This window comes from Strigops habroptila, chromosome 8 (genome assembly GCF_004027225.2).
Source record: "Strigops habroptila isolate Jane chromosome 8, bStrHab1.2.pri, whole genome shotgun sequence".
Taxonomy (NCBI): domain Eukaryota; kingdom Metazoa; phylum Chordata; class Aves; order Psittaciformes; family Psittacidae; genus Strigops; species Strigops habroptila.
The window spans coordinates 6,476,619-6,548,707 of record NC_044284.2 but is presented as its reverse complement, the minus strand read 5'-3'; the positions used below and the strand labels follow the sequence as shown (position 1 = coordinate 6,548,707).

The 72,089-nt window shown below is 39.8% G+C and overlaps 2 protein-coding genes across 3 annotated transcripts; one reads left to right on the top strand and one right to left on the bottom strand.

Annotated features, from left to right (window-relative positions):
* Nucleotides 1–42,492: 42,492 nt before the first annotated feature.
* On the top strand, nt 42,493–49,635 carry MRPS22 (mitochondrial ribosomal protein S22). Of its 2 annotated transcripts, none has more exons than XM_030494441.1 (8): nt 42,493–42,551; nt 42,841–42,995; nt 44,283–44,447; nt 46,321–46,464; nt 46,970–47,053; nt 48,036–48,181; nt 49,074–49,182; nt 49,457–49,635. In XM_030494441.1, the coding sequence occupies exons 1-8, from the start codon at nt 42,548–42,550 to the stop codon at nt 49,547–49,549; spliced, it is 900 nt and encodes a 299-aa protein (XP_030350301.1). In that variant the 5' UTR covers nt 42,493–42,547; the 3' UTR covers nt 49,550–49,635. The 2 variants fall into 2 exon arrangements, with proteins under 2 accessions (XP_030350301.1, XP_030350300.1); XM_030494440.2 differs by having other exon boundaries at nt 42,511–42,630.
* A 471-nt stretch (nt 49,636–50,106) lies between these two features.
* On the bottom strand, nt 50,107–66,681 carry COPB2 (COPI coat complex subunit beta 2). Its single transcript, XM_030494439.1, has 22 exons — nt 66,552–66,681; nt 64,728–64,865; nt 64,022–64,108; nt 62,574–62,700; nt 61,375–61,523; nt 60,305–60,451; nt 59,025–59,124; nt 58,756–58,898; nt 58,241–58,440; nt 57,554–57,664; nt 57,173–57,261; nt 56,984–57,090; nt 56,230–56,373; nt 55,117–55,247; nt 54,611–54,818; nt 54,282–54,392; nt 53,253–53,467; nt 52,905–52,997; nt 52,646–52,826; nt 52,443–52,511; nt 50,870–50,962; nt 50,107–50,456 (listed from the first exon to the last, which is right to left on the bottom strand). Exons 1-22 carry the CDS (start codon nt 66,552–66,554, stop codon nt 50,361–50,363), a joined length of 2,742 nt encoding a protein of 913 aa, XP_030350299.1. The 5' UTR covers nt 66,555–66,681; the 3' UTR covers nt 50,107–50,360.
* Nucleotides 66,682–72,089: the final 5,408 nt, after the last annotated feature.

Sequence of the window (72,089 nt, the reverse complement as noted above, 5' to 3'; positions counted from 1 at the left end):
TGTTATTTCTTTAAAACACAGAAAAATACCCTTCCTCTACAAATATTGCAAGTTAACTCCTCAGAAAGAAAGTGCTTGGAAACAAAGCAAGCAGATGTAAAGGAAATGCAGCCAAGTGGCTCAGACATCCATGTCCCTGCTTCCTACATTTAAACAGAGATCCCACCTTGTCCAGACACTAACTCTACCTTTCTTTGAGATGGCTGACTCTGCAGTAAGATGTATCTGGAGCTCAGCAAGTGCTTACAGCACATAGAAAGACTGAGGGGAAAGCAACCTGCAGTGTACATTTACACATTATCATAACACAAGCCCTTTGGGATTCCCAAAATTTGACATGGGATATAGAACACCTGTCCTGGCTTAGGCAGAGGCCATGGGACATCTCCTATGTTGCAATGAAGCCTGAGATTATTCTGAATATTAATAATTTGCTAAGTGTTACAAGTATATGCAACTGGTCCCCATCCCTGAGGGATTTACAATCAAATTTAGTCCTGCTGAAATTTTGTTGGAGTCTTTGCCTTAGTTGCCATAGGATTTTATGGGGGCACCAGCAAAACCATCCAAGACATTTCAAAACTGCTTTTGTGCTAATTCAAGTACTAACATGCATGAATAAAAAAATCCAGGGCTGTAGAACTTTATGTAATTCAAAAACCCGTGTGCTCTGCAGTCCTTCCAATCTTATACTGGTTTACACAAGGTATAGCACAGGTTTAGAAATAAGACAGGTTTTAGAAATCTAGAGGGAATGGCTCCATATCCCAAAGCTGTGTGAGTGCCCTTTGCTCCACAGGGAACGTGCTTCAGATACAGACACGCAGCCCAAAGATTTCTGAATAGTGTATTCCTGTGAATGCATTTGGAAAATATACATTAAAAAAGCCACTCAGAATGATTCTCTTTCACAATAATTTTGCACAAAAGGGGGGAAAAATATCCATGATGGATTTTATTGCTAATTGTTGAGTGTCCAGCTGTTTATCTTTAGTGCCTTTTGTTCAGGATCTGGTTTACTGCGTCTGTTACAAATGAGTGGGTGGATTGGATTCCAGCAAATACTTCTTTAATGTCTTGTCACAAGTCACTACTGATCTCTCTTTTTTAAACCTGCATCTATTTCTTTCCACTAGAAAGTCGTCCCAGAAGGAGGAACTTCCTTATAATTAAAAATGTTTCTTTTATTTACTACTTCTTATTTTATTCTACATGGCAAGAACAGAAGATTTTTGTTCCTTAAGTAAGCCAATTCGAGTTGCACATTCCAGTTCATGAGGCAATTATGGCTAAGCAAAAAGGAAGTTAATAGCGATGTTATATTTGGTGTGGCTCCAAGCATGCTTTCACAGTTTTGATAGCTGACAGAGAGATGGTCATTTTATGCAAGACAAAATCCACTTAGCACTGAAGTGACTTGGCCAGATTTTTCACACTGTCTCCAGTAATAACCAAACGTATAAATGAATCCCATTACCAAACAATAAGCCCTGATTAAATACATGTATTAAGTATCTCCATTCTCCAACAGAAAGCACATTATTATTGTACTGTCCTGATGCATATAAGACAAAGTCTCATCCTATGAGATGCTAAATTCCATGGCAGCTCTCTCCAGCAAGGCAGCAGGCAGGGCAATGCTGCTCATTCCAACATGGCCCAGCACTTGCCTGCTCTCTGCCACTGCAGCCATTGTGCTACCCAAGCAAGTATGAGGATCAGTTCTGGAGTTGATGCTTCCAGGAAAATCTTTACTTCAAGTTGCTCTATCAAATGCACCACTTTCAGTAAAATAGGGTGGACTTTGATTTAGATACATGGTGGGATCAAAAAGCTTTGTTAGTTATAATACCTGCAAGAGTTGTAAGGCAACAATCCCAAGTACTGGTTCCAGAGTAATTTTTATTAGGACGAAATCTCTTACTGGAATGAATCATTACATATGGTTGCCTTTACTGCTTCTACTGATCCTTTTTCCCATGCACTCACTGACCTCTCTGACTTTCTGAATAAATCTAATAGTGGAGCTATCCAAAGATATCCTTGGAAACTTGCAATCTAGTGACAGAAAAGGGATATGTTTCCAAATACTGAGACATTTATCCCCAAGGATATTTCCTATGGCAGGCCTGGCAAGTATGGAAGTTGCTATAGTCTTATTTTATGATCCAAAAATGTCCAAGAAGTGAAGGAACTGGTGCCAAAAATATACCCTAAAATATCAGAGGGCGACAGAGCTAATAGTAAATTTTTCAGCTGGTGAAAAAGCAGCTGAGATTCTATTGCTCAGTGTGGGAGCTGAAACGCAGGTTGTTATTCAAGAGAAAATCTGAAAACACACCTGAAAGACTTTTCAATGGCCACCTAAATACAGACCCTTGGTCAGTAAAAGAACTAAGGTTGGCACACAAGAGCTGAGAACCTCTTATTTTCTAATTTTGGAAGAACTTCATTTTAAATGCTATGTATACACTCAATGCAAACCAATTCTGCTCATTTATTTCTAAGTTTCTGAATTTGCTTTAAACACAAGATTTGACATAATCAGTACATGGAGAGGTGAAGAGGAACGGAGGCACATAACAGCAGTGTGATTTCTCATGCTATCAGAGGGAACTGGTGGCTAAGTGTGTGAACCCACCAGTTATTCAAGTTATCACTTACATTGTAGAAAAAACCACCAGGATCGTAATTTAAACTGATTTATTACAGAAAGCTATTTTACAAAGTTCACATCAGTGGACTTGTATGACTTTTAACACCAACAGGGCACAAGATGTCAAAGAAACTTGCAGCAGTAATGTGCACTGAAAAGTGACACAGTCCATGATGTCTAATCTGATTTTTCAAGCATTGGTCTCTCAGTTCCTGTCCCATGGAACAGCACACTGGAGCCAGGAATGGGAATAATTCCTAAGAATGTGTCAAAAAGGATCAAGCTTTTCAGCAAGTATGTTTCCATAATATGCAAGAAGAGGATGGATCACTTTCTGGGCCAAAATAAAGCTGAAGCTTTCCTAGATTTCCATTTCTAAGAAAATGGACTCGTGTTTGGGTGTAGTCTAGTATCTCTTGGACTGTCCAAGCAGCGCTTCTCCTTCCCAACTCTTCACCACTGAGCCAACGCATCTGGGGTTTGTGTCCCACGATTACCTGTATACAAGGATTGTGCCCTCTCAATGTGATGGGAAAATGATTAACAATCATAAAATATTGGACAACTGTGAATACTGAAGTTATTGTTTCCATTCAGCGATTGAAGACAATGACATTCCAGATGCATCTACCACACAGTACATCCCAAATGCCTGCTCCAGTGACAAGATTACAAAAAAGTCTGCATCTGGACACAGTAGTCCCCTTGAATATTGTTTAAATCACTTTGTTGCAGATCAGGGACCTTATACAGTATCTGACATTGAAGATACTCAGGACACAAAACCCTTAATTGTATTGCCATGATACTTTAAATGATGGCAATGACAGAGTGAGCAATATCCAGAATCCGTTCTAATCCCTAGTCCTTATTCAAATCTGAAAGTTCCTAGACCCAGTCATAACCTGTGAAGCATCTTGTAATAGGTAGGGGCATTTTACTAGAAGATGTTTATATTCAAACAGTACAAGCAAAAATGCTTCAGGGTAGAAGCTTTTCATTGCCTTCAGTCTTTGCCATAGAGAGTGTCAGTTTTCTTACTACATCAGAAGATCGTTCTAAGCCCTTAGGGGAAAAGCAGCAGGAAGGATGGAAGCAACACACAGTCCAAATCAGGCTGCTGGGCTACCAGTTGGACGACATAGAACTTGCCAAGCTTTCTGCATGTCTTTTCACAGCTTGTACCAAGCCTAAGATAGACTGTGGTTTGGTGGCAGCCAAGTGTATCATCCCAAGGTATTACTGAATTGGGAATGTTTGAACAGTTGAACATGCAGACGCTGAATGGTTCTCAGGTTTGAAGGGTAGGGAAGTACTAGACCCTGAAAATAGAGTCTTCAGGCAAATGGAGATCAAAATCAGCATTTATTTCAGGAAACATCAGCCTATGTGATCTTTGCAGAAAGTATTTCTGCATTTGCCAATATGATTTTTTCTTTCACAGACAGGTGCTGTAAAACTCTTGGAGAAGTTCGTCTCGGAGATGCCCCATCACTGGAAGCGCTCAAGGCCAGGTTGTACAGGGGTTTGAGCAACCTGCTCTAGTGGAAGATGTTCCTGCCTGTGGCAGGCGGTTGGAACTGGATGAGCTTTAAGGTGCCTTCCAACCCAAACCAGTGCGTGATTCTACGTAGTTCAAAGGCAGAGCTCACAACAGCTTCTTCCACCTAGTTCTTCCCTTGAAGCCCCTTGTGTGTTTAACTGCCTTGCTCAACTACAATGCTGGCTTAGTATTTCTTTATCAGAAAATCCTGGTCTGATTTAAGAATCAAGAGGAAAAAGGAGCACCTCTGATTTCCTAGATGGCTTCCCAAAATATTAACGTATTAAAGCAATGATTAAAAAGACAAAAAAGCCAATGTTTGTTTATCTACTCTGCCTACAAAATATCCAAGGATGAGCATTAGCCATAAGCAATATAAACTCTCTGAAGTACTGCATTTCAGAAAAACTGACCCAACATACATTTTTTCCAAGATTCATCTCAACATGTCAGACATGGTTTTCTCTTTCTATTCCAAGCTCCAGAGACATTCCATTTCTCACATGAAAGAATAACCTCTTGCAAACACATACCAACTTCAGCCAGAGCCTGACTTACGAACCTATTTCTAAGTTCACAACACCACTCTTTGATGCGAAGCATGAGCATGCTTGGAACCTGGTCCACACTTAAATGGACATTCAGACAGAATCAGATCTGTATAGGTTTTACCTAATTAGAGCACTTCATAAATAACAATAAAGGAGAAATTTAATAAAAAGGAAGAAAAAATTGATCACTGTGATGTCCATAGGACAAGAAAACATAATATTTAAAGAATATCTAGCATGATGTGTATTTGTAGTAGTTTGACATATACAGTTTGGTCTAATAAGCCAACACTTCAATGGGAAAGCTGGGTTTCCTCTAAAAATAAGAAAGTTAAAACTAACTTGCGGAAGGTTATGAAAAATGGAAACTGTTTTGACTCTGTTTCACAAGAAAAGAATTCATTGCATGAAGCTGTCAGTCACTAGCGCTGAGGCACTCAATTTTCCTGCAAAAAAAATGCACAAATGGCTTTCATTATATTTAGCTGCAGCTTTACGAAAATTTAATCAACTTAAACTGTTTAGTCTTTTTCCCTGATGAGAATCATAAAGTCGAATTCACATTTAAACCTGTTCAAACTGAAGCTCCTGTCAGCACCTCTGTTTATATTAAATCTGTAGGCATGAAATGCACTAAAATAAGAATAATGATATGTCTTAAGTGTATAATGTTAACATAGGTCCCAGCAGAAAAGTGGGACAGACAGGCTGAACATTGTAAAGTAATTTTCAATGTGTTATATTTACAGATGTCATCTTTTCTAAACAGTTGCTCTTGTAGCTTTTACACATTCTACTTCTCCATCTCTCTCAGTTAGTCAACATCTATCCAGTAACATTCATATTTCAGCAGAAGATTCCTGCCTCAGGTTTTCAGAATGGGATGGCACACTGCTTATCAAGTTCTCCTGGTACTAGCTTTCAGGAACAACAGGAACAGTTACTGGGAATGATACACTGAGATATCCCAGCCCTGCACTTGTGGTGTGCTGTCCCTAAAAGGCCAATGCCAATACTCCATCTCTTCAGTAACTATATAATCTATACAAAAATTGGGAAATAATACAGGAAAAAAGCTGCCAGAAAAATGCTGGAATCTGTGGATAACTTGTCATAAAAGGAAATACAGAAAACAGGAAATCTTTCAATGGTGATGGCTCTGCTAAAGGGGTCACAGGATTAACACAAACTCTCCTGGTGTTTCTAGAGCACAATGCTGCTGCTTGGCGTTTGTTAAGAACCAGGTTTAACATAGCTTTAACTATGCAACCAAAAGGACTATTTGTGCTTGAAAAATGAGGACCGTACCATGGAAATAAATAGGCCAATTATTGCATTCCAGACACAGCCAACTTACATAGTGACTTTACAAAAGGTTTTTGGAAGACCAGGAACCCATATTTATATTTGTATTTACAGGATTGTGGCATTACTTTCCGGAATTTGTAGCTCAGAATGCTACTAAAGCTAAATATTGTATAAAGCTTGTGATAAATGGGACTGTAGATGATTTAAATCAGTAGAGGTTCCCTGACATCGCCTTGAAGAGACCAAAGACAAAAGTCTAGGGTACTCTGGGACTGGGACCATGCTGTGCGGGTTATCAATAGGCAAATAGCTCATATCCTATACAAGCTAAGGGTTTCTGATGCAGGACTCCAGAGACAGTCAAATTATAGAAAAGATAAAAAGTTTCTAATGCAATTTTTAAACATTTTTCTTACTTGGCATTCTTCATGGAGTTATTTTTCATTTTACAAAAAGCACTGAAAAAATACTGGAAATAAGCTTAAGTTTGTACATCTTTAGAGAATGAATGAGGAGCCAAGCAAGAGCTTATGGATCAGGATAAAAGGGAGGGCAGGGACAGGGGACATTACAGGGGAGGTCTCCTACAGGCAACCCGACCAGGAAGACCAGGTGGATGAGGCCCTCTATAGACAGAAAGGAGCAGCCTCCCGTTTGCAAGCCCTCGTCCTCATGGGGAACGTTACCCACCCTGATATCTGCTGGAGGGACAACACAGCAGGGCACAAGCAATCCAGAGCGGGGGGTTGGAACTAGATGAGCTTTAAGGTCCCTTCCAACCCAAACCGTTATATGATTTTCCTATTGAGAACTGCTGCAGCAAGAGCATCTTCTTCTTATGCTTACTATTGTTCTTAGGGGACTATTTCCTCACTAGCTATGCACAACAAGAAGGGTAAAAATCAGGCTTAATGAGATAAAAAGTTCAGGATTGTCACATAGTCAATTTGTGGGAGCAAAAGATGCACTCAGTCAATCTTACTTCCTTTTCAAATTGTCTAGCACTAGTCACACTGTGTTTGCTGTATTTTGATGACTGGATTAGTCTGTATATAGTTTTGCATTTATTTTTATGCAGAAGATGATACTATATTGTCTGTGGGGAAAAAGGGCCTCTGCTCTGAAGTGGGTAACAAAAAGAAGCAATTCATAAACATTATTTCTGGTATCTTCATTTTGTTTTCAGGTACTGGAAGGTGCACTTTGATCTCAATATAGTGATACTGAATGTCATAATCTCACGGATATTATGCTATTTAGTAAGGCTTACATTTAAGTGACTTATCTCCCATGAGACTGAAGTTAAAGGAATTTCTGTGCAAGTCTTCCTAGTGCAGTCAATAGGGCAACACTTCACACTGCATTTAATGATTTCAAAACAGACACTAAAGGTAGCTGGGAAACTCATTTGTCATATGACCACACTTGAGATGTCAGGAACTCTCCCTGTGTGAAACTGGGATGGAAATTTGAGTAATTCTATACAGATTTTACATAACTCTAATGGAATCATTAGCCATGACAGCACTTTCAAACTACAAATAATACTATTTTGTTTAGAAAATATCAAAATAGGCTATTGCATTCTTTTGTTGTTGAGAAGAAAACCCGCTTGCAATGGAAAATATAGTGTGTATTGATGTATCATTTGACCAGCTCTGCAGATCTGAACTATTCTCACAGCATCTCTGGAAGTCTGCAAATTTTCAATCCATTATTTTAGACAGACGTGCACATCAGCAGACACTTGTGAATGTTGGTGTGTACCTGCCAAGTTTGGTCTGAACATGGAAATTCACCCACATTTTAAGCTATGAACCTCTCCATGAATTAAAAGCAATTCCTCAATGTGCAACTTTCATTTTCAGTGTCTGGGAAGCTACACATTTTGTAATGAAGGCTGTAATACCTCTCACATAAGATACACTGTGCTTAAAGTGAAACTCCCCTGGCTTTACTTCTTGTTCAAATGCTTTCCATAAACTTCTAAGTGAAAATCAAAGGTTACATCTCTGAGGCTACGTAAAGTAAGAGTGGTCAAATAATAAGTCCCAAAGAACCTTCCCATTGCTGTTTAAGCTATGTATTTATTGCTCTTTGCTTTCATGCTTGTTTACAAATGAGTCATTATGATTGGAGCTAACAACAATTTCAGTTTGCATTCTCTGAATAACTGCTTGTCAACATCTTAAATTAAGTAGAAGTAAAGCCCATGTAAATTACACATCTGACTGACGCATTAAAATGCAGCAAACTTAATACATCAATAACTGCTAAAGGCTTTATTACTGTTGTATCATGTAACTAACTTCAAAGCTATTGAATCAGTCATCACACACTCATTTGACTGACAGCATTCTTCCTCTGCTGGTTTTCTCTGCTACATGTACTGTATTTTTGTAACATTCTTTATTTTTTTCTCCAAGGAGTTTTTTTGATTTTGGCATGCTATTAGGAAGTGGATTTGTCTCATGGAGCGTGCTACCTTTTCCTCTCTTTTGACAGTATATTCTTCGGAAAATTCCCTTTTTCTTACACAGCCTGCCAAACTGACCACTAATGTGGTTCAACTTTTGCACTGCTCTTCCAGCAATAATTTTTGTGCATATTAAATTCCCTTCTCAATGGTACCAGATCTGCTTCTTCAGCCAACTACTCTTGAAACACAGTATACCACATCTGCCATGTTCCTTCCCATTTCTCTCTTTCCTTAGCCCCTGTGAATCTTAGGTTACGCTGCTGCAAACTTCAGTGTCTATCACCCTCGTGGATCAGGCCCTCAACCAACCTGAAAACCAGTGCAGTTCCATGGAAGTCACTGGAACACAAGAGTGATTTAATATCCATGTCCCCATCTTTACAGTTAAATCTATATGGAACTTTATCCCAGCAAAACTGCAGTGAAAAGAGAAAGATGGAGCAGAAGCTTATAATAGTGATTATTGTGATAAAGCTCCAGCAATCACTAATCAGCCACTATGTGAAGTGATTTCACAAATGTGTAAGATGTTAGCAAGTTCAGTAAGTTCAATGAATGGTTTAAAAGACAGTCAAAAAGCACAATATTGAGGAAGCTGTTTTGTCCTTTCAAACCCACTGCCTATTTACAAAGGAATTAAATCCTGCACACACTCTGCTATTTTAAACAGTATGTCCTCCACATTCTACTACATCATTTGCAATACAACTTTCAAGTCTGTTTTGTTCTCCCTTGCCTTCAATAAAGGGAAAAAAGACAGCAAAGCAGTTAAGCATTTTGGAAGAGACAAGGAGGTGAGCCCATGCCACATCAGTGGGATCAGAATTCCAAAGAGGAAGGTTGTGTTCCTTCTTTCCTGCATTATCAGTTTCTAGCTCATCCCTTTTAGATTCACATGGGACTTTGGTCCAGGCTATATGCTGTGAATCTGACCTGCCCCAGCTGCAATTTAGTTATCTGAATTCAGTTTTTGTCTTTTCCTCCTCTTTCTCTTTTTTCAATGCAGTCTAACCTTCCTTGCTCGTGTTTTAATTGCTTGGAAATGCCAAGTTGTTTTGGTTCAGTCAATCCACAGAGGCGACGTTTATCACAAGTTACACTGCAAACCAGTTCAGTTCTCACCAAACAGAACCGCTATTCCCATCCGCGACATTTTGTTCTGAAAACAAGGCTACTGATTTGGCTGAAGGAAACAAAACAGCCTTTCCCACTCTGAGATAGCGAAAAGACTCTCAACTGTGAAACAGAGGGGAGGTGCCACAGAACCAAGGATATCATCATTTCTGAAGGACAAGTTGCTGATATAGAGGCTAAGTGATAGTGAGAGAGGCTTCGTTTTTCATGCACCCTTTTTGGATCAAAAATTCAAATTCTTCTTTTAGAAAAAAGAGCTACTGTAAAATGCTAGTTAAGGCTAATATGACCACTCTTCAAAATACGTTCGTTATTAGCATGCTAAGATACCATTTCATGTGTTGGCCATACTAGGCAGGATGAGAGAGATACTGATATTTTTGAGTAGGCAAACTAAATCGTTCCTCTGATCACACTGTATTGCCTGTCCTGGGCCAATGACAGTGTATCAATAAGCAGTTTGTCTTACTTTCAGGCAAAAAGCAGGCTCACAGGTCTTCTGCTTAGAAAAAGCCACCACGGCTAAGGAAAAAAAAAAAATACCTGAATTGCTTCAAGAAATGTTGAAGAGTTTACTCCAGTTTGTCCTCACCTTAAAAAAAGTCCATGTGTGGAATTACACCAACAACACAACAATACTTCTGGGTCCCTTCCAACTTGAGATATTCTATGGTTCTATATGTGAAGAGCTAGAGTAGGATTCGCTCTGGATCAGTGGTGGTCTGCCTGAATGTAGACCAAACTGAACAATTTTGAAACTCTAGGATTCCTTGATTAACATAATGATACACAAAGATTGTGTCAGTCAGCAAAGAACCATATCCATCTCTCAAAAATGGCGTCTCTTGAGGAGCAGTGGACAATAGTTTAAAGACAAGAGCTAAGGAACATCATAAGGAGCAATGTTGGGGGGGGATTAAAGGGAGATAGCAGGTAATTATCCCACTTGGAAATCGGCCTAGAGTATCATTTCAAATTGGTTTTCCTTTTTCAGGAATAACTACTATGAAAACACTCAACGAGGACTGTCAAAACAGATGTCAATGTTCCATTAAAAATATAGAAGAGCCTTTTATTATTAAAAGGGAATCTGTAATCCAGAACATCAGAAGTTACAGTTTTTACATATCTGTTAGCAGTTCATCAACTGTGAGAAATAAAGGTAGAACTCCAGATCCAGATGTCTGGAAAGAAGAGGCTGAAGCAAAGATGCAGATTCACCAGTCGTTTCTAAAATCAGAAAAATGCATATTTATGCCTAACCACAGTTCTGTGGCACCAGTCATGGCCTGGCTGTGCCCTTTGTGACAATTGAGGGACCAGTGACTCCCAGTTGGAATAGAAAGAGTAGGAGTACATTTAACCAGTATCACTTGACAGAAGCACTGCTATATGGAGTTCTAAATCCCCAGTTGTGCTAAAAAGAGAAGAAGAAAAAGCTGGTAGGTTAGAAGTGAGATGCCAGTCTCCTCTGGCTTGGCGAGTCAGCGATGGTGCATACCTGTGTTACAAACAGGAGGACTTTTCCAAGAAGCTAGTGTCCTCTAAGAGCTTAATATGACCACTACAAAAGGTTTTTCATGTTCCTTTCAAGTAAAAGAGCAGTTCTGATAGTATCTACTCCAATTGAACTATTTATTCATTCCAAACTCTCTTATGTTCTACAGCGTTGGTTTTTTCCCTTGGCAAACACGGGAAATTTATTTGGGTACATCTTGACCAAATACTTTGAAGTTAAAATACTACTTTTTTTTTTTTTGTGGTTGGATGGAATAAAGAACAAAAATAAAAAAGTTATCATTTCAGTTATTCCTGAAAGTATTCTACCCTCCTGAAATGTCCTTTATTCCAGGATAACAAAACCTAATGGCTTTAGAGCGTAAAGGGGAGATGTAGTTTATTTTGTTAGAAAAAGCAATGAAGCAAACATCAGTCACAGCAAGTAGAAAGCAAAATTTATCATAAACATTACCACTACCTATGTGTGTAAAAAAAAATAATCATTGCTTTCTATTGTTATAAGTAAGCACGACCATCTTTTCAGACCATTTTTGGGGTGTCTACCAGCAGTGAAGCTGCTGGTGGGCTGGCATACACAAAGCTAGTTCTAAAGGGCCGGTTCAAAAGCTAGGTCAAATCTGCACCAAATCTGCACCTTACCATCAGTGGAATTTGCCTAGTATAAATTTGGCTTTAGAAGTCTGAGTTTTCAGAAATAGTTTTCCAAACGGAACTAAATGAAAGAGCTGGATGTATTGATTAGTCAACCCCTGGAAAGGTGTCTTGATTTTTAAAAGCTGAAAACAGAGGAACAACCTCTACAAATAATGTAATACTGATCCAACAGCCATAAATTTTAACTTTGGATGAATGAGAACTAAATTTGCCAGACTTTAAAAGCTTGCCTTATCCCATACTGCCTGCTTTCCTTGATGTAACTGACACTATGCAATTGTCTCACACTAAAGCTTGGATGGATATTATTGCACGTTAAAGGAAGTTAAACAGTTTGCTATCTATGAGAGAAATGAGAATAGATCTTTAGACTACTCTGGATTCCAAATTCAGTAACTCAGTCTCTAGCTCATTTTAGTGCTTACACTTCTTGGATTTTTAAAACTAAAATTTCCCTACCATGTCATTAAAAAGTACATTTATAATTTCCAGGTGACCCAGGTATGAATTCTGCACGGAAATACCATAGTCACCTTGCTAAAAGGAGCTGGCAGGGAGCACAGAAGCAGTAGTGCTGGGGTCATGGGCCTCACCAGCCCCACAGTACCTGAACGGTGCTTCAACAAACAGTCCAGATCACAGCAAAGATTGAACTCTTGAAGATCACTTTGTGCTTTAAAGCAATCCTAACCTAGATTTCAATTAGGAAGTATATTCTAGTACCCTCAGCTCAGGCTTTATTTTCTACAAGTACTGATTAAACCACAGTAATTTCCCTCACCTCTGCTCCAAAAGCAAGATTAGCACCACACATAGAGCAATGTTCTTTCAGCATGTAGAAATGTCCCTATTAATCTTAACTCTGCTCTGTTCTGAAAAGAGGGAAAAATAACCTGATACGTATTGGAGAAGCAATTTTAGCAAATCACCAAGCAACATGACCCATAAGCATGTCAGTGAATGTAGTTGTAGATATTCTGATATTGTCCTGAGCATATCTGAACACCTCCTCGATTTTTGTTTTACTACTAAAAAAATAATAATCAATAACCACATTCTTCTGCTTCCAGATTCAAACACTCAGCAACAGCCTTCAGTTCTTTTAGGTCAATTCCACGCCAGTACAATTCAGCTATTCTGGAAAATCTTAATTTTGCTCATTTACAGCCTTGAAATTTCATGCTCAGGAGCAGCAGGAGGCCAGGTAAGCCCCAGTTCTGGAAACATGGGCACAAGTCCCTTCTCTTATCAGTTTGCAAATGCAACATGCAAATGAGATAATGAAAATCAATATATAAGATGGGTATTAGCTACTGTTCTGAAAGTTATTTTGGGTCTTTGTTTTATGTAAGGGTGGCAGCTGTAAGATGTAAGTACAATGCTTGTTGATGAAACCTGACTTCTTTATATATGATTTTTATGGGAAATTCTTTTTCTTCATATAGAGTATTAAAAGATGGTATGTTATTGTATTAAGCTCATATAAGATAAACATTTTACATCACTATTCTCTTAAATACCTGATTGTCATTCTTTTAATATAAAACTCTGGGTTTTTTTCCACTCGGTGAGAATAGGATACCACTGACATGGCAGTGAAAAACTGTGTGTGTAAGGATATTATAGGCCAGGTTAATTACTCAGTGCTACTATTTCTATGTTGTAGTTCATCAGTTCTGAAAAACTACATCTGCTTCTCCCTTTTTCTTCTTACTTATTTCATGTGACTTTCAGTATCAGCAGTTACAATGTGTAAACAAATACTATGACTTCTGTATCTGAACACCAAATAGTAAAGACATAATCCTGGAAGTTTTTACTTGAATCAAGATTTTACTTGATGTATTTACATTGGGTTTATACGGCCTGGTGTGGCCTGGAGAACTGGTCTGAAATCATTCTCACGAGGCGCATTAAGCTCCCTGGCCACCAGAACTAGATACACTATAAAGAACCCTAAACTTGCCACTTTTTTACCTTTAATTAAAAAAAGAGAAGCGTTATGGCTGCAGCATAAAAGCCAAGACAGGAAATAAAAAACCATCATAACCAGTTGAAACAACAACAGAACTTAATATTGGCAAATTAGATTTAGCCAAGATGGGTTCTGATCAGGACACCAGGGTTAACACTCCTGCTTTTAAAAAGGTGTCAGGGGCTACATAATGATGACATGTGGTCACACCTGTGGTGTCTCCCCCCCGAAAAAATATGCTTTAGAACATATATTGCTCTTCTCACTCACCTTGACACTAAATACCTTTTTCAAGTGTCAAGCTTGTTGTCACTGAAGCCTTTTGCAGACTATCTTTAAGAGCCCACTCAGGACACAGGGTAGTGTGCTTAAACTGTATCCAGTCTAACAAACAGTGGAAGTTGGTTATTTAACTTAGTCACAGCATAAGGTCTCTTTCTTGCTTAATTCCCCTAACAGTGGCTAAACTAAGTAAAACTAAATATAGTGAAAATAGAAATGTTGACCAAGTAATACAGAGACAAGTCCAGTTACTAAATATCGGAAATTGAGGGAACATTATAGGGAGTAAATGTTAGGCATGAATTCCCTCTTCTCAGTTATCTGCAAAAGCCTATTCTCAGTACATGTGCTTCTCCAGTTGGCTCCTCTGCAGCCACAGAGATAGCAGTTAATTGCTTCAGTTGATTAGAATTCACAGCTGCATCTGCAGCAAGAAGGCTACTTTGGAAATGAACTGAGCTATCAATCAACAGAATAATTTGCTAGAGTAAAAAGCAAACAGTCAGCTGTACACTTATCAAGGAAAACAGCAAAGTTTCTCTGGGAAAGCTCCTAATGTTCGATAAAAGAATCATATGCTCCTCTCCAGCCTTAAACATAAACATAAATCATAGGCTCCAGTGGTTTAGATATTCTCACCACCTTTGCCAGCTTTCTTTTCCACACACCACCACGTTAACTGAAGAAATCTTTACAGGTTTCTCTAACTTGTTTTAACATGCAGCATCAACCACACACACGGTACACAGGTGCATGATCCACCAGTGCGAAACTTTATGATCCCGCTTTCCAAATGACTCGGCTCAATACAAAGTTATCCATGCTGGTAGTCAGGCAAACCTACTAAATGTCTCATAGTAACCACTATTACAGTTCCTCAGAAAGCAAGCATGAAAACTTACCTGCTTTGAATATTTGGGAAGAAACACTTACATGAAACAACTTACTACTTAGCCATTGCAACCCATAGAGCATTTTGAGATTTTGGTATCTCCTGCAAGACAACATACTTTGCCATTGTGAAACAAAAAATATCTTTCTAAGAGGAAACTCAAGTCATATGATACTATAAGAAGCATTGAGTCTAACTACATAAAGCATGGTAGCTCCTTCAGTCTGACTCAAAGCCTTCAAATCTGTTTTGATCAGTTTTGCCCAGTTTCCCACAGGGATTTTACATTTGCTCATTCTGAAATAAACTCGTTAATACAGATAACAGGCTTTATTTCTACTGTGGTCACTGACAGTCTCTTCTCATCCCTCAACTTGTGGACAGCAGAAAACAGTAGAAGTTTCTTCTATAGCTATGTACTTGTTGCCTTTCTGACCTTGGTGTCATAAGAGCAAGTGCAGTAACATTTGTTACGCTTGTGTTCCTGCTCATCCTCTAAAGAACAAACTTATCATGGCCGTTGTTCTCTAGACTATGTCCAGCAAGTAGGTATATAATTGTGCCCACCTCATCTGTGGAAAGTAGTAGAAAAGTGGGCTGATTCAATCTACTTCTTCCCACAGCCTAAACATGAGGTCAGCTTTAACCGCTGAATGTCTCATGACCGCAGCAAGGCATACACAACTAAACATGCTCAAATATGCCTGCTTTGCAGGTGAGACATTAAAAAGTACAATTCATCACACAGTAGAGATGCAGAAGCATGCATTTCGCATTTCACCCACACATAGATCAGCTGGCTTGTACACAAAGGTCCTTAGAAAGTGATGTCTGAAGCCTGTTTTGAGTGACAAATTACTCTGAAAGTTTCTCAAGCTCACAAATACATGCAATGCAGTAGAATCCATGCTGAAAGCTCTTTCCTCTCATCTCCTGGTCTTGCATTTAGAGCTTTACTATCAATTGAAATCTTAAACGGTTTTTATTTGAATATCTGTAAGTAGTTAACTGCTAGTATTTATTAATAAAGGTAATTAATTTATTAATAAAGGTAAAATACTTAAATGTTTTCATGGTTTTATACCCTGTCTTAGTGTGATTACTAATGTTAATTTTCTTTTTAGGTACTTTAACTGTATCCAAAGCTACATAGGAATAAACGCTGATACTATAACATCTTGTAAGGACTGAGCTGTACAGTTTGGTAAATACATAAAGAATTTCTCCATGTATAACTGCATAAATATTAAGTTCAAGTTTTTGTAGAATTTATCCCCTATAGGGAAGAAGGCATCACAAATACTGTGTGAGTGTTTGTCAGAAGATCTAGAAGATGACTCATTGGAATATAGACTTACTTATCTTTGAATGCATAAGTTTCAACGTTTAGAAGGTTTATTAATGAAGCTAAGTAAATAGAAATCGAAGTCTTTCTGACAATAAGACCAGCATCAAGTTATCTCCTGATGACTGACTATATATCACCTCACAATTACGTATTTTAGCAGTAACTGCTTAAATGGGTTTGGGGACCCCAAAATTCTGTTGCATAAGAGCGGAAGTTTGTTTAATGCAACGCAGTTTAGTGTCCTGTACGTGGTTGGCAAGAGGACAGACATGTCAGATGAAATTCCTACAACAGAGAAACAAAGTTTTAGCTGCAGTATGGTGTATTACCTAGCTCTCAGGAGCTTGCTAACTCTCAGCAATAACATCGTTGCCCTTAAAACTTCGGGAAGGGCAGGGATCTTATTAACTGCAATTAAAAGATAGTTAAGCCAGAGATTAGTACATTATAAACCTCCCAAGGGTCTTTAGGTAAAGAAATTAAATATTTCTATGTCCTAGTCATATCTTATACATTGTTTCTTAAAGTTACACAGCCCTTCCTGCCCACACAAATGAATGCATACAAAGTCATAATGAGTATTCTTGTTCCAAGTTACCATTAAGAATGAAAGATCAGTCACTAGACTGATTTGTTTTAGTAATTACAACTTTTGGTGTGTTAGAAGCTGTTTACTACAGCAGTGGTGTTTCTTCAGGGGCTACATGATAGAATTTAGAGGTCACAAAAAACCCATTGCTAGAGTTCTTGAATGCTGAAGTGATATGCTTTGAGGAAATAGGAAAATGGAAGTGTAATTTCCTTCTAATGAAAGATCAACACCATACTTCCAACAGCTGGGTGGTGGGCCACATTATGGTCAAATTTCAATGTTATCGGCTGATTCCAATAGCAATAAAACTGGACTACATTAAATGGGTTTAAGGTGAAGAAAGTCAGCCTCATAAGTTAAGGTTATCAAGAAGCAGAACCAATACAAGGGAAAACATCAGCTTAGTCTACTTTAATATCCGTATGTTTCCAAGCAAGTCCATTAATTCTTCTAAACCAAGTCACTGGATGATGTTATGAAATATGAAGGTGTTTCAAATTTCAGCTTTCTAGATTGCATTTCAATGTGTCTTTCCTGCCACAGGACAAAAGGTTTGGGTGCTACTATTCTTCTTGAATAGTTACGTTTTTCCGTCATTCAAGGCAGATATTCTAATTAGACAGCTGCATTTACATAGGCCTACATGTTTTAGGCCTGAAAATATATACCTTTAATCCCCTCAATATTTTTTTCATAGATAAAAGAATCAAAAGGAATAAATGTGTTCTTTACAGGGCAAGTCTAGCAACAGTAAACAGATGTTACTGTTACTGCAAATTGTGTGCTGTATGCTTCAATAGTCCTTCTAAAATTAGAGCTATTTCCAAGAAGCTACCTGACAGAGAGGAAAGACTGATAACAGTTGTGGGCTGACAGGACAGAAATGACTTTAGAAAACATGTTGTGCTATGATCAGACAGCCCACCAGGCTCCTGTGCTTTGTTGCATTAATGGTACAAATCTTGTTCCTCAGTATTTTTCACAATCAGGGCATTTAATTAAAATCAATAAGAAAAAGACACTGAATGAAGACCCTACTGCTGTTGCTTGCCGGTCTATCTAGATGTTCAGCAGGTTGAAAGCAGTTGTTTGGGGTTTTAACTCTCATGGATCTGACTTGCATTCATTTTATCCTCCTGTCCCTTCACTAATTAAAGTTTTAAAAATGGCTTTTGTGAGCTATGATCCAGCATCTCGGAGTGCAGTACAGCTATGCTTCCTGTATGGGTACTGACCCATAACTGTGAACAGATGTGCTGCTTCGACACAGACAGAGGTTACAGATGTTCTGCTGCCAGAAAAAAAAGCTGTTATTTCAGTGAAGCAAGAGGAACTCAGAGCACCTTGACCCATCCAAGGAACACCTTACCCTTTGCTTTACTGTTCTGCCAGGTTTTTCTTCTTTTCATATAATGTCGTTGATGAAGCTTTAATGTGTGGGAGACAAGGCTATTGCTGTTTATCAAGCCCTTTGAAATGTCCAAAAGCATTGCCAGAACTGGAAAGCACAAGTTTTATTGAACTGACTCTGCAGTGAACTCTCTACACCAGGGTATTTTTACTTTCCAGACCGCCCTCTCAGCCCCCCCCAAGTTGGTTTTATAATGAAGTGGCAGCTGACTCAGCAGATTTGCCCTGCTCTTTTCCCTATCATTTTAAGAAGCTTAGAGAAAGAGGATGGTAAAGCTTTTTCTTTAGCAAAGGCGAGTGGTGGCTTCAGAGAGAGAATGTCTTAAGAAATAACTTTTTAATAGCTTTGAGTTGCCTTGCTTCTATCTAGTTTCTCCTTCACACACAGGAAATACTAATGATAGCACAAAGAGGAGAAAAAGGAGGATTACAGGTTGACCCTTCCAGTTAAGAGCCAGTCTTTCAGAAGTTACTCATATTGCTACCACGGCTATTCCTTCTGAATGCTGATATGTTAGCACAAATTCTGAACTCAGTTCTGGATCAAGAAAGTCTCAGGAAGATTTTTAAGAGGGGGTTGGTCTGGTAGAAGCCAGAAGAAAACATCCATTGCAATGAAACTAAAAATGCGTTTTTGTGATACCTACTCAAGCAACACAGCATTTCTTTTAAAGCCAAAATTGTAATTACCTATTTCAAATATAGGTGAGGGTTACTGCTTCTATGTCTCTGAAGATGAAAAAGTGTTTAGGCCAAGAACTTCTGCAAACAAAGTGGTCATCTGTCTGTCTAATGTGTTTTGGGGTACAACTGGTAATCTAAGCAGTTCTTTGTAATTATTTACTGTTACTTTTTACATTTATCTTTACTCACTTTCTGGGAAAATCATTTAAGCAGACTATTTGCTCAGAGTGGCACAATAACCGGTTATTCTAGCAGGAGAGAAATTTCTTTTCCTTTGCAGACAGTACCATGCTAATGATTATCAGCCTACATTAAAGTACTGAATACATGTGGTTTGATGATAGATCCCTATAAAATCACTTAAGTCTTATGATTAAAAGCCTGGCTTTAAAAATGGTTCATAGGACTTCACTACATGTTAGAATTAAGTAAAACATACTCAATGGAGGAAAAGAAATCCTACCTGACAGCTTTGGATGACTGCTTGACAGAGATTGCAGAACTGCATGTGTTATTGCAGGGAAAATCTCATTGCAATACTTAGAATCATAGAACAGGTCATGTTGTTAAAGACTAGAGGAATCTTAAACTGCAAGTGCTGACATATGAACATATTCACAAACTAGTAAGCTAGACTATCAAGCTTCTTAAAGCACTGCAGCTGTACTGCCTCAAACCCTGCCTCCCTTCCTGCCACCAAACACACCATATTCATCAGCTCCCAGACTGCAACCACCTGCAGCAGACAGAGCCCTTACCTAGTAAACTGGTGCTTTTCCTTAACAGTTCTGCATACAGAGAAAGTATGTTCTGACAAAGCAGAATGGTCTTACTAGAGGTGACTCTCCCACCACCTGCTTTATTTGTAAAGCATATGTTTGGTGTTACAGCTCCTCAGATGATAATTTCCTACAACTTATGAATGGGATACATATTTACTGCAGAAACCTATTCTCAATTCAGCTCCATCTGCCTAGCAGAATTGGCTTTGCAAATCAGAAAGGTATTAGAACAAGGGTCTGTCTTCACCTCTGAAATAGTCCTGCAAATAAGTGAGGGGTACTAGGAGAAAAATTGAAAATGGCTGTTGTTACATGTGCTGACTAGAGGATGTGGTACTTCTGCTTGCAAATATTACACTAAGGTATGTGTCCTTCACTGCATGTATAAAATGGAACTCCTGTGCCTGTGTTACACATGGCTCATTCCAATTTTATTGTTTTAATTGATACTAATTTATGATATGCATTAATGTTTGATGCATATGCCTCTATGTCCCCTCTACAAAACAAATACTATTTTGAGTTTTACTTTACTTTGCAAAGTGCATATGGCTATGTGATGGTTGTATTTCCATCTTTAACCCTGAAAAGCACCCCAGTTAAGATTCATTTGGGAAATAAAATGGAAATTTTAGCAATTGTTTGCATCTCCACTCAGTTTGGAAAGAAAATCTAAAAGATAGAAAAATATAAAGATAGAAAATATAAATATAGAAACCAACTATAATGAGATGAAGAAACAAAGTGTGTCACTGTAACTTTCCAGATGCACCCAGCTGTTATTGGGGATATTTCCAATTCTGCAATCACTACTGAGACTCTTAGAACTAAATGGCTTTTTGAGTGCAGATCTATGAGGTTTGTCTTTGAACTCAGATAGTCCAAGTACATAACAGCTGTTCTTCACAAAGAATCCAGACTTACTGAAAACAACAGCATAAAAAGACCTAATGCTTCCTGGTAACACCACTACTGCCTGTAGTTTCATTAACCAGGCAGAACTGTAAGCAACTAGATAAAATGAGGAGTACTTTATGTGAAAGATGTAACATTCTAACTGAAGTTGGTTTATATACTCTTTAACTTGTCTTATATGCAATCAAAATAATGACATGAATAGCTAATTGTAGCACTTTGGATTTATAAAGCATCACAATCTGAAGTACAACTCTGCAGTTAGAGACATGAAGATAAAAAAGAGGCTAGAGACAACTATTAAATGAACACAGAGCAGTTCAGCTCTAAGCTGTCAGTGAAAATCCATGTACTTATCCTTTCAAGATGACCTGTGACCAGCCTATTATCCCCTAATACATTACAGGGTCAAATCATAAGTTGGCACTAATTTGTGGGGTAATTTACTATTGCAGTGTGAGGAATGGTAACGTTTTGTTGGTATCTTCTAAATCTCCAACCTTGAAACAACCATGTCCTCATTTATGTATAGGGTAACAGCTTGTAAATTCACTTCCATACGCAAAGTCTAAGCTAATCACAAAGTGCTCTGAGACAAAAAGCATGTCATGTCAATTCATGTATAATTTCTGAAGTATTACTCTGCTCTTGTTAATCTTACCTGTCAATTTGTGACAATATCTTATTAATATACTCATTTAGCAGACTGTTCCATTTCTGTGAATGTAGTTACTTGATTTAGAAAACTGAATGAAAATTTGGTTGTGGATAGAGGTCAAGAGCTCAGTATAAGCACAGAGCTCTGCCAGGTTGGCTGCCCAAGCTCTCTGAGGAGACAAATGGCTTCAGTCATTTTCAAGATCTGCTATTGGCAAGACTATCTGGCTTACAGCCCAAGTACTGATTTGCCATATATATCAGGGGACATCATCTAGTATCTTCACTAGATTAACTCCTCTGACATACACAGACCTTGATTTTGGGACTATTCTATCCTTTTCTGGGGCTACTATTTTATCCTATTTTATGTATATTATGGTAAACATGGTCAGAAATCAGGGCTGAGAGATGAAGAGTAAATACAAGTACTAAGGGAAGCATCTTTCCCTCTAAGTAAAAAGTACATAGTTTCTTAATCAGTTACGAGATAGTATATTGTCCTACCCTCCATCCCATCTGCATCCACCTTTGAGATTCACATTGTAAGCTCCTCAGCACGCAGAACCACTTGGCCATTGCAAACCGTGCCTCCATTCAGGCCCGACTTCCTAGATGTCGTTGTAAGAGGAACTGAAAAGGCTATCATGGTTATTTCCATGCCCATTAGAATTTAGACTCAGGTAGTCTAGCATCCCCAGCTCAGAAATAAAGCAGCTGTGGAACAACGTTTTGAAGACTGGGTGCCAGTTCACACACACCTTATTTGCATTCTGCTGTGAACTATTAGCCTCCTTTATCCCACATGAATAGTAAATACTGAGATCAATATAAAGCACTGATTTCTCTTTCATAAAAAGAAAAAATATTTAAAAACTACAGTGTGTCCTTTCTCAAAAGCATATTCAGGCGAAAGTTTTATCTCTTGTATGATAACTCTCTTAATGCTTTGTTACAGCCTAATAATTTGATAACAACCTGGCTTAACAGCCTTCCATTTTACTCTGATTTAAACTGGATTTCAATATCTGGATCTGTGCCACCCCAAATCTTCATTAGGCCTCTGCCTTCATAACGGTCTCAAGTGAAAAGTGTCATTTCTTAATTTGATGTCTTTGGTTTTCTTTTGCAAGGCAGTACATTCAGAATGAGTATACATGTTGGCCACCAGTGGTGGCATCCACCCCAAAAAGTAACTCTTCCCAGCACAAAGAGTAACCAGTTTTCTGTTAAAGCAACTGTAATATGCCCAACTCTCCATTATTGCCTGAAATGGGAACTAAGACAGTAAAGGTCATGGAAAAAAAAACATGGGTAAATTGGTTATCAGACTGCATGGCACAAAGACAGCTGAGTGGAGCCAGTCTAGATCCACCAGGGATAATGGTGAGCTAGAGTTAACTAGTCTGGATTTTAAATTACTCTTGCAGAGGAAAGTCTCTCTGCACAGCAGCACTCATTGCTCCTGGTTGTAGAAGGAACTGGTGAATGTGGCAGAACACCAGACCTTTTGTGGAACTGCCTCATGGACAAGCTTCTTGGGACCTAGAATACTGGGCAGAGTGCACAGATGCCCAGGCAGGTCTCTCTGGGTGTCTCTCTGGCTTAGCACTAGTTACTTTTGCTGACATTACCACAACTTTACTAAAAATATGAGTCTTCTGTATCTCCCATTATCTGTGGAAACCAGCTGCTGGGAGATGCTGTCCTTACCTGTACACTCCAAGTTTCATGTGCTAATGTCATATCCCTGTGCTTCACAGTCCAAAGAAAGAGACTTACAATTCTATGAGAAATTTAAAAGCTATTTTGTTTAAAAGTACCTAACAAACCAGCTGGGTTTAGGATTTACAGCTATTTCATGTTTCTATTTATTCTAACCTCAAGAGAGTCAGGGTCTTTTTCAGAATGTTTTTACAGCCTATTTTGTGTTAAGTACCTGTTGCTTGGCACCTAGATATACATGCAACATTTATCTTCTGTGCAGCATCATCACATCAAGTGGACTACACATACGCTGCAAGTTTACCACATATCAAAGGACCTTACTGAGGTGGAGCCTCTAGGACCTGGTCTCCCTCACACCAAATTCAGTAAGAAAACTGACCTTGACATCACTGGGCAGAAAGAGAATTTTAAATCCTTCCTCTAATACTGAAGACAGTGGCTGACATGAAATTATTTCTTTTTTCTTTATTAAGAAAAGGATAACGCTTATACCCCAAAATATTCTGGAAGTTACTTTTTGCTTGTATACACCTGCAGAGTAAGGACTTGCAGCTTACTGCTTGTGGAGTTTCCCACTGAAGTCGCCAGAGGTTTTGCATTCAAAATGGTTACACATAGAGAAAATGCTCTAAATGTCCTTCTTTAAAATAAACTCATTTGTTCCCATGTTTCTTTTCACTTATTTAGATACAACTTAGAAAACAAGAAGATAGAATGAAATTCCATAGCTGCACTGCACTAGAAATGCTGTCCAGAGTGGCTGAAGATTACCGATTCTGCTTCAGTTGGAATTTGTATAAGTAATGTTGTCTAAAGAAGAACCATATGAGGGCAAATTGAGCAGCACAGAATGAAAACTATTAAAGTTTAACCTAGCAGCAGAGTATCTAAAAAAAGATTAAACATTCAGCAATACATCTGAGGACATGAACATCTTGGATACCTAAGGAGCACACCAAGTTCCCCGAATTCCCATTTAAGAAGCAATAGTAAAAGTCATAAAATCTTAAGAGCATCTCATTAAGTTATAGATCCACAATGAATTCCTCTCCCTTACTAATGCTGAATCTGTTAATTTATAATTCATTGAAGATGTCTGATGCTTAAGAACGAGAGAATGTGCCAATTTTCCCAAGCACAAAGTGGCATATGCAAAAATGAAAATCACATTATCCAAATCATTAAACTCTACCCAAGTGCATTATTTTAGCACAGGCAGCAGTCGTCTGATACAAACCAAAACTGCTTCTCTGAACAATACTTACATTAGCAGATGTACGAACAGCTTATTTTGAAAAGGGAATAGGACAATAAATCACCTGTACCTGCAAATACTCCATGGTCAGCTCAAAATACCTTTTATTGAGTTTTATTTGCTTGACTGCTGAACAGCACTGCTCCTCAGCATTAATATCGTTCACTGTACAATACACAACCATATCCTCCAAGATGCAACAAAGAAAAAGTCACAGGGACGAACTGCCTCAGCCTAACATATGGCAGCAACTAGTGTGGTAAACTGAAGCAAGAGTATAGCAGAAAGATAACATTGGGCAGCACTTTGCTCAGCTAAGAAATTATGGGCCTTATAGTTAACAGCACAAGTGGAGGAGACAGGAAATCTGGGATTTATTCTGGGATCTGTCACAGATTTCCTGTGTGGCTTTGAGGTAGTCCTGGGAGGTTAACTTCAGCCATAAGGCTTTCTTTCCTCCCAGAGCAGCTGGTACCCATATCTCAACAACCCCTCTGCAGTGTGAGCTAATTAACACAAAAGGTAAGATGTTACTAGTGCAACCTTTATGCATGACAAAGTCAGGATGTAATACAGGTGAAACAGTGTGATCAAAAGCAGGCTAGACAATAAAAGCACAGACACTTAAGGCAGGCAACATACCCCTTCCCAGGAGCTAGCAGGGAGGGAATAAAAAGAACATGCACTGCAGCCATTGACTGGTGCAGTTGTTACACAGGTGGAATCAGGAAGCAGCAACTCGTTTGCACTGGAAGCCAACACTTCATTTTCTCCTGTTTCCTTCCAAGAAGGAAACTAAAGGGAAAATACAGGGCTTGTGTTGTCTTAAACTATACCTCCTTTGCAGTTTTCACACACAGCATGTTTTCCTCCTGAAATCTAGCCTCCAGTGGGGAGAATCCAAGATACTCACTCTTCTGTAAGGTATCTTGACATACTTCACAAAATTAGCAGTGTTTTCAGTTACACAAAGTATTACAGTTATTTCAACAGGTCAGTTCTATTTCTGAGGCCTGGATGGCTTTAATGGCTCAGATTTGAGCAAAACAGAATAAATCTCACATGTTCCTACGGTGAGCTCATACCTTTTTGGGTTCCTCTGGCTGGAGAGAGTGTTCCACCCATTCTCCATGGACTAACCCAACATTAAAAAACCTAACCCACAACAATAAACCATCTTGTGTTTTAGGTCACTTGCCTAGTGCTCTCAGAGGTTCCATTTTTATCCCCTATGTTCTGAGCTATTTAGTTTCTACACAATGTTGCTACCTACAAAGGAAATAAAACCTCCAGAATGCAGCTCAGTGCTGTTCTCAACTTCAGTGGAACATACCTGGAACAAGGCGTTACTCAGTTGAATTTCCCACCCACTACCCAATACGGTTATTAAATCACAGCCAGTATTTGCACTTGTTTCAATGATGCTAATACATGCTTCGATGGTAACAGAGCACTTAATGCATTTATAACTTTTGATTATTCATAGTCAATAAACAAAACCCAATACTTTGGCTAAGGGAAAATGCAGTTTAGAGAGCCCTTATTTTGAATTTGATCTGTGTGAAGAAGAATTTATGCAACTTCGAAGGTGATTTGGTTTAGTATGTGCATCAAATCCTAAAATGAAGAATGACTTGCTCAAGCTTTCATTTTCAGAGAAAGAGAAGCGAGGGTCATAACATAATACTACATCCCAATCTCCTAATAAAAATGAAAGATGTGACAACATATGGTTGCATCCATGTAACCCTAAATCACAACTTTGATTAACAAACTGTCTTTATAGACTGCGATGAAATTTTTAGGACATTTGGATCCACATTTAACCACTGAAAATGAGGCACCTGGTTTCTTCGAGATATCCAATTGCTATTCTTCCAACTTTGCTCTCAATTTGATCTGCTGGGCATTTTGAGAAACCAACAATTTCACCGAAAGCCTTAACTGGAAACAAGTGAATGCTTTTGCTTTCCAGCCCATAAGCAGCACAACTCTAGAAAAAACAGGACACAGGATAACAGCTTGTGTCCTGAACTTCAGGCTCAGGATTGAAATCAGATTTCAATAGAGATGTAAACGCAAACCTTAATATCAAAGCTTCGTAATATAACAGGACATTCAGGAGAGGGCTACACATTCTTTTTGTCCCTCTAAGTCTCCTACTTCTGGTGTGGAAGCTACACATCCCTACAAATTCTGTCACTGCATTGCAATGTTTGCATCTGTCTGTTAACACTCATCCTCTCTTCCACCTCAGCCCCATGTGCAACCTGTACCTCCAAGAGCTCAACCAGCTTCCATGCGGTAGAGTCTACGAGCAGATTCCAACACTGTGACAAACTACAGAATCTGCTCCTGATTTGGGCCCAGCATTAAGCCCTCTTTCTCCTAACTAGCTCCTACATATACCTACAGGGACATTCCCAGTCAGGCCTAATTATCCATCAGAAGACATTAAGGTCATTCCACCGATCCTAAAGAAGTACAACACTAAATCATACAAAAAAATTGGACAATGTGCTTTTCTGGAGGGCTGCAAAGACACCAGAACATAAACGTTCCGGATGTAATTTTTTTTTTTGTTGAAATCCAGAGTGACTCTAAAGAGATCAACAATAAAGAGATTTCAGACCCAGGGTATAAAACCAACATCTTCCTGATGCCTCCAGCTAAGTTCTATTGCTTTTGGACATAGCACAGATCACATAAATATCTGTCCCAGTAAAAATGTATCTGATTGATTGCAATTTCTTGTTCCGGTTATTTTTTCTCTGGTGTTGTACCAGAATCTTTATGACTCCTCTCAGACAGCTGGAAATTTAAGATTATGGTAAAGAAAACCTGTTTTGCAGAGTGTATGACACAAGTCAATCAGATCTCTAGAAAAATTAACTCACAAGTAAAAGATTATGAAATATTTCTTCTATATGACTTGCATCTTTGTAAGTCTGTTTTCTCTTTTTGAGAATTCAAATCCATCTATTGTGATACAAACCTCTTTCACATCTATCCATGTTTTCTAGCACTAGCGTTGCTACTGCTTCCCCCTGTTACTTTATATCATTGTGTTAAATGTGATTGTAACCTACCTGGGGCTGGTCTTCCTTGCCTACAGTAAGATGAATTTACACAGTTCGATACCTTCAGGGCTTAGGGATTCCAACTGATACGGCATACCACAGCATTACTCCTCAACAGCAAACACTTCCTGTTCACATTCCATTGTCTCCCAGGAATATCAGAACTATTTTGCAAATACAAAATGAGAAAGACTTGTTCACATCTTCATTTACCTTCATATTACTTCAGAACCAAAAAGTCTTTACCTTACTGTAGTTTCAATAATGACACAAAATTCCTAAGCCAAACTTTCCATTCAGTGCTGTTCTTTTTTAGCTTTGGTCATCCAGCCTAAAGCATCTTGGGAAGCCTTCCATATACTGTGCTAATAGGAACCATAGGAGAGTCTCTCCATTACAGTATTATCAGATTTGCAGCGTGTCATTTTTTCCTGTGTGTCTGCATAAGACACACAGCACGCAGCGCAATGGGCTGCTAATTCTGACAGAGATTTCTGGGAATACTGTGTAACAAAAAAGCAGTGAGGGAGAAGGTGCCACTGTGGTCATGACTAGGGTATTCTAAGCATGGGCGTGAACCAAAACCTATCCAGAAGGGATTAGAAGAGCAGATTGTTTTCCATATAAGACAAAAAATGCAAAGATTCTTAATGAACGTATTTTCATGCTGTTACTGGATTTTAACAACAATATCATTTTGTTAAAACATAGTAAGAATAGTTTATTATCTTGCAGCATTCCTTGAAAACCTAAACTCTCTGGAGTTCCACAGAGCTGTATCAGACAATTGACATCTGAACAGTGCCCTGTCCTGCCCTTCCTAGAAACTGGCACCTCAGAAATTATCTACAATTGATCACAAACATCAAAAAATTATCCTCCAAAACATGTTCTTGCTCTACACACAAATCCAATTCCTGGAATCCTGAGGGCAGCTACTTAGGGGTACCTGTGTCTCACATGGTATGTTCAACTCAAAGTCTTGCCTTATATATTGACTCACAGTGAGTGCGGGTACAGAATGATCTTAATTAATATAAGGAAATAAGGTCTAAGCATAGGGGGGTAAGGTCTGGCCAAATTCCAGTTGGGGTAATGAAACTTTGCTTTCCTGAATTCTCTTCTCTTCACTGCTATTTAACATAAGATTCCTTAACAAAGTTGTGTGCTTTTCCTAACTTAAGAAGAGAGGAAAGCAAATCCTGGAAGTCTCCATGCTAAACAGGGGAGAGTTTTTGTACATTTTGTAGGATATTCTTAAGTACCACCAGGTAAAATCATAGAATGGTTAGAGTTGGAAAGGACCTTAAGATCATAAAATAATTATACTTATTCTAAAAGGAACAAGATATTCTGATCACAAAACAGCCTACTATTTATTAACAAAAAAGCAAAATTAAAAGAAAGCACCACATATTGATTTCTTCAACATAATTTGTGTATTTGGGCTTCATTACCTGATCGCTGCCAGGCCTGAGTAGGGCACTGTCAGTTTAATTCTGTTCCAATAAGTACTAACATATAACAAGCACGTGTGTGGGTTGATGCCCCACCATTTAAACATCCTTTCTATATGACCTGATCTTAAAAGGGTTTTCACTTCTTTAGCATTCACCTCCACCAGTTCTGCAGAACTTTATACAGAGATGAAACACCATGAAATTCCTCTCAGCCAAAGCTGAGTTACAGCAAAATAACAAGAATACAGCTGCCAACCACTCTGTCTGCCTCCAAGCCAGGTCAATAACCAACAGCCACACTCAGCCATAAGTGCTAACCATAGAGGCTGCTGCTGAAGAGACATGATTTGAACTAGGACTACTTAATTTAAAAGATGACAAGAGCAAATTATCTGGAACTGGGTGAAGGGTGGAATAAAATCAGTCTTTTTTTCCATTTTTTCCTTTTTTTCTTTTTTTTTTGGGTTATAATCTGTGAATACTTTTAAGTTTCTAAGACAATTACTAAAAACACTCTTATAAACATTTAGCTTACATTTAAATGCAGTATGTATTGCCCTTGACGTATTGTTAACATTTACAGTTATTCACTGATTTGAACCATTTTTTGATGAAAAAAAAGCACTGAGAGCTGAGAAAAGATAAGCACCAGTTTGATCCTTCAGCGACACAAGCCCAGATACTTGGATGCTCCATTTGTGCCAGAGGCTGTACTTTTGTTGCAGTAACTGACTAAACGGGCCAGGAAAGCTCAATCCTGGCTTTCTGCCCTTCTGTGGCAAAGAAGCCCACGCACAGATAATAAATGTTGCCTGAGCTGGAAACCAGGCTTAAGAACACAAATACAAGCTTCTAAAAAACTGCATCCATGTACCACCAAAAAATCTTATCCACCTTTTCTAGGAAGGAAAGCAAGCATAATTATCCCCTTTGAATTACTGCACTTCAGCTTCCTCAACGTATTTATTTAGAATCAAGATTTGTTTATATTCACTGATACATTGGTTGGGTTGACTCTTCATTTATTTTATGTTCCAAGGGTATTTTACTGAACACTCACTGTAAGACCTTCAGCTGTGGCCACCCACATCCAGAGATGTTCTCTCTACCTAATCCTGCTTTATGCTGTAACAGAGTAAATTTTTTTTTTTTTTCAAAATACATTTCTTCTAGCAAAACATACACATCCCATAGTATTTTGTATGTTATTTTAAAAGGCTGGTGTAGCATTGCACAGGGTGTGTGTATGCAAGTGTGTACACATGCTACCCCCCAAGCACATACGCGGAGCTATTGTTGAAAATGTTCATTAAAACTTTGTAAAGGAAGTGCATCTGCCCCAGCGCAGGATGTCCTGTTTCTGTGAGTGACTTCAGCTATTGCTTGGCCATTTTCTCATTGAAAACATAAGTAGGATACTTGAGAGCATTGACTCTTGCTACTATTAAAATAAGCTGTTTTGGAAAGGGTGTTTTGAAGGGTTCTTCCCCATCAGCTGGGAATCCTGAGGCATGGACACCTTCTCAGACACAGTTTAGTGTTTGGATGCTGGAGAGGGTCTCATCATCAGAGACTTACAGATAGAACAAGGGGTAATGGGTTCAAACTGAAACAGGAGAAGTTCAGGTTGGATATAAGAAAGTTCTTTACTGTGAGGGTGGTGAGGCACTGGAACAGGTTGCCCAAAGAAGTAAATGCTTCAGCCCCGGCAGTGTTCAAGGCCAGGTTGGGTAGATCCTTGGGCAACATGGTCTAGTGTGAAGTGTCCCTGCCCGTGGCAGTGGGTTGGATCTAGATGACCTTAAGGTCCTTTCCAACCCAAACCATTCTATGATTCTCTGTTCTGGTGTTGTCAATGGGAAGGACAAGGGGCAAAAAAAAATAAATTAAATCATTCTGTAAGGATGGGCTACATACTGGCCATTGAGATAATCTTGAAATACAGCTGCTGTTCCCCAGCAATGTCAGTGTCCCTGGTTGTCTTTCAACCCAACGCATGAAGCCGCCTAGCCAGGCCCTGTGGGCTCCTGGCAGTGGTGTTCCAGCAGAGCGGGTGGGCTGGAGTTCCTCCCCTGACCTGTTTGGCTGCAGAAAGCAGCTGTGCTTCTCAGTGACCTGGTCACTCAGAGAAGTTAGGCCTCATCACTGTCTAACCCAGCAAGAGATATGCATGCTCCTCCCCTGTCAAAAGGAGCAAACAGAGGCCTCTGAAGTACTGGAGACAGAAATTGGGGTTAGCGTCTGCTTTGGTATACATATATATCCTTGTTTTAAGAGACTGGTTGCTTTGCAAGAGGAGGAAGGCAGCTCTGTGGCTAGTTTGGATTCTGATTTTAGTTTGAATTATCGGAAAAAATCTCACCCCAATAAATTCAAACCTTGGGAAAATTCTTTCATGATTGATTGGTGGTATTTGTTTTACTTTAGTGCTGCTCTCCTAAATGTTCAGCTTGAATTGCACAGTTGATCTGTCTGCAAACTGCAAAGTCCCACCTCTCAACTCCACTGAGCAAGGGCTTTCCTTGTTTATGTCCCATTTGGAAATAAAGGATTGTAGCCACCAGCAGTAACAGTTTACACTTACACACAGTGGTTATGAGTACCAAAAACCCAAATGTTATCGGTGGGAACTGGTATCAGACCCAACCAGCCAAAACTAAATGCCACAGCAGTATGTCCTTCTACCAGGAAAAGATGAGGAGGAGAGAAAGAAAAAAAGGGTGGGAAAAAGGATGTGCAAGAAGGGTCAAAAATGTCAAAATAAAGCACCAATAGAGAACATGGAGCACAGAGACCAACAGCAAAAAAGAAAGTGTGGGTGGAGAAGGGTCATTAATAAAGACCCTAAGCATCTTATTTTTCCCATGCAGGATTCTTTTCCCCCCTCATTCTTCCCCACTCAGTTAGCTATGTTTCAAAAATGGGAAGACTGCACACGTTTGTCACAGGGCAGTATGGGAGGCTGCGGTAAGATTGAAAAGACAATGGGAAGGGACTGGAAATAAAAGAGCTGCTCTATGCTATATGCCTCTCCTTTTCAGTATAGAAAGCAGCATTGCCTACAATTAGAATGAATGAGAAAGCACTACGCTCATCCTACCATCACCTATGATCCAATAGGGACTACTGGCCATGGACAGTCCCTCAGTCAGTTTCATTGGAGCAGAACATGAAACAGTCTGTTAATCCCTCTGTCCCAAGAGACATAAACAGCCTTCCTGTCCTACTGAGGATACAGCCACGGGCAGAGCGAATTTAACATTCCATGGTGTCTTAAGTATAATGTCCATCTGTAATATTCTTGGTGGGTCCCTACCATTAATCATCTCCTTCCTGTTGGTACAGAAATACTACACTACATACAAAATTGTACAGAGGCACAATAAAGTCATATCATATTTTTATTCTAAAAATTGCTTCTGCCTCCATTTCTGTAGGGTGAGATAATTACTTTGACAAACAGGACAGAGGGGGATTTGCTGGATAAAGAGGGAGCATTTTAAAGTGTAGGTCTGTTTGAAAAAACTAAAAAGAGATTGCACAGTTAATGCAAAATTCTACTAGAAATTAAATAATCTGTGGTCCAAACCCCTCAAATTTACATGACAGCTACTCATGAAGCACTCGAAGGATTTTTTAAAAAACGTAATATATTTCATTATGCCCAACTAAAATGAAAGTATGAATACATAAAATAATACTTTTGAACTACCCATCCAGTCAATCTGCATGTCTGGAGCATTAAGAAATACTACATAGCAAAGTGACTGACCCAGAGTCACCAAGAATCTGGTGGCAGTTATTAACAGAAGCCAGCTCTCAGCTAGGAATTGTGACCTACACAGAGTGGGGAAGCGAGAGACCAAAGCAGTGAAACAGAGGCAGGGTATGATACAGTAACAAGACACTGCATGCGATATAACTACATTACTTAACCACACTCAGTGTTAAAGACCCTGTGCAGGATGGGGCCCCTCTGACTAAGACATTAGCTGTGTAAGATGAGTGATTTTGAAACCACTTCTTTTGAAACCATCCAAACCCAATCAAATACTGATAAAGTAACAACTGTTGCAGTGGTTGTCTTTAAGATGACTCTTGAGCTCAAAGTGCTGTTGCTACCTAACACATTTTGCTTTTACTTAATTCTTAGGATGTCCATTCCTCTTCAAGCCATGGCACTCAGTAAAAGGTTATTTGAGGAGATAGCAAAGGGCAACACCCCAGCTGTTATTCCTTCCTTCCTGTTCTACACTAAGGAGCATGCTGATGATATCAGAAACTGGAAATTCTCCCTTTTGGTAGATTAATCGATTGGAGAGCTTGACAGTAGACAAAAAAAATAAGCAAATGTATTTGCCAATCTAACTCATTAAGAAATGTTCCCCATGTAACCATAGTGCAGGAAAAAGAATGTTTGCAGTGCTTTTAGAGTGTAAAAATCGAGCATTTACACGTTTTACTTGTTTTCATAATAAAAGGCCAATATTACAAATATTTTTGAAAGATGAGGATTCTTTCATGTGTTGAGAGACTTTTGCTACTGTCATTCCTGTGTATAACACGCAGCCACACAGTGCCATCTAGCGTTCTGTGGCCACACAGGGAATAACGTTGGGAATTTCAAAAGGATGGTCCAAACGACTTCACAATGAAAAACACGGATTAGCATTGTTTTTCAGAAATACAGTGACAAAACAATCACATCTTATAGCTGAAAGGGCAGATATGATTCTTTTTTTTGAGTAGCACTGAGGAAATTACTAGGTTTTCACCTAGTAATTTTGCTTTCGCAAAAGAATGATAAGCATAATCTAACTTTGATCAGTAGGAGATATAATCATATTTAGAGCATACAGTATATTGCACAGAAGCACATCTGATACCAGCATTTAGACGACGTTTGATTGGTTATACCATAAAAAATAAAGAGATAAGACTGAAAAGAGTGAACAACTAAATAAAATGATGCCTTGCTTTAAGGGCAAATACTCAGCCCTTAGGGCTGAAATATGCACAGCAAATGTACAGTTAATTTCAGACACAGCTATCCAAAATTATATAATACTGATCTCATATTGCTCTGCTGCTCACAGGATCACAACTCATTTTTTGCTGCCTTGGCACTCAAATTTTTTAGTTTTTAGAATTAAAGCCCTCCAAAGCAACAGCCTACTTCATTTGTAGGTATCAATCAAGAATTCCACTGCCTACTTACAAAATAAATGGTACTTCGATTGCAAGTAATTGTGCTGCACTGGAGCACACAGGAAAAATGAAGTGATCTCAGTGCTGCAGAATTCTACCACAAAATAAGATGCGGATTGGCTGCATCTCAATAATACCTTCTAAGGTTTAGGAAATCTTTGTGCTGTTGCAGAAAAGGGGACAGAATGATTTGCTTTTCCATGCAGCACAGTCTCCCTTTCAGAGTCAGATCCTGAATTTGTATGTGGCCTGAACTGTTGTGCTTTTCAACAAAATTAAAAATCACAAGAAAATCATTGACTCTGTTCAGTGGCTGTCAGGAAGACCAAAATGTTTCCAACAAGCAAAACAGCCCAAGAGAGGGCTTGAACAGAGAGAGCAAGTTTTGCCCTTGAGGCTCTAGTTACCTGAAATGCTGTGACACAATCTGGAGGCTTGCTGCAAATCAAATGAGGAGATTCCGCTTCCATTCTTTTCCTTTCAGAGGCTCTGGCACTCATTAGACTGCTCTGTGACTTGATTCACATCAATAACCTAAAAGAAAATTATTCATTGTTTCCACTTGGATAATAAATTAAGACTGTTTATGAAAATATATGATGTGTGTGTATGGAGTGGGCATAAGGGAAGGAATCAGAAGCAGGCAGCCCAGATTAGGGTGAATAAAAGGGAGGACCAAGAATTCCCCTTTTGCTGTGCAGTCACTAAAAAATAACCTAACCAGATACACATACTTGGACTTCTAGCACTTTGGTTTAGCTTTCCATCTTCATTTTCCATCTACTTACTGTAGTAAGGTTGGTTTTCATCCCCTTCCCAAAGAAGGAAAGCATTCCACACTTTGAATTTGTGGCTCATACACTCATCCTTCTAACAAATGGGGGCACAGCGCATACAGTGCATGGGGCAGAGTCAGGCCTGTGTTTTCTATGTTTCTGTCACTAATATTTCTCCTGGCATGCTGGGCTGTCTGCTGGGTTTTTTCCCCTTGAAACATTTTATAAAGCCACTACCAGATCTCTCCAGCTGCCCAGCTATGTTATTTATTTGGATATGTAATATGTGCCTTTATAAAAATCCAAGCACTTATCCTAGTCCAAATGTAGAAACATTGACATATGTTAATGATCATATCATGTACTGCAAAATGGCGTGGCTAAGCATACAGGGATTATGGGTACACAAAAGAAAGAGCTGTGGTAACACAGTGTACAAGTTTCTACCCATGTATATATCCTCTGAAACCCCAAAGAAGCATAAATGCAATTACCCATTTGGTGCACAGTTTCACAACAGTTTGTAAACAATCTACATGCATATTTTGCCCCAGATTAAGCAGGTATAGCACCAGCTCAATTTTGTCCTTACTGTTCTGGAAATCATCTAGTGATATCTCATACTCCACTCAGAAACTTTGTCCTAAAATGGATAGGAGTCTTCCTATCAACTCTAGTGGGCAACCTAATAAATGTCAAGAGGTTTACCTGGAAATAAATGGGAAAAACAATCTGATAACTATTTGACCAAAGTAAGTTCCTGTCTGTATTTGTTTTTAGCATTTTCTTGATGTGCTTGGATAGAAAGAAAGTAGCAAGAATAAACAGGAGTAAATAAGAATAAACACAACTGGAAACTTGGAAGATATGCTCTTCACTGAAGAGTTGAATAACCATTTAATCTTGGACTTAAAACCAACCTTCACTTCTAACAGGTCAAGAGAGTTGTTTGACTAGAAAATCAAAACGTCTCTGCTTAAAACAAATGAAAAAATGCTAGATTTTAACAGCCTAACAGAAATGGCTGAGCTTTAAACTGACACTGAATTCTTTTAGCTCTGCTTCTGTGGGATAAAAATATCTTCTACTTTCTGAGCCTTTTCTTTCACTTACTTGATCATGAAGAGAAGATACTGTAGATTTATGTGTTGTTTGTACTGGAGAGAACAGCTGGTTTAGCTTTTCTGTCAGACCCCCAGGATCCTGTCTTTATAATGACTTTTTTAAATGCACAGTGGGTTTGCCTAAGCAAATTTAATTTGTATTACACTCTGGATCCAAAGGAGTCCAAAGGAGGAGGAAAAAAATACAGAAAGAAAGAAGAAAAAACCCAGAGCAAACACTCCCTACACCCCATGCAGCTCCACCTCTAGAAGAGAGGAGATTTTATATAAAACAGTATAAAAATTTGAGTCTGGTCTGGGTAAGGAATAGGTTAAAAAAAGCTAACCTTGCCATGTAGGCTATTTAAATATAAAATAGCAAGCCAATGGTACCCATTGCCCTTAGCAACAGCAACAACAAAGTAAATTAAAAAAATACAGGTTGTTCAATAGCAAACTACAGCAGCTTTTATGCATGAAAAGTAGTTTGGGGAAAGAAGGAAGAGAAATCAAGGTGGCAAAACAAATCCAAAAAAATCCAGATGATTTCAAAGTAATACAAGACGAAAACAGGAAGGCTTAGGTGCAAAGTGAAGAACAACGAGGAGATTTAAAGAAAAATAATTACATAAATCAGAAGAAGTGAAGTTGTGAAAGAATCCCAGAGACAGATATCAGGGTCTAAAAGCACATGAGAAGGGAATGGCGTGCACTTAAGAGTGGTTTCTTGGCATCACGAAGCCACAAGATGACCAGTTGTGAGGTAAGTGCTCTTTAAACTGGAAAAAACAAACAAACAAACAAAATTATGAGACCAAACCAGGTCTGGGAAAAACTAATCTATTTAACAAGTCATCAGCAGAAAAATATACTGACCCACTTGTGAAAGAACTGAAGACTGAAGTGGTTAATAAACTCAGCTATTAGGAGAAAATGCTGGAAGAAACAAAATTCTGCAGTTACCATTGAATAGGTATTAGTTTATAACTAGGAGGATATGCTTCTGTGTCTAATAAATTTATTGATAAAATAAGTGAAAAGCCATAAAATGATACAATAGTCTTGATGAAACTTGGATTAAAAGCAGCAGGAAAACCATATCTTCAGGCTTCTTTGGGAGAGTGACAAACACTGATAATGTGTAACTAGTAGACACATCTGATTTGGATTTTTACGAAGCCTTTGCCAATAGGCCAGGCAAAACATATCATCCACATCTAGGTTTAGCCCAGACACAGTAGGTTTCAGAATATTCTGTTAGGTTTCAGTGACAAACAGATAATTATGAGAGAAAGGCATTGACCTCTCATGCTAGCAACAGAAGAGAGGGGAAAATTATTAAACTTTGAATTGGAGATGCCATCTCCTCCAAGCATTCCTGTCCAGATTATGATAGAAACCAATAAATCTGCCAGGATTCCTGCTCTGACCTTCTGCTTTGGAAATAAAGGTACCAGATAGGTCCCATCCTGCCTGCACGTAATAGTCTGTGCAGGACACCAGATTTAGTTTACAATGCCCTGGGGAGAGCTTGGATTCAGATGGACAAGACTTTAAATAGTGATGGAATGACAGGGAGGTTAAAAAAGGATTAAGAATGGGGAAAACAACAATTACCTAAATTCTACCCTACTTTGAATAATACCAAATATTTACTATTTTTTCGCTGACAAGTCATTTTGAAAGGATAAGTACTACAAGGGCAGGAAGGGAGAATCAAGTTTATTTGAAAAATATGGACTCTTAATTCAGAGCTTGCTGAAGTCAGGGAAGGGCTTCCAATGGCTTTAATGGGCTTTGGCTCAAGCCGTTAGAGTGTGGCAAAGAAAACAATATAAACTGAAGTGGGATTTATATCCCTACTATAAATAACGTATGTAATCTCAATTGCTGGAGACAGTACTTGTATTTATCTAATTTATCATTATTAAAGTGAGATTATGGCAGCTTTATGTGATACAGAGGCAAATCCGGGTCATTAATGAAGAGAGTTCATTTACATTATCCACTATAACGCCGCAGGCACTTTCATTCTTCATGTTTAAAATCTCACTCTTGCCCCCCTGTGGCCCATAGGAATATAGCACATGTGCACAGTGTAAGCTCGCCCCAAACTAGGCTGGAAATTTAAAATTAAGAGCATGTATAATCGGTTTTTGTTTGCCATTTTTCCTTCAAATTTGAAATAGAAATGTGAAATAGTCACGGCACAATTTGCTGTTCAACTTAGGTTTAATATTAGTTCTTGCTAAAACTGCCAGCACCAAAGAAACAAACCGGAGACTTCTGCATGTTCTCCTCATTCCCTCTCACTAAGGATATTTACACAGGCAACAGGAGGCAGCTGATGACTCAGGATGTTAATGGCTACAGCTGAGTTCCATCACTTCAGTTCCAGTGGGCATCTCTGTTATTATTTGTGAAAATGGGCTTTGTCCAGCAGAACTACCCCGAACTCTGCCCTTGGAGGTAGGTTTGGCTCAGCAGAGTTCTGCAGCCACAGGGACATGTCCCTGCAGTCAAGTATCACAATGGAATTTGAAATTAAAATGGCTTGAGGTATCTGTATGGTCTTTAAGACAGAAAATACCCAGTCTGATGCGTTAGCAAAGGTTCGCATATCACCACCACCACTATCACCAAAAGAGCGACCCAGGACTCTGGATGGCAATGCAAATCCATGGCTACAGACCTTAAGAGACAATTCCTGAGCAAATAATATTCTCTTCCTTAAACTTAAGAAACTGGCAAATAAGATGCTTGCAGGCAACGTGCCTGCAAAGAGGTGACCCTAATTCAAATGACCACCCCAACTACTTTTGCAAAAAAAATACCCCACTCCATCTATGTACATGGGGAAACAAAACCAAGCACATGCAATATATTAATCCTTTAAAGGCTCCTTTAAAAGCCTTTATTTTAAAGGCTTACTATATCATATTAAATGATATAATAGGCTTTGCATCATCTCTCTTAATTCAGCACTCTCTCTGCCTTCTCTGTGAGAAAATAATTGCTCTTCAGGCTAACCCATGCAGGTTTAGTAAAAAGAGCTTCCAACACGGTCCATTAAGTGCCCCAGAAAAAGTGTTCCAAAGGATTGCCAGGTTTTTTCTTATCGAGAACAAGAGAAACAACCATTAATTTTAAAAAGGTCATGTCATCAACTGTGGACATGTACACAGCCTGCCTTCAGTTCACCCTCTTCATAGAGCCCCTGGCTGCACGGTTACCAAACCTTACGTTTCATATGTTTTTTCTGTGTTTTCTCCTAAGAAAGAATCCTTACTTCATAACAACTTCCTACTACTAATTTGACACATCTATTATTCAGAAAGATTGACAAACACCCCTTATTTTATCAATTAAATAGTCAAAGCAACAATGCAGGCTCCTAAACTCCCTGTTTGTCTTCTCTTCCCCCAAGATGTTAACCAAACTGGTTCACTCTCAGCAGCCATCTGATCCTTTTGCTCTCCTGAAACTACCAACACAAAGGAAATTAATGCCAACTGTGGAGGTGATTTTGTATTGACACTTTTCCAATAGAATCCAGACTTAGACCACCAGTGTCTTTCACAGGGGACATCCACCCGCCATCAGATGGTTGTAATTTTCCAACAGCAACTGTCCTGGGATGCATTCAGAATAGTACCAAAAGCTGAGAAAAATTCCTTATTTCATTATCAGTTTCTTACACCACTGATTCTTCAAGCTGGTGTTATATTTTTAAGTATACCAATATAAAACATCCTGCTTAAAACTGTTCCTTCAGTACAAATATAAACCATAAATAAAACATAAGCAATCCATCCAATATAAATTGATTTTATTTTACACATTATGTTAACCTGCTATACTTCCATCCACATTATAATTAGTTAATATTTCCTTTCATCCCACCAGCCAAAAGGCTAATCCTCACAGCAGCTGTTACTACTCCAGTACAGAATGACTGTGAATTTAACCTCTCCTGGATATAGCCCAATAAATTCTGCTGTTTTTCTAAGCACTTCTGTGAATTAAAATCGACATTGGCTTGCCATCCAAATTCAGGAACAGGTCTGAAGTGGCTTTTAGGCAAGTCGCCAAATACCTTCCCAATTCCCTTATAGGGTATAGCTCTCACCCTAGAGATCTTCCAAGCAAGAACTGAAAAACAACACCTTCTTCGTTTCCTCAAAATTATATTTCTTTTCATTTCTTAGCATTATTTAAATAAATCATGCACAAAATCACATTAAAATAATATTAAGGGTTCATCTGCACTCTGAAATTCTCAGTGATTTCAACCCAATGGTACCAATACGAATATGAGAAGAATATGCCCTCCTGCAACCTTTCTGAGAGTGCAAAGGACAGGATATTGAAAAGCTTGAACATAAAATTCGACCCAGCACACGTTTCAATACTGAGTAAGGCAGAGGAGGACAGCAATATTCCCCAGTATAATGTTATTAGAAACAAGTATATTTTCACCTGATGCTTAATTTGATTCTAATGAAGACCAACATATGCTATAAAACCTTCCTTTTCTCCAAGACTTCAATCTCCATTTTCCAAGGTAACATAATTTAGTTTTTGATTTGGCAAAGCAATAAACTTTACCTTTAAACCAATAGAAATCTGCAGAATTTAAGCACATTACTTGTGTTTCTATATCTTCCCTCCTGGAGATGAAGTATTTCCTGTTTGGACAGGAAGTCATCAGCCAGCCTGCATCCATGTATGGCTTTGAGCATAGTAAAATTGGAAGCATACAGGGCCCCTGTACAGAGACTTGAGCACTGATAATAGGTTTTCTTTCTGTTTCACACACCCCTAACTACAGTCTGTAATACTGACAATCACAATAGAAGATAGAGACCAGCTAGAGAAAATAAGTAATAATATTATTCCTTATATTCTGATTAATAATGAACTTTCAACCCCTTAAAATAGCTTCATTTATAAGAAGTCAGTTATAGATCTAATGAAATACATAACCATTTCAACCGCATACCCTTTCTTCACAGCCATTAGATCTGATCTGCTGTGCCTATTGGATAGAAATTTAAATTTTGTTTTTATGCTTGAATACCATTATTTGTTATATACAGTTATTTATATATATATACACACACAGTTATACAGTGGCATAGGTTGCCCAGAGAAGCGGTGGCTGCCACATCCCTGGCGGTGTTCAAGGCCAGGTTGGACACAGGGGCTTGGAGCAACCTGCTCTAGTGGGAGGTGTCCCTGCCCATGGCAGGGGGGTGGAACCAGATGAGCTTTAAGGTCCCTTCCAACCCAAACCAGTCTGTGATTCTGTGATTTGCCCTCCTTTGCAAAAATGTTAAAGCTCCCTGAACACGAGAAGACTAAACTCATCATCACCAGTGACACGGACTGAGGGAGGCAGTGCACTATAGAGACACTCCTCAGGTCTAGGCATGACTACATGCGGTGTTCTTTGGAGCTCCCTCATATTACAGGCCAGGCAGAAAATCCACCACCTGGGAACTAGACTGTCCGTTCAGCCACCACACAAGTGCCAAATTAGCAGATACATTAGAGTCATGTGTGGTTTTAAATTTTAAATAAATGACCAGCATATTTTTCCCTCTCAGGCAGGCAGCCCTTGCCCTGCCGGCTGACTGACCAGAGAGGCACCAGACCCAGCAGCTGCTAATAAAATCATAAAATCAGCTTGGTTGGAAAAGACCTTCAAGATCATCAAGCCCAACCATTCCCCAGCACTGCCAAGACCACCACTAACCCATGTCACTGAGGGGCTCGTCTAGACGGTTTGTAAACACTTCCAAGGATGGTGGTTCTGCCACTTCCCTGTTCCAATGCTTAACCACCTTTTTGGGGAAGAAATTGTTCCTAATATCCATTCTAAACCTCCCCCGGCACAGCTTGAGGCCATTTCCTCTTGTCCTATCCCTTCTTACTTGGGAGAAAAGACCAACCACAAGTCACTACTCCAGCCTCCTGAAAGGCAGTTTTCCAGACTATACACCCCAGTTCCCTCAGCCATCCCTCCTCAGACTTGTACTCCAGACCCTTCACCACCTCCATTACTCTTCTAAAGAAATGAACCCCCTTACCACCTCACACCCTTCCTAGTTCCTGAGCAGGTGCAGTTTACCAGCAGTTTAATTGTGGCAGTGGGCACGTTGACTTCAATTCCTCCTTTTCCCACGAAGCCAGGAGACCTACCAGCCTGGAGCACTGCTGCATGCCTTTCCCAACCGAGAGAGCCCTCTGCTTCTCCACCCTGCTCCCGCTGCCTGCTCTGACAGAACAAGTTCTCACCTTAACTTAGACCTCACCTCCACCTCGGCAGCGTTTTAATCACAATAACACACTAGAAGAGGTCTCTTCGCTTTTCCCCCGGTTTAAAAAAGCGCGGGGCGGGGCGAGACCGCGTCTCTTCGCCCCTGAGGCGAGCTCCCCCGCGCGGTGCCGCTCTGACAGGACGCTGAGGTAAACGGCGCCTCCATTTCCCGGCGTGCCTCAGGGAGGCAGGAGGGGAAGGGGCGTGTGTGTAAGATGGCGGCGCTCAGCGCATGGGTCCGTACACGGGTGCCGCGGGCGCTGTGGGGCTGCCGCGCTCGGCGGGGGCTCGGGCAGGACGCGGCGGCCGCGGGCGGTACGTGAGGGGAGAAGGGAACAGAGATCCTCCCGCCCGGCCCCCTCTCATTGCAAGTGCCCTTCATGGTGGCTTGCGGAGGGCGGGAGGAGGTGTGCGGGGCTGCCGTGGGGCTTTCGCAGGAGGGGCTGGCATGGCCGCGACCGTCTCCCTGTCCGAGGCAGCGGCTTCCCGCCGGCCGGGTTAACAGCGTGTGAAATGCTCCCGCAGGAGGAAAAGCCGCCAAGCCTTCCTTCACGGATGAAGCGGTTCAGAATCTGCTGTACAAAATGACGGGGCTCAACCTGCAGAAGATTTTTAGGCCGGTGAAAAAGGAGCTTAAGCCCCCCACGTACAAGCTGATGACAGAAGCTCAGCTGGAAGAGGTAAGCTGCTCAGTTTCATGTAGATAGAAGCTTTGGGTATAGCAAAAATCTTGTAATGGTCCTGTAACAGTTTGTGTTTCTGCTTCCTTTAATGTTGCTGTTGGAAACATTTCGGTTTCTTTCCTTGTTTCATAGGCTCACAGAATCGGCTAGGTTGGAAAAGATCCTTAAGATCATCAAGTCCAACTGTTCTCCAGCACTGCCCTGGGCCACCATTAAACCGTGTCACTGAGGGCCTTGTCTTTTGAACACTTCCAGGGACAGTGATTCCACCACTGCCCTGGGCAGCCTGTTCCAGTGCCTGAGAAGTCTCTCAGAAATGACATTGTTCCTAATATCCAGTCTGAGCCTTCCCTGACACAGCTCGAGGCCGTTTCCTTTTGTCCTGTCCTTTGTTCCTTGGGAGCAGAGACCAGCCCCCTCCTGGCTCCATCCTCCTTTCAGGCAGCTGTAGGAAGTGACAAGGTCCCCCCTGACCCTTCTCTTCTCCAGACTAAACCCCCCAGGTCCCTCAGCCGTTCCTCATCACACTTGTGTTCCAGGCCCTGCACCAGCTCCGGTGCCCTTCTCTGGCCCCGCTCCAGCACCTCAATGTCTCTCTTGCAGTGAGGGGCCCAGCACTGAACACAGGGTTCGAGGTGCAGCCTCGCCAGTGCCCAGCACAGGGGGATGATCACTGCCCTGGCCCTGCTGCCACACTATTGCTGATACAGGCCAGGATGCTGTTGGCTTCTTGGCTGCCTGGACATAAGCTGCTCAGCTCCATGTTGATGGAGCTGAACAAAAGATGTTCAGCTCCATCAATCAGCACCCCCAGGTCTTTTTCCATGAGCAGTTTCCAGCCACTCTTCCCCAAGTCTGGAGCATTTAGGTTTTGTGTAAATCAGTGTTACTGCACTTTAAATAGTCAGTTTTGTTTATACAAATTTTCTTGATTGATTATGGAATATGAAAGGAAGTCAGATGCTTTTTTTTTTTTTTTTCACTTGTGTAACAGGCTTTCTTTATTATCCCCTTTCCCTAAACTGTTGATTGTGGTTTTTGCTTTGGGGGAAATTTGCCATGATAAGATAACTGAAATAAACTTGGTGTTTGCAGTAGTATGTATAGATATTAGTTTTGGAAGTTCCTCCAGCAGTTTGCCCAAGCTACAGTAGCGGTATATTGTTCACACATGATTCATCTACCTGCAGATTGAATTAGTGTCTCACTTCTCAGGTTTGTCCAAAAATTGTATGTTAGCATTTCTTAATTGTAAAGTTAACCAATTTTTTTTCCTTTTCCAAGGCCACAAGGAAAGCCATTGAGGAAGCTAAAGAAAGACTTGCCATGCCCCCTGTTTTGGATGAACGAAAGCCAATTGATGATGTCTTAGCAGAAGACAAATTACTTGAAGGAACTGAAACTACAAAATATGTCTTTACAGATTTAACTTACTCGGTTCCACATCGTGTAAGTAACAGTATATTATTTCAAGACCTTTTCATTCTTAATTTCAAAATAACCTTTAGGTTTGAATAAAGTGTAGTTATAGTAGTTTGTAAAAAGGCTGAGGAGTTGCAAATTCAGTCTGGTACTAGGCAATACCAAGAAATGTATTTCTAAATGTTTGCCTCTAACTGATGGTGACTGACATTCCAGTACTCAAAAGCAGTTGGGGCGGGGGGCTGTGGGGTAGTTGGTTAATCATTTTAAAAGCAGATGCTTGTGATATGCTAGGCATGCTCCTAGGAGTTCCTTCACACTTCACAGAATCTTTCTGTGGAACTGTATTACTACTGTGCAAAGACCAAAAGAGCTACTTCACAGTTGCAAAAGAAAGCTGAGTAAGTGATAAATTCTCAGGAAAGCTGTGAAGAAACAGTTATCAAATAGAATTATGGAGTAAATGGATAAATACTTATTTGTTTAATGAAACATCCAGATTGTCTGAGGTGCCAATAGTAAGAGGCTGGAAAATTTCTTAACAAATAATTATCATTCTGAGAAGTCTCCATGGTTCAAACATGCCTATGGTGATGATCCCATGAAATAATTGCCCAGTCTCCCAGGCTGGAGAAAGGCACACTTCCCCCTGGTCGTAGAGGGCTGGGTTTGGCATAGGCTAGTCAGACTTAACACCCATAAATCCATTGGCCCTGATGGAATGCACCAAGGGTACTGAGGGAACTGGCAGATGTTGTTGTGCTGCTCTCCATCATCTTTGAAAGATCATGGAGAACAGCAGAGGTGCCTGATGACTGGAGGAAGGCCAGTGGTACTCCCATCTTCAGAAGGGGCAAGAAGGAGGACCTGGGAAATTACTGGCCAGTCAGCCTCGCCTCCATCCCTGGAAAGGGGATGGAACCGGTCATTCTGGAGGTCGCCACCAAGCATATATAAGAAAGGGTCATCAGGAATAGTTAGCATGGATTCGCAGAGGGTAAATCTTGCTTGACTAATTTAATGGCCTTTTACTATGACATGGCAAGATGGGTCAATAGGGGAGAGAAATGGATTATATCTACCTCAACTTCAGCAAGGCTTTTGGCACTGTCTCCCATAATATCCTTATAGGTAAGCTTAGGAAATGTGGGTTACATGAATGGGCAGTGACATGGATTGAGAACTGGCTGAATGGCAGAGTTCAGAGGGGCATGATGAGCAGAGTAGAATCCAGTTGGAGGCCTGTAGTCAGTTGAACTAGATGATCTCCAGAGGTCCCTTCCAACCCTAAAGAGTCCGTGTGATTCTGTGATCTACCATGCCATCTGAGAACTCTCTCCAGATACCTATTTATTCTTCTCCCTCAGTGTATTGAAAACTTCCTTATTCCAACAGACTTTCCTCTGTGCTACCTAAATCAAATATGCTTGTGAAGAGATACGAGAGTATTTTTGTACTTATATTTTTTGTTTTGCACTTGCCCTTACTTGATTGTGGCACCTACTTCTGAAACAAAGTTTAAGAAGTCCAAGACACTACCTTTCTTACCTTAGTATGTGTTATTAAATGCATCAATCAGGCTAGCAGCAATGCTAACTCTTTTCTCTGGGTATTAGTTATGTTATTTCTGTAAACTTCACAGAGTTGTAGCTCTCAGTGTGGGCACATGCAGTTATGCCATACAGTAAAATTCAGGTGAACATGTAGCACTTGATGAGCAGGTACCAAGGGAGATATGATGAATCTAGCACATAGCAACAACCAGCTAGAAACCGGTGGTTTTAGTGTGAGTTTATGTAGAGAAGGACTTTGGCAAATAAGAATCTTTTTTACAGTGGTTCTGGCTACAGAGAGAGAAGACTTTGGAAGATAAATGAGGGGTTTTTTACCTTCTTTTCAGGAACGTTTCATTGTAGTTAGGGAACCAAATGGTGTGTTACGCAAAGCAACGTGGGAGGAACGGGACAGAATGATCCAGATATTCTTCCCAAAAGAAGGACGCAGAGTTATTCCCCCAGTGCTATTTAAGGATGAACACCTTGGGGTAAGATCTTTTGGGTTTGGAAACTGATCATTTTTACTTAAATGTGCTCTGACAGTGAAACTGTGCTAGATGCACAGAGTAGCTCTGAGTAAGCCAGTCTGCTGTTACGTCTAAGCTGCTTGAATTCTCTTTTGAACAATTGCTTATCATTGTAACTTAGTTAAAATACTGGTAATAAAGTTTCAGGGGCCAGGTAAAGTTTAGGGCCAGGTAAATACTGGATAGGTGCAAATATTCTGTCATACCAGAAATCCACATTTAATTGGTTCTGCATTGATGAAATCACATGCTTGATCTGAAAAATTCAGGGAAAAAAAATCAAAGAAACATGAATATGATGTCACTAAGGCAGTTTCTGTTGTCTTATTCATCTTGCCTTGTGATTAAGGGGGGTGCTCACTATAAGTGTTGCCTAGAACAGAAATGTTGTGGCTGCTGTTTTGATTCTGGAGCATTGGAATGGTGTGGTTCAGAATCTAGTCCTGAATTTGAACTGTTGTTGTAGAGTGTGTTTCAGCAAGACCGTCATGAGGATCTCCTCAACATGTGCATTGCTCAGTTTGAGCCAGATTCACCTGACTATATCAGAGTGAGTTCACTTTTACTTTTTCTTGAAAAAACAAAAATAGCATAGTGAAGAACTTAGGGGTTTATTCTGTAACCATGTCCTGGGTTTCCACAGTAGTAACCATCAGTATTATCTGGGGATCAAAGGTGCCGTTTGCGTGTTCTTTTATCCCCCATATAGACTGTCTGTGATTTTTGAGGTTTTGGGGTTTTTTTTCTTGTAGAAAAGTAACCCAGGATTCTGTTTAAGTAATTTCAACAGTATACAAAGAACTACAGATGCATAAAAATAGTCCTTATGTGGGGGGTTTTGGTGACAAACCAGAAGTTATGATAACGCCTGTAAGCGGCCACAACCAGAGCTGTGCTCACTGAAGTCATGCTGACTGCTGTACTGGCATTTGAAAGGACAGGGTAGATGGGGATGAAAGTGTAGGTGAGAACACTGTATCATTTTAGACAAAGACCGGGTACAAAAAAATATAGTTCTAGCTGAAATACTTAAATGTAGTTTAAATCCAGCTACTGGGAAATAGGTTAGTATACACTTGCCTTCAATATGTTTATTTGTCTTTAAACTGTAATAATTTCTCAAGGCACTAAGAATCTAACTGCTATAAAGCAATTTTTCAAATACCTTTTCCTCAAAGTCAAATTTCACCCCTTTGCTCAAGCATTTTTCTCCTTAAGGGAGAGATTACACTTTTGACAGCAATGAAGATTCAGAGGGTATCTCCCTCCCTTCCCAGAATTTTAGCACACAGCTAGTATTGAGCTTTCTCTTAACATAAAAATGTCTACACCTAAGTAGTAAGAACTGGCCTACCCAGTGCTAACCTGAATTATTACATGTATAAAGTTTTAGCGTCACATGGTTCAGCCTGTGGCTTACTCCTGCACATTAGGGAGGTCTAGAAATAATCCAAAATTCAGAGCCATAGGGAGGACAAAGTGTCATCAAGCTGCAGTTATGCTGGTGAGACTGAAACCTTTCCTGTGTACAGGTTCATCATCGGACATATGACGACATTGAGAAACATGCCAAATACGATCTGCTCCGTTCAACAAGACACTTTGGAGGCATGGTGTGGTATCTAGTCAACAGAAAGAAAACGGATGGCTTACTAATAGATATGATCAACAGAGACTTGTAAGTGGTGTTTGTCACTTAATAATTCTGGTTATCTAAACAAACTGAAAACAACAAGTACCATTGAAAATAACAATAGCTTTTCTGTAGGATGTAATAAGTTTTCATTTACATGAGGTTTTAGGCTAGCTGTAACTTTTAGCTATGTAGGTGCTGAATGGAAGCACTTATACAAGCACTGATCTTAAAGTCTAACAACTTCCTTGGCTTTTAAGATTGGCACACTGTTTTCCTTCTTTTTTTAACCCTCCTATTGAAGTTAGAAGCTTTCAAGAGGTGGTCAGATCTTACTTTTAAACTAAAGAAGAAATACAGGGAAGTTCTACTTCTGGAATCACATTCTTAAAGGGAAAATTGAAACGTCTGAACAATTTACATTACTAGAATTTGGAGCATCTTTTGGATGCATCTTTTGGAGCATCTACCACCCACTTTTGGCTTATGATTACATTTATGTGAAGCATTTGTTCCAGTTTTAAATGCAGCTGAGGGCTGAGGTGTCACAAGATTTCTAATCCTACATCAGTAGAACATGCTGGTTACTGCAGTCCATGTTAACAAGTTTCTGCAGTTTTTCTGCTAGACTTGTTACTGGGTAATTAACTGTATTTTACAGAGAGATTTCAGCTATATTAAGCATCAGGCTTAAACTGCAGCATGGCTGAATTTAAGTACTTTACCTGGTGTGCATTGGTGCTTGCATACTTCTGGTCTGCCTTCTGAACAGGTTGCCTTTGCAATAGATGGGATGCCTGTGGAGCTGCATGTCCCAAAAAGTGTATAGGCAGTGAAAGCAGTTTAAGAAAGCCTGTGGTGTGCAAAGTAGACTTTCTTTAATACACTTAAGTATTAAGAGAAAGCAGATACTACAAATGAGCCTTTATTTGTTTAGGCTGGATGATGCTACGAGTTTAATTACACTGTATCACATGCTTCATCCTGAATGTCCATCAGCAAAAGAAGCTAAGGAAGGGAAACTTCAAGGAGTTGATCTGATCAAGGTATGCTTTTCTACTTTAAGGTTATAAACTACATAAAGCTTTTAAACAGCAGGCTTCTATTTAGTAGTCTAATTTCTCCTTACCTTAAGAAGCAGGTATTTAACTAGAACGGTTAGGACTACTGGTTTGGTGGGGGTTTTGGGCCTTTTTTTAATATATATAGCTGCCCCAGGACTGGAGTTGTCACTGGCTGATCTAGCACTGGAATGATGAAATATCATTATGCAGTGATGCTCTTAATTGTGCATTAATCTCTCTCCTGTCATGCCTGCAGGCATTTGCAAAAACTGAATCGCAGAGAGAAGGCTATATACAACTGGCCCTTCAGGCTTATGAAGAAGCAATGGCTACTTCTACAGCATCATGAAATCAACCTTTGTTCCCCACAAGTTTTAAGTCTGTTTATAAATATTCTCTGTACAGGATTCCACAATAAATACTTCAAACAACTCACTGTTCTAGATTTCTTTTTACTAAAATATGTAAGAATCACTACAGCAGCTTGTTGTTTTCAGAAGTTCTATAAATGAAGTTATGGCAGTCATCATGACTTTTGTTTTGAAGTGATAACACACCCTGTGTTTAATACTTTTACTTGAAATTAAATTCAGTCTTGAATCTAAAGAATTGCCCACAATTCCTTTTACTTATTGATGTTTAGGGTCTGGACAAGTTGATGTAGGGAAGTGTGTAACACCACATCTGTCCCTTAGACATGTTACTGTTGTGGTATACATTTCAGCTAAAAGTGTTGTCTGGAACAGTAACTGAGCTCCTGTTAATGGACACAAGCTAAATACCACACTGAAGAGTAACATAGTGTAGATGTTGAGCAAAGTCAGGTTAAAATAGTAAATTTGCAAAACACAGTACTGAAGCTAGGTTAATAATAGTAGAATTGATACTAAATGGAGAACTAAGGAATAGAATGGTTAAAAGGGTTTTATTGAACTGCTTGATAAATGAAAACCTTTTTCAGGATGCACTGGAGCAGGCCTACATCTTTAATTTTCAACATACTGGAAGCTGATTCTTTTGTACAGTTGCTGGGTCTACCCTTCTTTCTACATGTACATGGTCCATTTGCAGTACAAAAATCAAATGAACTTGGAGCACACAGCCCTCAGCTCTTCGTTTCTTTGTTTGGAGTAATGGATTTGGTCATCTCAAAACTATGTTCACTCATCTAAGATCTCTTCGTCCAGATTGATGTCTGTGGTATCAATATCCTCCAGGTCCAAGTTATCCAAGTCATCTTCCAAGTCAAGCAGGGTCTAGGAAAAGAAAAGTCTAGATTAAGGGGATGCTAATATGGTTACACGTTAGCCAGCTTGTACCATGTATTTCAACATTCTGCTTAAGCAATCTGGTGGAATATAGATGTCAGAATAAGCTGTAGAGGGAAGCTACCCTCTAGATGATAAGAAAGCATCTCAGAGATGCAGCTTTCTACCACATCCTGACCATTTGTGTTGGGATTTCACCCTTTGTCCACAAAGCTGTAGGAACAGGTCTGTTACTGTGTACAGCTGCATGCAACAAGGAGGGATTATACACTGTACTGGTCCCAGCTGTCTGGGTCTATTACTGTAGAGAGTGACACTTTCTAGTAGGTTTCATCACATTATCAGTTGGAGCCTAATGTCAAATGAGTTTAGTGGTTGTTCATGAAAACTTATCTTGGTACCTTTTGATCTTTCATTGGAAGTAGATCAGAATTCTGCAAAACTGTCTTCATCACATCTTGTTTAGGAGGTGGAGCTGGTTCTTCAGCCTTCCTCTAACGAAAAAGAGATTCCTTAAGTTCTTTTGAATTTGAATGAATTTAACAAAAGACAACAACAGCAGACCCACAACCCCCCCCTTCTCCCTGTGGGTCTTTTTCAGAGCTTCCCACAGTAATTCTTGAACAACATCTTCACAGCCCTTTAGCATTCTAGTCCTCGCTCCAGGGGAGACTACTGCTTCCCCACCTAGTTTGTTTAAAGCAGTTGATGATGGAACTGATGATACAATGAAAATAACAATCAGTTAAATATCAAATACTGAAGTGCTGTCAAGAAAGCAAAGTGATTTTCAAGGTCCTCAGCAGAAAAGAGACGAGGCTACTTAAGATTGTCACAGGAGATTTAGCAAAGGTGGTAAATCTTGGTACTGGGGCTGGGCTTTGTGTTCCATACCTGTAATGGTTTAACGCTTACCCTTCGCACTTCACTGCTGCACAAGTTTTATCTTAATCTAAGTCATCAACAATGGTACTACTCAGTTAGCTGTATTTAGATTAACTCCTACAAAGCTTCCCCTATTCAGCCTCAGCTGTAGGAGAAACCTGCTGTTTTAAGGACTTCCATGCAATCATTAGTTGAATGCAAAGGTGCTCTGACATCTTGTTTTCAGCTTCTAATGCAAACTAGCTCTAATCTGCTCTAGATAACTTGTGCAATGCTATTTCTGTATGTTCTTTACCAAACGTGCACACAAGTTTGATTTTGCTGTAGTGATACTTGCTTTGATACACAAGAAGCAAAAAGTCACTAAAGGCGAGTTAACCTCTAACTACAGTTAGCTGAAGTAAGCTAACTTTACTGAACTGCCACTGAAGTTTTGTGGTGCATCTCCTATGAGTTAAAAAATGGAGAGACAGAATGGAAAGTTGTGACTTTCTGTTTCTCCCTCAATTTCCACTGCAGTTCTTTTAGAAGTTTATAGCCTCAATGAGCTGTGCCAACACCACTGTCTTTAAGAAGCTCTCACATTCTGATTTTCATGTTCAAATGTAAAATGTCTTGGACATGAGATTCCTAGTCAGTTAGATATGGAATAATCTTATTCCATAACCATGCACACTAGCAAAGAGCATGAAACATTTTTAACTACTGTAACACACAAGAGTTCGCAGGTTGCAACTCCTGAGCTTTTAGAAAGCTAACAGCAGTTGAGGCAGTGTTTGAATGTGCAACTGAAATTGGGTTTCTGCAGGATGAATTCAGTGGTATTGCTGTGATTACCCACACTAACAAAAGATGGCCCAAGTAACCACACAAAAGACATAAGTGCACAGTCAAGAAGTCATCAATAGTTAGAGAAGTAGATTAAGAGCCTGAGACAAAAGAACATGGAACTCAGCTGCAGTGCTTACAGTCAAGCCAATAAGAGCAAGGATTTGTCCATTAGTGGCAAAATATTCTCCAGGGCACATGTTACCATCCAACAGCAAAGTTCTTCTTTATTAGAATTCATCACTTAGTAGTAACACTGACCTGAGATGCCATTACTCCCGAAGGCTCAAATCCTTTCGCTTCTTCAAGTAAGTTTCTTTCTTCATTTGGCTAAAAGTAAAAAAACAAAACCAAAACACACGTTCATGGAATGTTTGAGTGGTTGCACTGACTTGCTTAGAGCTGATTTTACACAGCACCAAGTGTTCTTCTAGAGACAACAAGAACACCCATTTCTTACTCACAGTGACAAGGGGATATTCCCTGGCCGGCCGCAAGTCAGCGAGGCTTTGTTTAACGTACTCCTCAGCAACAAAAGCTTCCTTTAGTCCAGGGAAAAGATTCTCATACTCTGTAGGATCAGCGAGGGACTCAGCAGCTTTCTGATTGACTTTAGAGAGATTCTCCCGCCACAGTTTAACCACCCTGGAGATGCAAACCATCCATTACATTCAGCTAGCTTGGACAGCACTATCCATGCTCTGCACGTGCTTTAGAGGTTACCTTGAAACTTGGCTTGGCAAATATGTCCGTGCAAGAAAAGCAGCTTCTGGGAGGCGCCCGGTTTTAATGAGGAGTTCCAAACACGAGTCAAGCCTACAAGAGTTTAAAATGTGATTTTAAAGACTTGGTTTTTATTTAAGATAACCTATTTATCCTATCAAAGTGCTTTCATTTCAGGTTTTTAAAGTAGCAGCTGCCATAAAATAGCATCAGCTTCTCTTTACCTGCTACAATCTTTCTCTATGAAGTTTGAAGTTAGCTGTTGTTAACGATTTGAAGAACCTGAGGAGGTTCTTTGCACTTGGGAAAGCAGAACAGAACAATCTGCATCTCTTGTTTGCTACTTACTTTCCCTGCAGGAAGTAGCTCATAAATGCCACATTATTCTTGCCATCCTTTTCTGCTCCTTCAGCTAACTTATTCACCATGTTAGCGTTTCCTGAAGCTGTAGCCAGCAGCAGCAGTCCTCCGTAGTCTTGTGCATGGTGGAGACACTCCTGGGCTAAGCCAAACTGGCATTTACTAATGGCAAGCTCAGCAAGTTGTTTCCATTTCTGTTCTGACTAATGGTATGAAAAGGGGAGAAAGAGGGCAAGAAAAAAAGAGAGACAAAAAATAACCCTCACAATTCTGAATAGCATTTAAAGATTTTTCAGAGCACCCAACATGAACATGTAAGTTGACTCGTGAAGGTACCATATCCCACCATTACACTTGTCTTCCCTTTGAGATACTATGATTACTGCAGCTTCACAGCATGATATACCAAGTTTTAGCATTACACAGCTATAACATTACATAAAATAAACAGGTTTTCATTAAACATGGAGGGAGTAGGTAGAAATAACTTAGGCAACTTAAACAGTAACAACTCCCAAATTAACCTTCAGAATATAAGGCAGGCATTTGTGTCTGTAACTAAGTTAACATGCTTTATCGTTTAACTTCATTATTTTACAACAGGAACTGAGAGATCAAGTCTCTGAATAACAGCTATGGGATAAATCTCTGCCTGTCAGCTTTCCCGGTGCATCAGTCTCAGCCTGCCAAGGCTGGAACAAAGGCCTAGAGCTTTCAGCCCTGTCACCCCTCCTCTCACTGTTAAATACTGGAGATTAAGGCCTGGTTCTTGATTCAAGTTTTGTTTTCTCCAGAAGTTCCTCTAGTTTTCTGAGCAAACGTTTCTTCTGCCTCCATTCCACAGCTCAGATCCCTTTGAATTACAGACAGAAGAGCTTCAGCAAGGAAGTTGGAGGCATTTATACAGTGTTCAAGGAGCTGTACTGCATCCCCACATACATTTGTTTCTTATTACAGGGCCTCTTCAGATTCATAATACTCTGAATCAGTACGAATCACCAAAATCACTATGTTTACCTCTGCTTCCACTGCAAGCTGATACGCTATTTTCAATTCTCCAAGTTGAAGAGCAAGTTCAAAACGATGCTCTGGATCTGTGGATACTGCAAGAGCTTGTTGTTTGAAGCCCTAAAAACAAAAATCTGACAGTAAAGCTGTGACCCATCAGGTCAAACAAATGTTCTAACAAAAACCCTCTAAAAGAAGGTTACAGTATTCTAAAATACATATCATTAACCAAAGTTGATGCTTACAGCTAATATAACTGGGTTTGGCTTAGCAAACTCAATTAGAAACGTGAATAAACCCATTTATTAAGTTTTGTGATAACCAAGTAGTTTTCTTGCCTGTTTTTCAAGAAAATGTGCAACTCTGGTTCTCTGTTCTTTCGGAATGGTGGGCAGGACTTTGTCAGCCATACTGAAATCTCTTCTCATCACAGCCGTTTGATACTCAAGCACTGAGACCAGCAAAGAGTAGCTAACAATGTTTAGCTCTTTATCACCCAAATAAAGTCGGTTGTCCTTCGGGATATACCCCAAAAGATACATTGTTCTGAAACAAAACAAAGAATAGCCATCCTGAATAGATCCACTACCAAACAGTCTATAAAAACAATCCAGTAGCTCTTTGATAGCAAGAATACTCACATGAAAAGGTCACTTTTACTATACATACACATCCACATAACACTGTTTCTTCCCTCCACAATTACATTACTGCCTCAGAACATACATTAGCATGATACATAAGAAATAGTAGTAATGCATGCCACAGGTGACAAGGTTCGCCTTCTCTTAACTTGGCTGAGAGAACCTTTAACAGATGCTTCCAACCCAAAGCAGCAACTCACCTGTCTAAATGGGCAATGGTGACAATTTCTCCTCCAACATAGTAGTTGAGTCTGTTCACAGAACTGGTGTAAATAAAGCAGTCGCCTACCCACAAGCCTGTTTTCACAATCTCCTGGATCTCACCAAGAACCTGCGAATTAAGTTTGATTTAATTAGATATATAAAAAGGTACTTTTGGATAGCACTAAGATTAGTGCATTTCCAAATTTAATTTAATATTCCATACTTAATAGCCAGGCAAGCTGCAAAAATAAGTTTAGATACAGGTTGGAAGTACGTAAATCCTTTTAGCTCTAATATATGAAATCTCTACCTTAATTCTTAACTAAGCCAATTATAAATCTAGGAAACAAGCACCAAGCTAAGCATTAAGCAAGATAATCAAAGACAACTTTCTTTCTGAAATGTTTTGCTGACATTTCACAGCATGATTATGTTTCCCACTTCTCAAATTTCAGTAACATTTCAAAACTTGAAAACTGCAGAAAAAGTTTAAGCTATGGAAACATTCTACCCAGAAGTGTTGTAAAATAACCTTTGTAACTCTGGGAGAATAGTAAACAGATGTCCAAAGAGAAATGCAGGCAAAGTCTGTCATGCTGGGATTCAAACAGGGATGCTCTCCCCAAGTAACCCAAGTCAAATGATTAACAGTGATCCTCAGACACACGTGGTACCCAGTGTTCTGGAAACTAAACTTTAATAAGACTATAAGGACTAAATTTGCTCCCATGATAGATTTAGAGAATCGTAGAACGGGTTTGGGTTGGAAAGGACCTTAAGATCGTCCAGTTCCAACCCCCTGCCACGGGCAGGGACACCTTCCACTAGAGCAGGTTGCTCCAAGCCCCTGTGTCCAACCTGGCCTTGAACACTGCCAGGGATGGGGCAGCCACAGCTTCTCTGGGCACCCTGTGCCAGCGCCTCAGCACCCTCACAGCAAACAACTTCTTCCTTATATCCAACCTAAATCTCACCTGTTTCAGTTTGAACCCATTACCCCTACCACTACAGACCCTGATGAAGAGTCTCTGTCCAGCATCCTCATAGGCCCCCTTCAGATACTGGAAGGCTGCTCTAATCCTATTCAATTTTTTTTAAACAGAAGGTACCTCAAAAGCATCTTCAATTCCATCTTCAGTGACACCTTCATGTGTTTCTTGGGCTGCTGCAACTTTTTCTGATAGGTATTTCAGAATGAAGAATGACTCTTCTGTAGCAATGCAGACAAGCTCACCCGAGTCAGACCAAAAAATCTGTATCATCAGAATCAATAACAGCGCTGGTTTAGAGACCCCACGTTAAGAAAGGAGGATGTACAAATTAAAACATATTAACTCTAACAAAAGCTTTAGGACCTGAGAAGCCAACACGTACAGGGATTTTTTTTCCCCCCCCTCTGCTGCATGACCAAGAAATTTAAGTTCTTACTTTATCATAGAATCAGCTTGGTTGGAAAAGACTTTTAGGATCATCAAGTCCAACCTCTACCCCAGAACTGCCAAGTCCACTACTAAACTATGTCACTAAGGGCCTCATCTACATCCCACAGAACTCCTGCTACACTAGGGACCAGTGTCTCCAAGACTTTGCTGACCTGATTGGCATTGAGTTTCCTACTGTCCAAGTTACTATTTTCCCTCCTTTCATTAAATCTGAGTATTTCTTTAGCTTACAGAACCCATTTCTGCTAGAAACATCTATAATTTAGAACTGGGGCGTGGATCCAGAGCCAGACACATTCGGGCTGCTTTATCATTAACAGCTTGGCTTCATTCAAGAAAAATCAGCAATCTAGTAAAAAAAAAAAAATGAAATCAGTAAACACAGAGAGGTGAATATCTTAAGTCACATCTCGAAACTCACATGTTTAGGCTGAATTTCAATCCTGCGAATCAATTCTGTGTTTTCCCAATCATAGAATGCCAAACCATTAACAGATCTGACCCCCAACAGGAAGCCACCGTAGATGCCTGCAAGAAAATAAAGGTGGAAGAAATCCACATCGTGCAAAAAAATGCACCAACATATCTATATTTAAAGGTAAATTCTTACCTTCTGCTCCAAAATCAGGTTTGAATGACTTCTTCTCTTTGAAGTTTTTAAATATCTTTACAACACTGTTGCTCTCCCTGATTGCGTATCTAAAGAGAGATTGCATTGTAAAAGAAACAACCCAAACCACAAAACCCCAGGCACTATTCAGCTTCCAAAGTAGCCAATTACTACAATAATAAACTGCTACCAAACAACTGCATTTGATTTATCTTCAAAAATTAGCAGAGTCCTGGAAATCGGAATTCTTAAAGTAGGAAAGTTACTGAAAGTTCATTATCCACCCAGGTTTTAGTCTTCAGGCCAGCGTGGTTTGTACAGCCTGAATACTAGCAGCAGCAAGTTTAAGTTAATACAAAGGAGAGCATCTGCAACACTTACTCTGAAGAATCATGTGCCCACACGAACTCCTGTGCAGACCCAAAGCTCTTGTTTCTCAAAGCCATGGCTGTGTAGATGATGTATTCACCATCACCGCACACTACTACAAACCTAGAGCATGAGACAGATGCATTTGTCAGATATCTGTGTCCAGTTCAATAGGCATAATCAAGTAGATCAGTGATTTGAAAAGTCAAAGGCCCCCAGCCCAATATAATCACTGCCCATGCAGACAGCATGAAAGAGTTTTGTACATTGCAAATAAGTCACAGCAATGGATTTTGCTCCATGCCATGTTGCTAGCTAGTTCCTATTCCCTCTTCCTTCTCGTCTCCACTGTGCAGTTCTTGTACCTTGGATCCCTTAACCTTTTCTTTTCATTCAGCTTATCTGTTAACAAAAGACAATTCAAGAGAAGTGATAAAAGAATGTGGTTTGCTGCTATTACCTCATACATTTTGTTTGCATGCCTCTTCCTCTACCTACAGTCCAACTTCTCTGTCCAAGGGCTGAGCTCATATAGGTGAGGCACACACTCTGAAGTTACAGTGCCTGTGACTGATAGACCTCTCCATCACCAGCCACCAGCACACATGCAACTAATTTCTTTCACTCAAGAAGTTTTCCAATATGAAAGGAAAAAAGGAATCATAAATGTCAAACACATTTTGTTCTTAAATCTATTACCGTCCATTGGGGTTGTGCTGAATTGTCTGAGGATAGATTTCACAGCTCCCCATGTCCTTTACAGCCAGTGGTAACCTTTCTCCATCTTTGATTTCAGCATCTCCCATAGCTTTCAAGTTGGCCTGTTGGACCTCTGAATGCTTAGCCCAAATAATCTTTCCATTTGCATCCATGGACATGGCAGGTTCTTCACGACCAAGCTACAAAGTGTAACATAACAATTAAGCAGATGGAGAAAATACACTGATTTTCTTTTCAGCTGAAAACATAGAATCACAGAATAGTTAGGGTTGTAAAGGACTTTCAGATCATCTAGTTCCACCCCCCTGCCATAGGCAGGGACTCCTAACCCTAGACCGTGTCACCCAATCTAGTGAAATGACCTGCCTCTGTCTAAAAATGCCAAGTAAAATGCTGCATTTCAGTGTTTCATATATCACAGCATCAGAAATCACTTGCTCTATACACAGGACAGTGATCAATCACCATTTCTCATTGCAAATCATTAACTGTACCTTAACAATAATGCTGCCTTCATCATACCCCAAAGCCACATTATTGGATCCTCTTAAACTGGCCACACACCACACTCTCTCCATGCCGTAGTTGAGGGTACTTTCCAGGCGGTAAGTGCTTGAATGCCAAATGCGCACAGTTCCTAGAGGAAAAACAAACATGACTTTTATCTCCCAGTGCGAGGGCAGGAGATGGGCAGCCACACCACAAGGAGAGTTCTCCCCTAAGTTCCTCCCCTATGCTTAGGTATCAGAAAATACACAATTACCATCTTCTGAGCCTGTGATAATGATAGGCAATTCAGGATGGAAGCTGACACAAGACACATTCTGAGCGTGTCCTTCCAGTGTCTGCACACAGGTTTTGTTCTGGAAAAACAGAAACAAGTTGGAAGCACAGGTAAAGATAACAAACACATTGCTACATTTTTATCTTCCTTTCCTAAAAAAGGACATCTCCCTCCAAATCTAAAGTTTACCTTAAAACACATTTCTCTAGATTTCTTCCAGTAACATTTATTTCCAAGATGCTCAAACAATAGCATGAATGTATTAAAAGCTATGATTGTATTGAGTGAATTTCTCCTCCCCAGAAGAAAGTATTCATTTCCCTTGGCACAGTTGTTTTCCTCTATTTTCAGATGTGTTTCTGCCTAAAAGATATGCTTTCTCAAAGCCATGCAGCACAACAGATTAAAGGAAGACAGAAAGCTGAGTTCACTGCAAGAAAAAATCAGGGCAAAACATCTATCCGTATCTAATTACATGTGAAGACAGATGTAATATTGTCTTTGTTGAGACTGTTTATTCACACCGTTGTGAAAGGTCTATTCTGCTTGAGACAACCCAGACTAGACAACATAACAATGTCTACAACTGTACATGGTGGCAAAATCTGAAGTACTGTTATGCAACAGTTATTACTGCACTGCATACTTGAACAGCAGCAGTTTAACTTGGGTTTACTCTAGGGCAACATGTTTTAACAGCCAGAAAGTACTACTAACAAACTTTGTCTTGCCTTTCTGGCCCTTCATGCACTTAGGCACTGGAAGAACTTAATAGCTCTAGGTTCCAGCAACAGAATTGAATCCCTGGATTCAATCTCCCTTTCCTGTAGGGCATTCAAACAAGCCACCTCATGACCCCTGCAAACTGTCAAGTAGAAGTAAGTGCATGTCTATGCATGCACACGTGTGCCTATGGAAATGTGCACAGGATGAAAAAGGAGAGGGAAGGGAATAGAGAAAAAGGAAAAAAAAAAAATAGAGAACTGAAAGGATGGAAAGAGTTGATACATTAACACAATTTACATTGAACATGGAAGAGTAGCAACTTAACCAACCAAAAAAAGAGGTTCAAGAGGCAGGATTACTACGTTACGAGAAAAACATATCATGAAATATTTCATCCCCACTTCCTTCTTTCCAAGGAAAAATGGAGAAAAATCTGTTGGTGTATTCAAGTCCTTTCCCTCTTTCTCTGTTTCTTCACTAATGGTTTTGCTTTGGCAGTCTGCACAAAAGTTTAAGGAGAATTGAAGACATACCTGGTAGTCCCAGATCTTAACCAACCGGTCATCTGCACCTGAAATGAGATATGGTTTGTCTCCTCCACTGTAATAGTCAATGCAGTTCACTCCTTTCTCATGGCCTTCCAAAGTAAAGTTGGGTGAAGAAGAGCCAAGCTGCCACACCTGCCCAGAAAAAATTGCATGTAGTTCTTCAATCTTTTGCATCCAGGCCAATCTTGGCAAACACAGCAGGTATTCAGATGTATTTTACAATCCCAAAGACACAGTTGTTTTCCTAAGTGAGGAACCTGAACAACTGCTTATCAAACTACCAGTGCTCACCCCTCCATAGACAGAAAAAACATGCTGAGCTGCACACACCTCAAAATAAAACCATATGAGACATGGTTTGTTAGAAAGAGTACCTGTTTAGGAAATTAACTAATAGACTTAGAAAAAGCAATCAACAATTTGTGCATACAGAGGTTGCCCCCAGCTGTGTCCTGAATTGTATTCTTTCTAGTTACATTAAATCAATGACAAATCTCATGCTAAATAAGGACTCAAAATTGATCAAATCAAGTTTTAGATACACTGCTATTTCCCCACGATTATCACATCAACTCAACATTTACGAACACCTCATCTCAGCATCTGAGAATGTATGAAATCACACTTGGCGCTTCACAGCCAATATACTGGTAATTTCTAGGGGAAGTGAGGAAGTCTCACTGCTCAGATGTCTGTAAACATATAGTCCCAGGTACTTAAATACAGTTTCACAGCAAGTGAGACTCATCAGGGTATACCATGAGAAGGTTGAATACACCTTTGGAAACAATTCAATAAACAGACAAAGGCATGAAAATAATGGGAGAAACACCTTTTAATCGTAATTTAAAAGGTTTTACTGGATTACTTAGTAGGTGCACAGTAACCCAAACAACATTCAGGTCTTTGTTCAATAAAAATTCTAGTATTGCACCTTCTTTTAAGAATTCTGACCCACTGTCCATACACTATTATTGGTTTGTGTGCTCTGATATTTACTAAATGATGAAAAAAACAAGCCCAAAACCCAAAAAAACAAGTTACAGTTTCTCTACCTTGATTGTCCTATCCAGAGAGGCACTGGCAAACTGATTATTGTCTTTTGGGTTTATGACAATCTGCATGACATAATGGGTGTGTCCTTCAAACACCTGAGAACAAGACCATTTTTTATCCCAGTCCCAGAGTTTAATGAGCATGTCATCTGAAAAACAGATAAAAACAAACAGCCAAGCTTCAGTTAAATATGTTCCAATATCTACCTTCTTCAGCTACATAATCCTTAATAAGTTAAAAGGCTCACTCATCTCTGCCCCCTTGAAAGGGGTTGTTACTAATACCCAGTGTATTTTTCACTACCAGCCCCTCCTTCCAGAAGGACCACAAGAAGTACAAGTTTCTCTAAAAGACTGTTCAGTAAAAAGGTGATAAAACTAAGTAAGCAATACATTTGTCTTAAAAAGGGGAGAGTAAGAATTGATATTAAGTTATTGAACTATTAATCCTAAAATACTGGGCAGACATTCAGGAATTCAACCTGCCTTGTTCTGCAGCACCTATCCTGATGAGCACTAAGGAATAGGAAGCAGAGGCAACCAACATTTATTTCAAGTGTAAATGTATTAGCTTCAACAGTGAAACACAGAAATACATGGTCCTTCTGATTCACAAGGCTCTCCGCATTCTTGCAAAGCTCTGACTGCATTAGCAAGGTTTCCAGGAATGAAAAGGCCCAAGTAACACAATGCAGATGTTCTTAGGGAAGACTTATTGGGATATTGTGATCTTCCAACCATTGATCACCTCAAATAAGAGAGCTCAGTAGTATTTGGGGAAGAAAGATGAAAGTTATTTGCTGCTGCAAGTCAGATTGCCAGCTGAAAACACAGTCCAAACCTTTATGTAATTTCTTTTTTAAACAGAACTTTAGTGCAGCAAACTCTCAAATAACTGGCACATGTATGAACCTTTACTCTGGCAGATATTAAGCAACAAGGTTCTTCAGCTTTCTCTGACAGGAGCATAAGCTATTACATTTAAAATTATAAGTACAGTTTATATCTCATTAAAAAAACATGAATGCATCTGGCAAAGAAATAACATTAAGGGACAACTGTCATGTTGGCTGCTTGCTCAAGGATTCCTGTTTCAGCAGAAAGAGTTAAAAACATGCAATCCCTCACTAGACAGGAAACAGAAGCCTAAAAATGGCTGGTTAATAGATATACAAATAGATATACCAAAGAACTCTTACCGCTGCTTGTCAGTATGAAAGGCTGTGTGGGATGCACAGCAATGCAACGAATGTAATCTGAATGGGCTTCAAACATGTGAACTCTTTCCAAGGTGTTATAATTAAAAACTCTGATTTGCATGTCATCCTATGAAACGAAAGAAAGCCCACCATTAAATACACCTTATGTTCAATGCAGGGTAGGTAGAAAACAATATATTCCACCACTGAAGAGCCTCTAACAATAAAATGCTTAAGAAAATGTATTTTCTGTACACCATTAATGATACAAAGCATGCTTTGATTCAGAAGTCTATAAATTACCCAAACCTATTCCAAGGCATTTATGAAATAGGAAAAACTTGAACTAAATTTTCATTTTTAAAAGATGTATTTAAATGAGTATTTTGATTTAAAATTAAGAAAAAGTGCAAAAATGCTTTTAAAATTATGAATGCTTCATATGAAAATGACTTTCTCCTACATAAAATTTACAGTGTTAATGCTTTGGGGCCAGGAGGAAAGAAGTTGTAGCTCTAAGCCAAGTAGAAAGGTGATTTCAGCTTTATTTTTTAAAGTTGAGCTTTGTTTGGGGGGTGAGGGGTGGATACAGTTTTATTTCTGATACAGTATTACTAAAAGCAGTATTCCCAAACCTTTAAAAAAGAAAATAAAATTGGAGAACGATCTGACAAGGAATAAAACATCAGGAAAAACTTATGTTTTACCATGTGACCTTGATTTACAAGGCCATCAGAGTAAATTAAAGTTTGTGATAAACTCTACATTACTTGTTTTATCCAAAGCATTTACTTTTCCTCTTTCACACACGTGCCTGTTTAAGCAGCAACACCTACAGAAAACACTCTTCACAATAGCAGAAAACAACAAGTATGTTCTTTTGAGACCAGCCTATCAGTGTAACGAACATGGAACACAGCGAATAAGCAATGACTGATGTCACCTTTTCACAGTCACTAAGACTCAGCCATGGTGCTGCAAGCAGCTATCTTGCCCTTTCCCTACCACTTCTTGTTACTGCAGAGGATTTTTCTAGGGGTAAAACTAATAAAAGAAGTATTTTTAATATAACGAAGAACAGAAGTAGGAAAAAACTTCTAAGACATCTTACCCAGGATAGTCAATAGTTTCATCTTAGTTGAAGTAGCACTACTAATATTTAGTCAAAATGGGGTGCTGAGCATGTTCCAGTAACAGTTTGATCTAGATCTACCTTACGCTACAAGCAGAATTAGCAACCATATTAGGTTGCTCTCCTTTGAAACAAAAAGTTTAAGTTTCTAAGCTAACTTCAAGAGCAAGATTTTTGGGAAAGCATAGTGACATATTCCTTTCTCTTCTACAATTTCAGATCAAATCACATTATTGTGGTGTACAAAGGAACAGCATGAAAATAAACGGGAGAAAGTACTACTACATATGGAAAACACAAGACAACAATAGCTTACAGCTCCTGTAACAACCCAGTTCTTCCTTGCCACGAATTTGGCAGCTCTCACTGGCAGGTCACACACTTCAAACGTCTTCACCAGAGTCTAAAAATAAAAATAAGAAGTTCATAGCATCAGAGAAAACATCAGATTTTATATGGTTGGGGTTTTTTACTATGTTTTAGCATGTTGTATTTGGCAGCTCTCCAAGAATCCTACAACACTACATGCACACTTTTCAAAAGCAACACAGCTTTCCAAAGAGGCAGGTACTTGCCTGTTCTGTTCTCCTAACATCGTTATGCTCTCCATCCATTCTTAACCAACCCTGCCTCCAAATAGTTTTGGAGCTCCTGCCCAATTTCAGCTATACTTGATAGACAGGTAAAGATCTTACAGTTCCTACAACCTTCACAAATACAGATGGCAGAGACAAGACACACACACCTTGTCTTTCAGAAGGAAAGGCATTAGTTTGCAAGGAATCCACGGAGATAGATAAATCTTGACAAATAAATTTTTAGGAAAAGAAACATCAATAAAGTCCCAGCTAAAGATACTCCTTGTGTATTATTACAGTCACTTTTGCTATAAGACAGGGGAAACTACAGTCAATTAGTGGCAGCTATTTCAGACTCTTCTTGTGCATCTAGTATTGAAAACAAGAATTTATACATCCGTCAGTTATGAAGACTTCATAAAAAAAGAAAACCAAAACCATCACCTGTGTTTCATGGTTCCAAACACAGACACTGCCATTGTAAAGGCTAGCCAACATCCATGGTTCCGTGGGATGCAAGTCTACACTCTTCACCCGGTCAGACCGAGCTGTTAGCTTCCGTTTTATATCAAGTCTGAGAGGCTACAGGGGAAAAGAATTGACAATGCCAAGTTATTCAACACAAAACTGGTGCAGAAATATGATGGAAGAAGAAAAGCTGAAGTTAAACCTTAAAATACAAGGACTCAATCCTCCTCTTCAGGAAGACAGAAGACAACTACTCTTTTCTGTCCATCTGCTTATTTGTTTTTTGTAGGGGGTTCTGTAAACATCACATCCCTACCAGTGGCAATGGGTCAATTTAATTTACTTTTGTGAAATTCAGAATTTTTTCATGCTGTAAAAAGTATTTCCATCACAGGCAAAAAAAAGACTGCACTGCACGTCTTCTCTGTGTCCCTGAAGTACTAAAGCAAAGAGAATTTGCTTCTAATACAACTGTTAGAAAACCAATCTTCCTCCTACTTCACCTGAAAAACGGGTGGAAAAGCCACTTATCACAAGTAGACACAACAACATTTGCCCATCATAAATTTATTTCTTTCCATAATTCCAATATGAAGTTTTAGAATGCAACACTACATTGTAAAAACTGCGGAATAGAAACGTTTAAGTCTTTGCCTTATAAAGAAGGCTTTTACCTTCCACCTTCATCACCAGCAACGTAAAGCTGGAGTATTTCAAAGGCATTAAGTATAGCAAAGTGATTTTCTAAAATATTTGAGGCATAGATTCATATAGACACTCAAAGACTGTTGAGCTCATTTAATGCTGCTGGCATTTTAGATCAAAAAACTTAATGGGTAATATCTGATCAAAGAATGCTGCACGTGTTTAGTAGTGGAATAAACTTAGTAAAACCTGCAGTTACGTGTTAGACACTGCAAGGAGGAAAAGATATCCACTTGTCATGTAGCATCTGTAACTTATGGACACAACATCTGAAATCTCAACTTTTGACAAGGGCAGGCAGTGACAGGACAAGGGGGAATGGCTTTAAACTGATAGAGAGGAGACTGAGATTAGACATCAGGAAGAAGTTCTTCCCTGTGAGGGTGCTGAGACGCTGGCACAGGGTGCCCAAAGAAGCTGTGGCTGCCCCATCCCTGGCAGTGTTCAAGGCCAGGTTGGACACAGGGGCTTGGAGCAACCTGCTCTAGTGGAAGGTGTCCCTGCCCGTGGCAGGGGGTTGGAACTGGACGAGCTTTAAGGTCTCCCTTCAACCCAAACCAGTCTGTGATTCTACAATGGTAGAGAATGTAGTTGTGGTTTATTTCTCCTGCCATAAACACTAGAAAAGCAGGCAAGGTAATCGCACATGATTCTGTGCTTATCCTTTGAACTTACTACTGAAGACGAGACTACAGCTGACCTAAGAGGTTAAGTGTAACACGTACCCATAGAGCTTTTACACCCGTTAATACCGCCTGATGAATACCACACGAGTAACACAGCTCAGTGTATCTGCTCTGCAAGTTCAACCACAGGGATGCTGGGGGACTTCTAAATGCTTTCTTCTTAAGTCATACAACTTAACTCACAGAATAACACCACAGCTCCTTCAGGTACCATGGCGAGAGGGCAGCCCGGTGCCAAAGGGCCCGTCCTGCCCAGATCCCAGCCCAGCTCCCTCGGGCAGGGTCCCGACACCTCCAGGCCCGGCTCCGCACTGGCCCTGGCGCCCTGTGAGGCCTCCTCCTTCCCCACTCCGCTCAGGGGCCGGGCTCCGCGGCCGGCCCCCGTCCCCCCGCGCGGTCCCGCACTCACCATGGCGCCGCGCCCCCGCCGTCGACCGAGCTGCCGCTACGGACCGGCCAGGTTCCGACCCGCCGACGTGGAGCTTCCGCACCCGCCGCTCTCGCGAGAGCCACGGCAGAATGCCCCAGGGCCTCGCGAGAGAAAGGTGACCTCGCGGGATGCCGGGGTATGTAGTTCACAGCTGCCGCCTTGGCGGGGCTGCGCGGGGCATGCTGGGAGTTGTAGTTTGGCGGGTGGAGCCGTGGGGGGGGCTGTGAGGGATGCTGTGGGGTGGTTCTTTCTGTGCATGGCGTTTGGTGCGACCTCGGGCCTCCCGACTGGGTGATGGTGTGGTAATTAATGAGGATGAGGATGAAGATGAGGATGAGAATTAGCGGCCCTGTCCAGTTGTGGTTGACCAAGGGAAGAGACAGGCTTTCTGACCACCACTGTATGGTCTGTCAGTGTGCGCCATGATGGCCGCCTTGGTGAGAGGGGCCAGTAGCTCAGTGGAGAGGGTGGCAGGGCCCTGAAGCAAGCCCCTGGAAGGAGCCTGGCTTGTCTCTCCCTCAGTAATAAAGACACAAGCCTGCAGACTGTGTGGATGTGGAAAGCTGTATTTCTCCTCTTAATCTTCCTGTCAGCTAAAGCGAGAGATCCTGCAACCCCAAACATCACCTAGCAGAGACATCATGGAGAATACGAGGTTTTGGGAAGCATCAAAACACAACCACTGCTGAGGACATTTCACCTAGCCCTGCTGCTAGATTGAAGTTCCACCTTTAATTAAAAATTGGAACCCCTTCATTTCATTGTAAAAAGGAGGATATCTAAATTCATTGGAGTTCAGTTAAAGAAAATACTCCTCCTGATACAGGTGCTCACCTGAGGATTAGGAGCCCCATGCGCTCCATCCTACAACACAGTAGGAAGGATTACATTGCCCTGAGGTGTTTACAAAGGACATAAACATGCAAACGGGTGACAGAGAGATTACCTCAGCTCCTGTTACTTTCACTCCAGGGGAGCAAAGACAGTAAAGACAGACACTTAAAATTTAAAATAACACAAGCCCATGAAGATAAGTGAGAAGAGAAATGCCTGAAGCAAGAAAAGGGGCATAATGTTGTCAACAGTTATGGGTGAGTTTAGACTTTCAGCTTTCTTTAAGGCTTTCTTTTCACTTTGAATTCATTATATTAATGATTGCAGAATAATGCTTGAAACATTTGAGTGCAGAATTTCAGGATGTAGAATCTGGACAATATTGCCTCAAAGTTATGATTTGAGTAAAATTCATGACTTTTGAATCTAACTCATGAGGTGGAACACTGAAGAAGATGCTGCAACGCTGAAAGAAGAACTGTAGGGGAAGGATACCCATGTTAGAGAATGTAAGTAGTGGGGGATGACACACATGGTATATTTTTCCTTGAAAACCTCAATGAGGTCCTATCCAGGGAGAGATGAGGGTGTTCCAGGGGAATCAAAGACAGCAAGGAAAGCAAGTGGAAGATGAAGGAATAGAGCTTGTTAGTCAAGAGAATAACAGCAGGGAAAGGAAGAAATTCCTTTGCCATTAGTTTCTCCTGGGAAGTTGTGATAATAGAAAAAGTCAAGTGCAGAGAAGAGGCACAGGACATAAGCCACGGCTGGTGTTATGGTAGGAGAGAATGAAATAAATGAAATAAAGCAATAAAATTTAGAATAAGAAATGTTTTTCACAGCTGTTTGATTAAAAGGTGCCGGTTCTGAGTCAAGAAAACCATGATCCACAAATTGCTACAAACTAAATGGGTATACAGAGGAAATGGTATTATGTATTTGTTTTCCTTTCTTGTTCTCTATGTCGTGTACTGGCCACTGTTTCACCAGGGGTTAGATACAAAGTAGCTGGAACCATGGGGAGTCTCTAAGAAGACTTTTAATACAGACGTTAAAGATCAAAATGTCTACTTTGTTTGGTTTGTTGGGTTTTGAGAGGGTTTTTTATGTGACCCAACAGCTATTCTTATACCTGTTTACTGAAAAGTACTTTTCAGGTAGAAAAACCCAACACAATGGTTTTTTCCCCAGGTAGTGCAGCAGAATGCAATCATAGGCCTTGCTTCCTTAAGGAACCAGAATAAAGCTGTGGAGAATATTTACAATGTAGTGTCTAGTACTGTTCTATAAGTGTCTTGTTAGAAACACAAAAACAGCATTTCAGTAAAGTGTGGATATGTGTGTGTGTAATGAAGTGTATTATAAAGGAACTGGTAATCCAGCATTGCAGGATACATTTCCTGTGGGTACAAAGCTACTTTTAAATCTCTTGAAAGTTCTCAACACAAAGCATTAAAAAGGACCTTTTTTTATGACAAAAACTGGGTGTTCTAAACAAGTGGCCAGCTAAGTGCTGGTAGTTGAAGCAATTTCATTCTGACACATTAAAATTTGTCAAGCTAAAAAATGGACTGGAGCTCTGTAATAAAGGAATTCTGCACATTTTTATTGTTGGTGATTTAGTTAGAAACACAGCAGCTATAGTGGGATTGCAACAAGAGATACAACGGTTGTAAGGAGGGAGTAACTGCGGTACTGTTTCAGCCTATGGCTAATTTCTTCTTTACAAGAGTTCTTGCACCTCGGCATAGCCAATCCATTCGACCTTGCTTTCCTGACATTTCAGCTTAGATCCTTTTGGCTAGGAAATTATTGTCAGGGTTCGAATTTGTGTGTCAATAAAAGGTTTTCTGGAAGCAGGATAGAGCATTTTCACGTAAAAAAATAATACAATATGGTTCTTGCAAAGAAAAATGTGCAAGTAGTTTGGGATACCAATCACAAGCACCTATAGTTTATCCTCAGCGTACCAAACAAGAAGGTAAAAACACCAGGCCACTTTCTTTTTCTCTGGGGTAAAGACTAGAGGTCTAGAAATAAGAGCTATAACCATATGACTCATTCTATATGCTTGGAAATTCACATTCAGGCAAAAATCTAACAGACACTCTCAGCTAGATCCATACCTGCTGTAATAAATGTGGCATGTGCTGCTGCTTGTTGCAGTAGGCAGCTCAGTCCTGAGGGTCCATTATTTCTTTGCCTTCATTGTTCTACCCAGGATGCCACCCTTCCCGTGTAAATTCTTTGTTCCTCTAGACTTCAGCCATTGCTTGTTTTCTTTAGGGGGATGCATGGCACCTTCCAGCATCACTGCATTTCACTTTGGGGCTCTGTTTGCCAGCATCTGAGAGCTTGACTAACTTTATTATCTCAAGGCAGTATTACGGATGGCTTGCTAATTTCCTAAGTATTCTCTGACTTATCTTGTAACCTGAATTACTGTATTACTCTCATTAGATTCTTCCTTTTAGCATATACAGAGGCTTTTATATATTTAGGTCAACTCTACAGTATTACAAAGTGTTTATTTCATATGCAAAATTAATGTGAAGTGCCAGGAGTTAATACTTGCGGTGCAGTGAACTGAAGTAAAACTCATAGCAGCCTTAGCTTGGAAGATAGTAAAGACTGATGGAACACAGTGGGTTTAAAGAGAAGGTGTTATTAACATGTAGGTGGCAGAGCTGTGACACAAACCCCACCGTAAATCTGAATTAAAAGCTCCCTTGAAACGATCGTGTTTTACTTTATTGCAGATCAGGGATGCAGCGGTGTCGTGGAATGCGGTTTGTCTCTTTCGGTCTGGGATGCCCAGCCTTTCTCTCTTCTCACTCTCCTGGAAACATGCTAGCCTTGGATACAATCCTGACTCATACAGAGATCAGAGTATTACACTAAGTAGGATAATGAGGAATTAAAATGCCGGTAAAGAGATCAGAAATTCTAGCAGAACTGTCAAAACTGTAGAGTTCATATTAGGAAAAAAATAATCCTGTCCTCTCCAAACCCTGCTTCCTGCCAGTAGCAGCCTGATGGTGCATAAACCGATGGTTTCAAACGAAATGGTTGTTGCTTCAAATACAGTCGTGTATGTGGTGCATACAGAGAAAATAGACACTGCGGTATGTAAAGAAGGGATTGGAAGTTTTGTGTTTGAAGTCACCTAAAATAATATCACCTGACACTTTCATTACAGGCCTGCCTTTCCAACTGACAATGCTGCCAAACTTCAGCTCTGTGGATTTAGATTCGTTTTGTATTGGATCTTCATCTGAACAAGGGACCTGTGTCAGCTCATTTTTTCTAGTTCAGTGGAAAGGTTTAGTCATTTTTGAAAAGGTATTAAGGGAGTACAAAAAAAGCTTCTTTAAAATCAGCAACAGGATAATCATCAATATTTTTAGCAGTATCTGATATGGACTTAATTTAAGCAGAAAATATAACATAGCATTAATTGTATTAGCACAGTAAGGTACCTTCATGCTAATAATGAAGAGAGAGATGTCCATAATCGGGGAACTCTGACAAACAATGTTATCAGTGAGAGTGAAAGAAGTGTTGTACATAATAGAGACTCCAGTTCTTACCCTCTTGTGCTTCTCTGAGTACATTTGATTAATTAGATAAATGCTATCTTTCTGCCATTCATGTAATCACTTAGCAGGAATTATCCTGATTGACCTGCTAGTGCTTCTGATTTATTAACACTTGCTTCTTTGTATTTTATTGTCTGGAGGCCAAAGTCACCATTTTGGCATGAATCCATTTCCATTAAGATTGGTGGCAAAAGGGCAGGCCTTGAAACCACAGAAGTGGTTTGGAATGCAGCAGTATATCCTCCCAGGTATTCCAAGTTTAGAGCATAGAATTTCTTTTTTATCAGATTTACAGTGCCTTCCACTGCAGCAGAATGTTGGTATTAATGTTCTTTTATTGAGTTTTGAGGTTTCAGATCAACTTACTCCATTTTCTCTGCTCTTCTTTAAATCTATCTGTCAAACTGTTTCTAAGATCTGATTCAGCAAGCAGTTTGGTGTGCCCTGAATATAGTCTTGAGATAACATAAACTAGAAAACTTATGAAATGATGTCTTCTTGTCTGAGGAATAGCAGTCCCATAGCTACTTCAATATTCTTACGGCGATATTCATTTCAGGACAGAACTATTAATTTATTTTCACTTTTAATTGCTATTATATATTATTAGTTTATCATGCTGACCACAGGGTTGGAGTGTTCTTGGGAAATGATTCAGCACAGGGTTTTCTATAAGCTTGCAGAAAATTTTTATTGGATACTATTACCAATCAGCAGAATGATCTGTTGCCAGCCCTCTGGAAAACTGAAACTACTGTGTGTGTTTTCTGTTATTTCTAGACAAGATTGACATAACAAGAGTTATTTTTTATCCAGATACAGAGCAGTAATAAAAGGAAGTTTGAAAACAGCACTATGGACACTTAGTCAATGTGAAAGGTTAGTAGCCAGACTTTGATCATTGACTATGGCTTGTGAATGAACAAAGTTGATTGTTTCCTCTTGGTCAGGTAGTTTTGAGTTTTCCAGATGCAAAGCTGTGGTTTCAGCCCCTGGTGTCACATCTGTGTATACAGTGTACATAGCACAATCAAACTGTCAGAGCATGTTTATTTAGTTAAAATGAACCAAACAGTATAAATAT

Coding starts and splice junctions, on each gene's coding strand:
- MRPS22 (XM_030494440.2), top strand. CDS start 42,531: ATGGCGGCGCTCAGCGCATGGGTCCGTACACGGGTGCCGCGGGCGCTG. Junction 44,448..46,320: donor CTTACTCGGTTCCACATCGT/GTAAGTAACAGT, acceptor CCTTCTTTTCAG/GAACGTTTCATTGTAGTTAG. Junction 47,054..48,035: donor ATTCACCTGACTATATCAGA/GTGAGTTCACTT, acceptor TCCTGTGTACAG/GTTCATCATCGGACATATGA.
- COPB2 (XM_030494439.1), bottom strand. Junction 62,701..64,021: donor ACTGGGTTGTTACAGGAGCT/GTAAGCTATTGT, acceptor TTCGTTTCATAG/GATGACATGCAAATCAGAGT. Junction 50,457..50,869: donor TTCCAATGAAAGATCAAAAG/GTACCAAGATAA, acceptor TTCTTTTCCTAG/ACCCTGCTTGACTTGGAAGA.